Source organism: Aegilops tauschii, chromosome 5, assembly GCF_002575655.3.
Source record: "Aegilops tauschii subsp. strangulata cultivar AL8/78 chromosome 5, Aet v6.0, whole genome shotgun sequence".
Taxonomy (NCBI): domain Eukaryota; kingdom Viridiplantae; phylum Streptophyta; class Magnoliopsida; order Poales; family Poaceae; genus Aegilops; species Aegilops tauschii.
Genome location: NC_053039.3, coordinates 368,432,931 through 368,505,019, shown reverse-complemented (window position 1 = coordinate 368,505,019; position 72,089 = coordinate 368,432,931). Strand labels below are relative to the sequence as shown.

The 72,089-nt window shown below is 45.8% G+C and overlaps 3 protein-coding genes across 3 annotated transcripts; all 3 read right to left on the bottom strand.

Moving 5' to 3' along the window:
* Window positions 1–14,417: 14,417 nt before the first annotated feature.
* LOC109779351 (uncharacterized) lies at window positions 14,418–15,538 on the bottom strand. The gene is made up of 2 exons (XM_040389770.3): window positions 15,304–15,538; window positions 14,418–14,980 (listed from the first exon to the last, which is right to left on the bottom strand). The coding sequence occupies exons 1-2, from the start codon at window positions 15,496–15,498 to the stop codon at window positions 14,516–14,518; spliced, it is 660 nt and encodes a 219-aa protein (XP_040245704.2). The 5' UTR covers window positions 15,499–15,538; the 3' UTR covers window positions 14,418–14,515.
* Window positions 15,534–17,501, bottom strand: LOC123494046 (uncharacterized). The gene has a single exon (XM_045228644.2). It carries the CDS (start codon window positions 17,082–17,084, stop codon window positions 15,534–15,536), a length of 1,551 nt encoding a protein of 516 aa, XP_045084579.2. The 5' UTR covers window positions 17,085–17,501.
* A 13,849-nt stretch (window positions 17,502–31,350) lies between these two features.
* On the bottom strand, window positions 31,351–38,512 carry LOC109779354 (DNA (cytosine-5)-methyltransferase DRM2). Its single transcript, XM_020337973.4, has 9 exons — window positions 38,265–38,512; window positions 38,163–38,218; window positions 36,455–36,571; window positions 36,239–36,347; window positions 36,111–36,157; window positions 35,860–36,012; window positions 32,915–33,014; window positions 32,733–32,824; window positions 31,351–32,637 (listed from the first exon to the last, which is right to left on the bottom strand). Exons 2-9 carry the CDS (start codon window positions 38,166–38,168, stop codon window positions 31,459–31,461), a joined length of 1,803 nt encoding a protein of 600 aa, XP_020193562.1. The 5' UTR covers window positions 38,169–38,218; window positions 38,265–38,512; the 3' UTR covers window positions 31,351–31,458.
* Between the last annotated feature and the right edge of the window lie 33,577 nt (window positions 38,513–72,089).

Here is a 72,089-nt window from a genome sequence, read left to right as displayed (position 1 = left end):
TTTGTAGGGCTTCTTCTGCTAGCCGGACTTGGAGCCACTAAATCCAGCGTGAACCGTGGTGTCATCGGTGTTATCGCCATTGCTTCGACGTTTGTGTCTATTGCGTCGGAGCTTGCTGGTGCTGTTTTTGACCTCGTTGGGGCCTGCCTCGATGGCTGTGGTTTTGCTGTGGGCCAGCCAGCTATCCTCGCCCGCGCAAAAGTGGGTCATGAGTGCCGTAAGGGCTGCCATAGAGTTCGGCTTTTCTTGGTCGAGGTGGCGTGCTAGCCATTCATCACGGATGATGTGTTTAAAGGCCGCTAGGGCTTCGGCATCCGGACAACCAACGATCTGGTTCTTTTTGGTTAGGAATCTAGTCCAGAATTTTCTGGCTGATTCTCTAGGTTGTTGAACTATGTGGCTTAAGTCATCGGCATCAGGCGGCCGGACATATGTACCTTGGAAGTTGTCAAGGAAGGCTTCTTCCAAGTCCTCCCAGCCGCCGATGGAATTTTCAGGCAGGCTATTTATCCAGTGTCGATCTGGTCCTTTGAGCTTTAGTGGGAGGTATTTGATGGCGTGGAGGTCGTCTCCACGAGCCATGTGGATGTGGAGAATAAAGTCCTCGATCCATACTGCGGGATCGGTTGTTCCGTCGTATGGTTCAATATTGACGGGCTTGAACCCCTCGGAGAATTCATGATCCATTACTTCATCTGTGAAGCAAAGAGGGTGTGCAGCGCCTCTATATCGGGCTGCATCGCGGCGCACCTCCGATGGAGTCTGCCTGCGGTTATCGGCCCGGGCGTGACTGGGTTTGTCACGTCCGAATAGGTAGCCGTCGTCGCGAGTCGAAGAACGTCCTCGCGATCCGTAGATTGATCTGGTGTGTCCTTCTCTCTTGTCCAAGTCCTGCCGAAGGTCGTATATATAATCCCGAGCTGTTTTGTCTCTGCTTTTACGTGGCGGTGGGGCGGGCTGTTGTTCGGCCTGAGTTGCCCGACTGCGAGGTGGTCGGTCCGCCGCGCTGTCCCGACCGCGGGGTGGTCGTTCCGCATTGTGCGAGGGAGGTATGGGCTCCGGCGCCTCCTCATCGAACTGAGGTAGTAGTCTGCGTTTCAGGTAGCTTTTGGCTGGGCGCTTGAGGCCGTATTCTTCGGCTGCCGGGACGTCAGTCCACCTGTCAATGAGCAGGTCTTGATCAGCTTGGAGCTGCTGCTTCTTCTTCTTCAGGCTTCTTGCAGTGGCTATTAGTTGGTGCTTGAAGCGCTCCTGTTCGAGGGGTGCCTCAGGCATGATGAAATCCTCGTTGCCGAGGCTTTCCTCATCCTCGGAGGGTGGACGATAACTATCGTCATCCGGGTCACTGGGCATGGTCTGTTTATCAGGGTTAGCTTGCTCGTTGTCTTGTTCCTCCTGTTCGGATGTTGCTCCAACAGGGTCTTCATTGTTTTCGGTGTCGTCCAGAGTACTATTTTCTCCGGTGCCAGTGTTGCTGTCCTTTGAGCGACGTGACTTAGAACGGCGTTTAGGGCGCCGGCGCTTGGATTGTGTCTCAGAAGGTTTATTCGCATCTGGGTCTTCTTTGTCATCGCCGCTAGATTCTTTAGGTGTATCAACCATGTACACATCGTATGAAGAGGTGGCCGTCTAACGTCCAGTGAATGGCGGGTCTTGGCCTTGCTCCTTATCGGCATCGTCGTCCATGCCGTCGATGTCTTCAGAGCCATAATCTAGCACGTCGGTTAAGTCCTCGATAGTGGCTATGAAGTGGGTGGCGGGTGGGAAACAAAATTCTCCGTCGTCAGCCCCTGGTTCGAACCGGACATAGTTCGGACGTGAGTCCCCTGCCAAGGACAGGTTCTTTAAAGAGTTTAGCACATCGCCCAAGGGCGAGTGCTGGAAGATGTCTGCGATGCTGAATTCGAAAATCGATAGCCGATCCAGCTCGGTGTCCGCAGACGTTCGTGGTTCCGAACTTATATCCGGAGGTGAGTCCGGAGTTCCGTCGACGCCAACATCGCAAGGTGCTGAGTCCGTGTGCGGCTCCAATGCCGCGGATTCAACAGTTTTGGATGGCGCGATCTGCTCCAGATCTAAGGTCGTGGCAGTTACAGGAACCATCTCCTGAATATGGTCCGATGACAGATTTAAGTCATGTTCATCGGAGCGAGGGGGAGCGATCGCCGTGGTCTCAAATCCGTTGAAGATCAGGTCTCCACGGATATTCGCGACGTAGTTCAAGCTTCTGAATCTGACCTGGTGGCCAGGGGCGTAGCTATCGATCTGCTCCAGATGGCCAAGCGAGTTGTCCCGCAGTACGAAGCCGCCGAATACGAAAATTTGTCCCGGGAGGAAGGTTTCTCCTTGGACAGCGTCACTATCGACGATTGGAGGGGCCATTGAACCTTTCGTTGACGGCACAATGGAACTCTCAATGAAAGCACCAATATCGGTGTCAAAACCGGCGGATCTCGGGTAGGGGGTCCCGAACTGTGCGTCTAAGGTCGATGGTAACAGGAGACGGGGGACACGATGTTTACCCAGGTTCGGGCCCTCTCTATGGAGGTAATACCCTACTTCCTGCTTGATTGATCTTGATGAATATGAGTACTACAAGAGTTGATCTACCATGAGATCGTAATGGCTAAACCCTAGAAGTCTAGCATGTATGACTATGGTAATGAGTATATCCTTTCCGGACTAACCCCTTCGGTTTATATAGACACCGGGGGGGACCTAGGGTTACATAGAGTTGGTTACATAAGAAGGAATCTTCATAGTTTGGTCGCCAAGCTTGCCTTCCACGACAAGGAGAGTCCAATCCGGACACGGTTACAGTCTTCGGCCTTCATGTCTTCACAGCCCACCAGTCCGGCCCATGGATAACAGGCCGGACGCCCGAGGACCCCTTAGTCCAGGACTCCCTCAATCACCATGATAGATCTTGCGTGTTAGTAGGAATTTTTTTGAAATTACTGCGTTCCTTAACAGTGGCATCCGGGCCAAGTCTATGCGTAGATGTTATATGCACGAGTAGAACACAAAGAGTTGTGGGTGATAATAGTCATACTGCTTACCAGCATGTCATACTTTGATTCGGCGGTATTGTTGGATGAAGCGGCTCGGGCCGACATTACGCGTACGCTTACGCGAGACTGGTTCTACCGACGTGCTTCGTACACAGGTGGCTAGCGGGTGTCAGTTTCTCCAACTTTAGTTGAATCTAGTGTGGCTACGCCCGGTCCTTGTTGAAGGTTAAAACAGCACATACTTGACGAAAAATCGTTGTGGTTTTGATGCGTAGGTAAGAATGGTTCTTGCTCAGCCCATAGCAGCCACGTAAAACTTGCAACAACAAAGTAGAGGGCGTCTAACTTGTTTTTGCAGGGCATGTTGTGATGTGATATGGTCAAGACATGATGCTAAATTTTATTGTATGAGATGATCATGTTTTGTAACAGAGTTATCGGCAACTGGCAGGAGCCATATGGTTGTCGCTTTATTGTATGAAATGCAATCGCCATGTAATTGCTTTACTTTATCACTAAGTGGTAGCGATAGTCGTAGAAGCAATAGTTGGCGAGACGACAATGATGCTACGATGGAGATCAAGGTGTCGCGCCGGTGACGATGGTGATCATGACGGTGCTTTGGAGATGGAGATCAAAGGCACAAGATGATGATGGCCATATCATATCACTTATATTGATTGCATGTGATGTTTATCCTTTATGCATCTTATTTTGCTTAGTTCGACGGTAGCATTATAAGATGATCTCTCACTAAATTTCAAGGTACAAGTGTTCTCCCTGAGTATGCACCATTGCAAAAGTTCGTCGTGCCGAGACACCACGTGATGATCGGGTGTGATAAGCTCTGCGTTCACATACAACGGGTGCAAGCCAGTTTTGCACACACAGAATACTCGGGTTAAACTTGACGAGCCTAGCATATGCAGATATGGCCTCAGAACATTGAGACCGAAAGGTCGAGCGTGAATCATATAGTAGATATGATCAACATAGTGATGTTCACCATTGAAAACTACTCCATCTCACGTGATGATCGGACATGGTTTAGTTGATTTGGATCACGTGATCACTTAGAGATTAGAGGGATGTCTATCTAAGTGGGAGTTCTTAAGTAATTTGATTAATTGAACTTTAATTTATCATGAACTTAGTACCTGATAGCATTTTGCATGTCTATGTTGTTGTAGATAGATGGATCGTGTTGTTGTTCCGTTGAATTTTAATGCGTTCCTAGAGAAAGCTAAGTTGAAAGATGATGGTAGCAACTACACGGACTGGGTCCATAACTTGAGGATTATCCTCATTGCTGCATAGAAGAATTACGTCCTGGAAGCACCGCTAGGTGCCAAACCCGCTGCAGGAGCAACGCCAGATGTTATGAACGTCTGGCAGAGCAAAGCTGATGACTACTTGATAGTTCAGTGTGCCATGCTTTACGGCTTAGAACCGGGACTTCAACAATGTTTTGAACATCATGCAGCATATGAGATGTTCCAGGAGTTGAAGTTAATATTTCAAGCAAATGCCCGGATTGAGAGATATGAAGTCTCCAATAAGTTCTATAGCTGCAAGATGGAGGATAATAGTTCTGTCAGTGAACACATACTCAAAATGTCTGGGTATAATAATCACTTGATTCAACTGGGAGTTAATCTTCCTGATGATAGTGTCATTGACAGAATTCTTCAATCACTACCACCAAGCTACAAGAGCTTCGTGATGAACTATAACATGCATGGGATGGATAAGACAATTCCTGAGCTCTTCGCAATGCTAAAGGCTGCGGAGGTAGAAATCAAGAAAGAGCATCAAGTGTTGATGGTCAACAAGACCACCAGTTTCAAGAAAAAGGGTCGAGGGAAGAAGGGGAACTTCAAGAAGAACGGCAAACAAGTTGCTGCTCAAGTGAAGAAGCCCAAGTCTGGACCTAAGCCTGAGACTGAGTGCTTCTACTGCAAAGGGACTGGTCACTGGAAGCGGAACTGCCCCAAGTATTTGGCGGATAAGAAGGATGGCAAGGTGAACAAAGGTATATGTGATATACATGTTATTGATGTGTACCTTACTAATGCTCGCAGTAGTACCTGGGTATTTGATACTGGTTCTGTTTCTAATATTTGCAACTCGAAACAGGGACTACGGATTAAGCGAAGATTGGCTAAGGACAAGGTGACGATGCGCGTGGGAAATGGTTCCAAAGTCGATGTGATCGCAGTCGGCACGCTACCTCTACATCTACCTTCGGGATTAGTTTTAGACCTGAATAATTGTTATTTGGTGCCAGCGTTAAGCATGAACATTATATCTGTATCTTGTTTGATGCGAGACGGTTATTCATTTAGATCGGAGAATAATGGTTGTTCTATTTATATGAGTAATATCTTTTATGGTCATGCACCCTTGAAGAGTGGTCTATTTTTGTTGAATCTCGATAGTAGTGATACACATATTCATAATATTGAAGCCAAAAGATGCAGAGTTGATAATGATAGTGCAACTTATTTGTGGCACTACCGTTTGGGTCATATTGGTGTAAAGCGCATGAATAAATTCCATTCTGATGGACTTTTGGAATCACTTGATTATGAATCACTTGGTACTTGCGAACCATGCCTCGTGGGCAAGATGACTAAAACTCCGTTCTCCGGAACAATGGAGCGAGCAACAGATTTGTTGGAAATCATACATACTGATGTATGTGGTCCGATGAATATTGAGGCTCGCGGCGGGTATCGTTATTTTCTCACCTTCACAGTTGATTTAAGCAGATATGGGTATATCTACTTGATGAAACATAAGTCTGAAACATTTGAAAAATTCAAAGAATTTCAGAGTGAAGTGGAAAATCATCGTAACAAGAAAATAAAGTTTCTACTATCTGATCGTGGTGGAGCATATTTGAGTTACGAGTTTGGTATTCATTTAAACAATGCGGAATAGTTTCGCAACTCACGCCACCCGGAACACCACAACGTAATGGTGTGTCCGAACGTCATAATCGTACTTTACTAGATATGGTGCGATCTATGATGTCTCTTACTGATTTACCGCTATCGTTTTGGGGTTATGCTTTAGAGACGGCTGCATTCACGTTAAATAGGGCACCATCTATATCCGTTGAGACGACACCTTATGAACTGTGGTTTGGCAAGAAACCCAAATTGTCGTTTCTCAAAGTTTGGGGCTGCGATGCTTATGTGAAAAAGCTTCAACCTGATAAGCTCGAACCCAAATCGGAGAAATGTGTCTTCATAGGATACGCAAAGGAGACTGTTGGGTACACCTTCTGTCATAGATCCGAAGGAAAGACATTCGTTTCCAAGAATGGATTCTTTTTAGAGAAGGAGTTTCTCTCGAAAGAAGTGAGTGGGAGGAAAGTAGAACTTGATGAGATAACTGTACATGCTCCCTTATTGGAAAGTAGCTCATCACAGAAATCTATTCCTGTGACACCTACACCAATTAGTGAGGAAGCTAATGATGATGATCATGTAACTTCAGATCAAGTTACTACCGAACCTCGTAGGTCAACTAGAGTAAGATCCGCACCAGAGTGGTACGGTAATCCTGTTCTAGAAGTCATGTTACTTGACCATGACGAACCTACGAACTATGAGGAAGCGATGATGAGCCCAGATTCTGCGAAATGGCTTGAGGCCATGAAATATGAGATGGGATCCATGTATTAGAACAAAGTGTGGACTTTGGTTGACTTGCCCGATGATCGGCAAGCCATCGAGAATAAATGGATCTTCAAGAAGAAGACTGACGCTGACGGTAATGTTACTGTCTACAAAGCTCGACTTGTTGCGAAAGGTTTTCAACAAGTTCAAGGAGTTGACTACGATGAGACATTCTCAACCGTAGCGATGCTTAAGTCCATCCGAATCATGTTAGCAATTGATGCATTTTATGATTATGAAATTTGTCAAATGGATGTAAAGACTGCATTCCTGAATGGATTTCTGGAAGAAGAGTTGTATATGATGCAACCTGGAGGTTTTATCGATCCAAAGGATGCTGACAAAGTGTGCAAGCTCCAGCGATCCATTTATGGACTGGTGCAAGCATCTCGGAGTTGGAATAAACGTTTTGATAGTGTGATCAAAGCATATGGTTTTATACAGACTTTTGGAGAAGCCTGTATTTACAAGAAAGTGAGTGGGAGCTCTGTAGCATTTCTAATATTATATGTGGATGACATATTGTTGATTGGAAATGATATAGAATTTCTGGATAGCATAAAAGGATACTTGAATAAAAGTTTTTCAATGAAAGACCTCGGTGAAGCTGCTTATATATTGGGCATTAAGATCTATAGAGGTAGATCAAGACGCTTAATTGCACTTTCACAGAGCACATACCTTGACAAATTGAGAAAATGAAAGTCATTCCCTATGCTTCAGCCATAGGTTCTATCATGTATGCAATGCTGTGTACCAGACCTGATGTGTGCCTTGCTATTAGTTTAGCAGGGAGGTACCAAAGTAATCCAAGAGTGGACCACTGGACAGCGGTCAAGAACATCCTGAAATACCTGAAAATGACTAAGGATATGTTTCTCGTTTATGGAGGTGACAAAGAGCTCGTCATAAATGGTTACGTCGATGCAAGCTTTGAAACTAATCCGGATGACCCTAAGTCACAAACCGGATACGTATTTATATTGAACGGTGGAGCTGTCAGTTGGTGCAGTTCTAAGCAAAGCGTCGTGGCGGGATCTGCGTGTGAAGCGGAGTACATAGCTGCTTCGGAAATAGCAAATGAAGGAGTCTGGATGAAGGAGTTCATATCCGATCTAGGTGTCATACCTAGTGCATCGGGTCCAATGAAAATCTTTTGTGACAATACTGGTGCAGTTGCCTTGGCAAAGGAATCCAGATTTCACAAGAGAACCAAGCACATCAAGAGACGCTTTAATTCCATCCGCGATCAAGTCAAGGAGGGAGACATAGAGATTTGCAAGATACATACGGATCTGAATGTTGCAGACCCATTGACTAAGCCTCTCTCACGAGCAAAACATGATCAACACCAAGACTCCATTGGTGTTAGAATCATTACTGTGTAATCTAGATTATTGACTCTAGTACAAGTGGGAGACTGAAGGAAATATGCCCTAGAGGCAATAATAAAGTTGTTATTTATATTTCCTTATATCATGATAAATGTTTATTATTCATGCTAGAATTGTATTAACCGGAAACTTAGTACATGTGTGAATACATAGACAAATAGAGTGTCACTAGTATGCCTCTACTTGACTAGCTCATTGAATCAAAGATGGTTAAGTTTCCTAGCCATAGACATGAGTTGTCATTTGATTAACGGGATCACATCATTAGAGAATGATGTGATTGACTTGACCCATTCCGTTAGCTTAGCACTTGATCGTTTAGTATATTGATATTGCTTTCTTCGTGACTTATACATGTTCCTATGACTATGTGATTATGCAACTCCCGAATACCGGAGGAACACTTAGTGTGCTACCAAACGTCACAACGTAACTGGGTGATTATAAAGGTGCTCTACAGGTGTCTCCGATGGTACTTGTTGAGTTGGCATAGATCGAGATTAGGATTTGTCACTCCGATTGTCGGAGAGGTATCTCTGGGCCCTCTTGGTAATGCACATCACTATAAGCCTTGCAAGCAATGTGACTAATGAGTTAGTTGCGGGATGATGCATTATGGAACGAGTAAAGAGACTTGACGGTAATTAGATTGAACTAGGTATTGAGATACCGACGATCGAATCTCGGGCAAGTAACATACCGATGACAAAGGGAACAACGTATGTTGTTATGCGGTTTGACCGATAAAGATCTTCGTAGAATATGTGGGAGCCAATATGAACATCCAGGTTCCGCTATTGGTTATTGACCGGAGACGTGTCTAGGTCATGTCTACATAGTTCTCGAACCCGTAGGGTCCGCACGCTTAATGCTCGGTGACGATCGGTATTATGATTTTATGTGTTTTGATGTACCGAAGGTAGTTCGGAGTACCGGATGTGATCACGGACATGACGAGGAGTCTCGAAATGGTCAAGACATAAATATTGATATATTGGATGACTAGATTCGGACACCGGATGAGTTCCGGGGGTCACCGGATAATTATCGGAGTGCCGGGGGGTTATCGGAACCCCCGGGGGGACTAATGGGCCAACATGGGCCTTGTGTGAGAGAGAGGACGGGGCCATAGGGCTGGCCGCCCCGCCCCCCTTGAGGAGTCCGAATTGGACAAGGAGGGGGGCGGCGCCCCCTCTTTCCCTCCCTCTCTCCCTCTCCTTCCTTCCCCCTTCCTCCTCCTAGTTGGACTAGGAAAGGGGGAGTCCTACTCCTACTAGGAGGAGGACTCCTCCCCTACTTGGCGTTCCCCAAGGGTCGGCCGGCCTCCCCCCTTGCTCCTTCATATACGGGGGAAGGGGGGCACCCTAGAACACAACAACAGACATTGTCTTAGCCGTGTGCGCTGCCCCCCTACACCATAATCCAGCTCGATCATATCGTTGCATTTCTTAGGCGAAGCCCTGTGCAAGTAGCTTCATCATCACCATCATCACGTCGTCGTGCTGACGAAGCTCTCCCTCGACACTCAGCTGGATCGAGAGTTCGTGGGCCGTCACCGAGCCGAACGTGTGCAGATCGCAGAGGTGCCGTACTTTCGGTACTAGGATCGGTCGGATCGTGATGACGTACGACTACATCAACCGCGTTGTCATAACGCTTCCGCTTACGGTCTACGAGTGTACGTGGACTACACTCTCCCCTCTCGTTGCTATGCATCACCATGATAGATCTTGCGTGTGCGTACGAATTTTTTTGAAATTACTGCATTCGTTAACAGTCGTCGCCAGGCACATCCGTTGGTCTCCAGGCTCACCAGCCATTAGCCACACCAGCCATAACAACACCACCACCGTCCAGGAAGTATACCCATGATGACCAGTTGAAAGAGATAACCCCCGAGACGGCGCCTCCAAGAAGAAAACTACATCAGTAGACTGCACCAATGGGTCACTACTAGGAAAATGCTTATAGAAAGTAGCATAGTAGTAGCGCTTTTTATAACAAAGCGCTGCTACTACTTATCAGTAGCGCTTTTTATAAAAAGCGCTACTACTATGCACTTACCAGTAGCGTTGTTTTTGTAAAAAAAAGCTACTACTAAAATTGCCAGGCCGTTGCCGGCAGGCCAGGCATAGTAGTAGCGCTTTTATGTATGAAGCGCTACTGCTACCGGACGTAGCAGTAGTGCTTTCTACAAATAAGCGCTACTACTACGGGCTCTTTATCCAGCCCAACGGCCCGCGCTCGACCTCTCTCTCACTCCCCCGCCCTCACACACTCACTCGCCTCTCTCCGCCATCGTCGTCGCCGCCCTCCCCCGCGCACCGCCGTCCCCGGCGCCGGAGCTCTCCCGCCGGCCGCCCTCGCCCGCGCGGGCTCTGCTCCCCGCCGGCCACCCTCCCCCGCGTCGGCCTCCTCCCCCACCGGCCACCCTCGCCCGCGCCGGCTCTGCTCCCCCGCCGGCCTCCTCCCCGCGCCGGCCTCCTCCCCCGCCGGCCTCCTCCACCACCGTGAGGTACTCCTCCTCCCTCCATTTAGTTCAATAGGTTAGGTAACTTAGGTAAATTTAGTTAATTAACTTAGATGTCTTTTAGTTAGGGGAGTAGGTTAGGTAACTAATTAAGTAGATGCTAATTTAGGGCAGTGGTGTTTAGTTTATAGAAAAAATTCAATATAGCTTTTTTACTGTTTTTTAGTAAGTGTTTAATAGAATTAGTTAGAAAATTAATAGAACTAGTTAAACTAGTTTATTTTTAGTAAGTACTAGTTTATTTTATTTATAGTCAGTGCTTAGTTGAACTAGTTGAATTAATAAAACTTGTTTATTTTTAGTAAGAAAATTTAGGTATATGAGATTTGATGATCTAATTAAAATTTTACTATAGAACTAGTTTATTTTTAGTAAGAAAATTAATAGAACTAGTTTATTTTTTTAGTTAAACCAATTATTCCCGCATCGACATCGACGATGCCTATCCCGCATCCTCGTCGTCGACTCGGCGGAGGAGGCCTGGGCTTGGTGAGGAGCCATGTCCGGGACTGGGCTCCACCGGGCTGGTACTGGGAGGTGCTACCTTCCGGGGGCATAGCTTGGTGAGGAGCCAGCCCGTCGTTGACCCGAACCTTCTTTGGTGGCGGTCAGGTGGGCCAGTGACGGTGCGGAGGCTTGAGGACCCCGCGGAGGTGGTACGTCATCATGTCAGCGAGGAGGACGAGCACGTCCATCGCTACATGGTTGCGTTGGAGGGCAGGTTCTCCAATACCTGGGAGGTTCTTCAGGGATCTCACTGGAGATATGATCCTGTGATGGTTCCTTCTCTTTGGGTGTCCACCGCCCACGCCAATACCCATCGTTGGCTACAGTTTTAGCTCTATTAGTGATGTTATATGTATGATACTATTCGAGATCTATTAGTGATAATATTCGACGATATACGGACGAAAGAGATGGTTTAGTTTTGCTTATTGAATGAATGCTAATTTGAATACTAGTTTATTTTATGATTTGGTTTTGCTTATTGAATGCTCAAATTTAAAAACTACTCCATCAAGTTTGAATGCTCATATGATGTAGATATAAACATGTATATCTTGTGTTGCTCAAATAGGATATGTGCTTGCCCAAGTGGCCGGCCATGTTTGCAGGTTACACCTCCTATAGTGGCCTATGTTTTACCGGAGTGTTGATTAATTTCCGTTCCGGCAAATTTTAGGCGCTCGATATGTCCTTTTTTAGCAAAGGTCATGCCAGATTTTTCCATGAATTCTGGCATGACTTGTGCTAGAATATGTAGGAAATATCGAGTGGCCTGGATTTTCTCGAAAAATAATTAAACGACATTTCGGGTTGACTTTAAGTCTGTCGAGGCTCCATCACCGAAGGTCGAAAAATCAGTGAGGGAGTGTATCCACCATATATGAGAGAGGACGATGAAGCCCGACTGTTGTCGTGGGGGTCGTTTTTCCTTCTTCTCCTTGTGCTAGACCTTTGTTATGCACTAGGGGAAGGAGGAATAACGACCATCACCGACGGTCGAAAAATCTATGTGGGAGTGTATCCACCATATATGAGAGAGGACGAAGAATCCCGACTGTTGTCGTGGGGGTCGTTTCTCCTTCTTCTCCTTGTGCTAGACCTTTGTTATGCACTAGGGGAAGGAGGAGTAACGACCATCACCGACGGTCGCAAATGTCAGAGAGGAATCAGTGAGGGAGAGTCTCCACCATATATAGACTCGGCAGACCGATAGTCAACCCGTGATGAATAATAATGATCTAATTTAATTTTTATAGTACATATATTGAATTGTATAAGTTTAATCTTTGAATTATGAACGTAGGAAATGTCGTCATCGGACGACGAAAGTCTCCCGGGGGAGTGCAGCTGGTGCAACGACGACCGAGGTCTGTGTGACAGGCCTCACCTGGACGAAGATCGGCGCTTCAGCATTAAGCTCCAGGAGACCTTCGATGTTGAAACGGTATGCGACGACGAAAAGTGTTTTTTCGTAATTAAGCATGACTTCAACTATTTCAACGTGTAATTTTCATCTTTTACAATTCGAGTAGCTTATCCCATGCCATGCAAGACGCTATGTCTTGGAGAGGATGGATTTTGAAGACCATGAAAATTTTGAAACAAAGAAAATTCACCTAAGGACCATCATGATATGGATTTTGAAGTAAATCTGTATAATTCTGAGAGCGTAACCCATTTTGGTTGCAAAAATTGGGAAGCACTTTGCAAGGTGTATGATTTTTATGAGGGTATGCTTGTCACCAAGATCCATTTGGGTCCTTGTTGATACGCTTCCAATTCTACCGCTATGTGAGTTTCTCAAACATAGTTATTAACTAATTTATGTTGTTCATTTCAAAATAGTTGACAGCTTATTTCCATTGACAGCTTATTTTCATTGTTCAAACAATGTGCGGAACATGGTACATAGAACCTACTACACCGATGGCTCTGAGTTAACTTATCAGGAGAAAAATCATCTGGTCGCATTTTGTACTGATCTTGAGAATTACAATATCTATTATAAAACTCCTCCACATTATGGTCAATACGTGCCACTAGTGCACGTGTTGAACTACGGTAACATCCATGGAGATGTCATGGTAAGATTTTTTACTATTACGGCATGTGCATCTTTTGCATAAATTCTTTTAAAACTTAACTACATTGCTAACTACGAAGTTATTACTATGTTTTTCAACAGAAAATCCCGAATGATTGTGTGCCTCATCTGATGTATTAGAATGGTCGCCTTGATGTTTTGAACATACGGCCAGGTCATCCTACGAATCTCACCTCTGTCCATATCGGATTTCTAAAAGAAGTGGAGACATGAAAATCAAATAATGGAAAAATGTATGGACAGTCGTAAGGAGGTACTTGGAAGCAACATTGTGCGAAAGGCAAGAATTGAAGACAGGATAATCTCCATTCTCCATAATGGAGAGTCAGTGCCTATCTTGTTTTATGCTATTTTACCTAAGAGAAGGTAGTAGGTCCTAGTTAATAATACTCATGATCATGTGCTAAGAACAACTAAGTAGGATTGGCTAGATGACTATGATGATGATGTGGTATCGAGTAGAAGTTGTATGATCGATGATGATGGGTATGACTTGTTATTATGATACCAATGATGAGTTATTTATAATTATGATCGATGATGCATGATGCTAAGTTGTTATATGAGCATGATGAGTTATTATATATATCAGTCGATGAAATGAACCTGGATTAGATTCAAGTGAAGCCAACATGTGGTGCACATCGAAAGTACTACTAATCCAAACTAGATCAAGTTTGGATTAGAGTAGTACTTTCGACATGCACCACATGTTGCCTCCACTTGAATCTACTCCACGTTCATTTCACCCACTGTTATATATAATAAGTAACCATGATCATAAAATCATATGATGAAAGTATTGTATATAAAACCACACAATGAAAATAAACTGTATTTTTTAAAATACAGAAAAATTTAGCAGCAGCGCTTTTTAGAACAAGCGTTACTGCTACTTACAAGTAGCAGTAGCGCTGTCCAAAGAAAAGCGCTACTGCTAATTAGGTATAGCAGTAGCGCTCCCTTTCCAGCGCTACTACTAGCTATAAAACAAGCGCTACTACTAGGGTTTTTCCTAGTAGTGGGTCTTCACCTGGATCCAAAGATGAGCACAATCCATAGTGAGTAGTGACGCACTGACGCCTAACATGATGGGAGTGACGACGCTCGTGAGAAGTGTTGAGGCTGATTGCATACCAACCAACTACCGTTCTGAGACAGGAGGAAGGCAATGGTTGTCAGCGATTTTTGATGATGCACTTTTTTATAATACAGAAATGTCATTGCTAAGATTACACGAATATTTGAGTGTACTTACAATGTGAAGAGTTAAAAAAATAGTTTCACAGAAAAAAGTAAGTACATACGCCAAGAATGAATAAGTCAAGCTCCAATGCAGGAAACTTCAGGATATCTTCATCAGCTCCAATGCAGACGACATGGCGGCTGAGACCGACGCTCCCGGAGAAAGCGTTGAAGCACTCGAGCTCTGAGGTGGTGCCAGCGATGTGCCTCAGGACACCTTCCATCCCATGCTCCACGAACAGGGCCATGTAACGCGGGTCCAATTGCATCATGGCCACTGTGAGCTCGATAGCGTAACGCCGGATCCAAGGGATGGTCATGCATGGGCGCTTGTACTCCCGCAGGATATGCAGCAGCATCTGCACCAGTGCCTTCTCCGTCACACTTGCCACCGCCAGGCACGCCCGCAGGTCTCCGGGCTCCATGAATCGGAGCATCTGCACCGCGAGGCAGAGGAAGATGTTGAGGATTTTGGTCTTCTCGACCATGATGGCACTCAGCACCTGAGTAACAAGGTCATGAATCGTGATCAGCAATGTGTAGTATTCCCTTCGTTTTTATTTACTTCGCTTATTAGATTTATGTAAAGTCAAACTTTATATACTTTCAAAAAGTTTGTTTATACACCACCAATCAGTACCGTCTCATCATTGCATATATTTTCACATCATATAAATTTGTTATTGTAAATATTCATATTGTTTTCTACAAACTTAATCAAACTTTAAAAAATTTGACTTCAGTTAAAGCTAATACGTCGAGTAAAAAAAACGGAGGGCAAGGTTTAGTCTCGTGAGAAGCACAAGATGCAACTGTCCGTCCGTACCTTGGTGGCACAGGTGGTGACTCCTCTGAGGGGAAGCTGCCACTCGTTCCCGGCGTAGGTGCACAGGTTGAGTAGGATTCTCGCCACACCGATGACGACGACGTCATCACTCAGGGCCTCGACCAGCCGCTCCACGCCTCCGCCGCAAGCCATTATTATGGCGCCGCAGTTGGTCCTGCTTTCCAGCGCAAGCATGGCCAGCGCCTCGCCGGACTCTACCCGGATCGCGTCTATCTGCCGGTTTCCTTTAGCCTGATCCTTTCCCGGTAGAAATATGGCGACCAGCTCCCTGACCACGCCCCCCCCCCCCCCCCCCCCCCCCCCCCGCCTATCTTCTCCCTCGCCTCCTTGTCAATGGCGAGGCTCGTCAGTACCTCGATCGCCAGCTGGTGCAGCTCGGACTGGACCTTTCTGTCACGCTGCTCCAGCACCTCCCTGAGGTTGCTCACGGTGAACACGATGTCTGAGAGCTCCCTCCGTAGAAGCTTCCCGGTGGTTCCCGTCATGCTCGTCAGCCTCTTCACCACAAGGAGCGACTGCTTCACCGCCTTCAACCGCATGTCCGTCGGCGCTACCGCCTGTCCCCCGCCAGTGATGCTGCAGTATGAAATGATCTTGTCGACGAGATTCCGGGTCTTGCCGATCTTGTCGCAGTTATCATGGTCGTACGCCAGCTTATTGAGGATGGAGAAGCCGAGGAGGTTGAGCTCGTCGAGGTCGGCGTACAGCAACGAAGCGACGGACTCCACCGCCTCAGGGATGCTGGTGACGCGGAGGGCGACGAACTTCCTCCCGGTGAGCATGGAGACGACAACCGCGGCCGATCTGCGCGCGTCCCTCTCGGACGTGCTCTTCCAGCTGAGCATCTGGACGAGCCGCTCGATGGTGGAGGCGGACATGCCGATCTTGCGGAGCGTGGAGTCCGCGAAGCGGTGGGACTCGGCGAGAGCGACGAGGATGCCGGCCCCGAGGCTCTGCTCGTCGTGCGAGCCGGCCGTGAGCATCTCGTCGGCGTAGAACACGAGGTCCATGTGCAGGCTGTCGAAGATGCTCCCATTCAGGCTCCGGGAGTAAGAGCGGTAGAAGAAGCGGCGGACGGCGACCAGGCCACACGCGGTGGCGAGGTGGCACTCCTTGGCGACGCGCTCGAGGAGGCGGTGGTGCCCCATCCTCCACTGCCACAGGGCCTTCTCGACGAGGAACAAGAGCGACTCCACCAGCGCGAGGCCGTAGAATATGTCGAGAGCGGCATGGCGGTTGGTGGAGAGGTCGGCGCCGTCGCCGCCGTGGCGCTGGGTGACGAGGCGGACGAGCGAGACGGTGACGCACACCGACGCGGACAGCAGCTGAAGCCAGTGGAAGACGTGGACGGCGGCGGCGCGCGACACGGGCGGGCAACACCACCAGGGCGTGACCCTCTGCTGCCACTGCAGCTCGTGGCTGCGGCCCTGGATGCGGGCGCCCTCGGTGAGCAGCAGCACGGTGATGCACCAGAAGTCGGTGCGGCTGAGCGTGATGGCGAAGCCGCCGAGCAGGACCACCGTGGCCCAGACGAAGGCCAACGTGCCGAGGCGGCTCACGGCCTTCTCCAGGACCGCGAGCTGCATGGCCAGCACGGTGAGCCGGTGCTCCGGCGGCGCCGCGTCGCAGCCGTCGACGCCGGAGCGGATGCGTGGGGTCAGTATGGCCTTCTGCGGCTCGAACGGCGTCGTCCGCAGCTGGAGCTGGTCGGGGATTTGGATGCAGACGCTGGGGACGGCGACGCTAGCGCGGCCATCCATCCGAGCCGTACGTGTGTTTGACAAGTCAAGCGACCGGCGGCCGGTTTTGCTGCCTACTTGACGAGTGATTGCAGATTAGCGCGTGCTCCAGTCCAGAGTATTTATATGCGGACCCGTGGGATGGTGCACAGGGGAAGGAGGGAATGAAATGCCCACGAGGAAGGCACGCATGTGTGCATGGAAGAGATGTCAATTAGGGGTTCAGACAAGTTGTTTTCTTCTTTATTCTTGTTACAGAGAATGTTGCTCTATAAGGCAATTACTGGATGCTCTAGCGTATATTCTGGACCAACTGCATCCGCACGCTCGCCAGCTGTGCACAACTATATTTACGTATCTTTTGAAAAATAGGAAATACAATAAAAATCGAGAAACATAAAAGAAAACCAAAAAATTAAAGAAGAAGAAGAAGAAGAAGAAAAACAAAAAAGAGAACAACGAAATGAACATTGTTGCCAAATCTCAGTCGACTAAGACTTGTTTATGTCTCAGTCGATGCTATATTCATGAGATCTCGCGTGGAGATTTGTGCAAAATTTCTTTTCGTTTTCTTATATGTTACTCCCTTCGGCCCCACAATATAACATCTTTTTCAAGCTACATAGCTTGGAAAACGATTTTACATTAGAGGATGAAGGGAGTATGTTACTTGATTGAGACTTCGCTAAGTCTCAGTCGACTGAGACCTGGTTAAGTCTCAGTCGACTCAGACCTAGTCACACCGAGAAAAAAAAGTAGTCATGTCCTTAGCATGCTCTGGTGATCACAAGGTTGTTATCAAATGATGTCATTGTTCACGCGTTGTTGTCATCGGCCTATTCGAACTTTCCTGATGCATCGTCTCTCCTCAGTTTCCAGATGAGCAAAGTGTTTATCTGTTACAGTCGACTCGGCTTATTTTCCATTTAGTTTTCATTCCATAATCATCACCTGAACAGCTAAACTCCTCGTTGTTAAAATAACCAGCTATTCTGTTTAACGCGGCATTGCTGTTAACGGTGATGTAAAGCTCTCTCGCCAGCTTAGGCCCTGTTTATTTGGGCTTTTACTTCTGCTTTTGCATTTTTTTCACTTTGACCCAAAAGCCATAAAAGCTTCTAAATATGTGATTTTGGAACTTTTATGGCTTTTGATTAATCAATATAACAATATTTAGTTCCAAAAGGCCGTAAAAGCTCTAAAAGCACCTATTTATGAGCTTTTATGGCTTTTTGGCTAAAGTGGAAAAGCTGCAAAAGCAGAAGCAAAAGCCCAAACAAATAGGGCCTTAGTCTGGTCGTTGGCTTGGCCGTTGATTGACCGCAACACAGATCACAAATCCACACCTGCCTGGCACGCGTCCCATAGCAAAAAATCCACGGTTGGACTGTCCTCCGAGCAAGCTGGCCGGAATAGGCCCTTCACTCCCCGACCGAACATGGGCATTGCATATGGATCAGGACCAAACACAGTTGATGCCGGTGGCGGAGCTATGTAGGCTCCTGGGGTGGTTGTGCCCCCCCCCCCCCCCCCAACATTGATGCAACTTCTGGAAAAAAAATGGGAGGGCTTAGATGAGAACTTTTTTAGCTTTTGGCCCCCCACAAACACTCGTATTTTACCTCCCCCCCCCCCCCCCCCCCAGTTGATTCTGGCTAGCTCCGCCACTGGCTGATGCACATGCCAAACTGAAAGAATTGCATATTTTTGTGAAAAAATTAACGGATCAAGATGCGATATATTGGTTGCAACGTGGTCGGGCTAATTGGTTGTTACATGGAGACCGAAACTCTTCTCACTTCCGTAATGCGGAAAGAAAAGAAACCAAATTAAAATATTGATGGATGACTCGGGTAAGGGCGCGCTTGGGAACTGTGTAATCTAATGCGGAGGTGTTTAACTTACACCTGTATCATACCGGCCGCCGAGTAATTTAGGCTGGAAACAAAACGATGGAGCGGGGCATGTATTTTTTACAAGGGTGTTTGAAAGTGAAACGATAATCCAAACAGGACCTAATTGGAGGGAAGGTGCCGACTAGCTTAGAAATCATATTTCTGGCTATTCAAGATCATACTCCTTCCGTTTCTAAATATAAGTCTTTGTAGAGATTGCATTATGGATTACATACAAAGCAAAATGGATGAATCTACACTCTAAAATGCATCTATGTACATCTATATGTGGTTCATAATGGAATCTCTCCAAGACTTATATTTAGGAACGGAGAGAGTACCATTTTGTCTCATGTTAAGCGCGCGGTGTGTGACAAATGATAGGAATGAAGCTTTGTTAGCTCCTTACTCGGAGGATGAGGTTCGGAAAGCTTTGCTTGCTATTGGTGATTTAAAGGATCTCGGTCCGAACGACCTCCATGCCATTTTAATTTGCCATCGGGCTGGCTCTCTGTTGGTCCTGGGAGGATAGCCATCGAGTGGGGCTTGGATCCAGCGGTGGCAATGCATTTGTCGGTTGCTCGTGGCACATGTCCTCTTCGGAGCTGAAGCTGAAGCCGAAGCCGGCAAAGACAGTATTGTCTGAGTGACCCCGACATTGGGTCCATGTCCCAGCTGCGTCGCGCTCCGAGTCCGAGGCCCACCGTGCCTGTCGGGAGGGTGAAGGCATGCCTTGCCGTGGAGGCGGAGTCGCACCGCGCCGTGTTGGAACAACCCACGGAGGACAAAGCCATGGGTGATATCTGTGCCCGGATCTTGAGGAAGCAAATCCGGGTCGTCCTTTATCAGCCAGCCTCTCAAAAAGAAGGAGGAGACCTGTGCTGTATCCGACACCTCCAGCTCCAACCGTCGAGCAAATCTGCCTCTTCGAGTTTATCTTTGAGCGCTACAATCTTTACCCACCTAACAAAGGCAAGGGTGACAGTGGGTAAACATCCTCTATAGCCTTATAATTAGTTGTACATGCCTAATTTTGGTTGGTGGCATGTATGATGAACTACTAGTATATGCTAAGTCTTACTCTCTTCATTGCAGAATATAAGGTGCATCAGTTCATGCAACTCAAACACACGTATGTTTGATCAAGATTATCGAACAAAATGTCAACATTTACAATACAAAATGGCCTAGGGCGCCACCCGTGCCGTGTCCTGGTCTTCGCACCTATTCAATGTCGGAGCGGCATGACTAGATGAGACGACTATCTAGCGCTTTCAAACCCGATGCATGTCCGACCGCCTATCGGTATTAAACAGGCGGCACATCCCACCGCTTAGCCTGGCCGACACTCATTATTTAAACGTGGCCTCGCCGGGCACCATCCGCACCACAAACACATCTGCTTCCAATCCTCCTTCGTGCACCACCTCCACCATGACCGTGGGCTCTAGAATGATGTGGAAGAGCCTCTTGATGGAGCAGAAGCACATGGCGGCTAGCCTTGCGGCCGGCCGGCAGGGCCGCCATGTGCGGCGGATAGAGGCCGACTTGCCGGCAAGCTCAGCTCCAACGATGACCCGGCGATGGAGGAGACCTCCGATGACGAGCCGAGCCCCTGCCCATGCCGGCCATGTCGGCTTCACCATGGAGCAGGCGCATGCACACTTTGATGCTATCATGGTGGAGGAGCAATCGGTGCCGCAGCCGCCAACCACAGCCTCCTCGCGCATCACCGACTAGCGAAGGGCCAAATCTACCGAGAGTTCACAAGCGAGGAGGTCGTGACGGCCATGGCCATGAAGAACCGAACTTCGTCAAGGAGCAGCGGGCACTCTACAAGGCCGCACGCAATGCTCGTGTGGCAGTGGCGGACGCTCAGGCTGCGCGGGTGGTTGCTCAGTCGTGGTTCTGAGTTGCGGGATGATTGATGTTCATTTGCGCCGACAGCAGCGTGTCATTGGCGCCGCTACGACCACGAAGCCGGCCCATCCAAGTCCATCGTTGACCTCACCTCCACTAGGGACGACCAAGGCGCAGACTCCAACGAGGAGTAGGGCATGGTAGACGGCAGCGCCTCGTGTCCCATGTGGGCCAATCTGTGTCCCATGTCCTACTCTTCCTCGCCAACAACTGCGCCTTCACTTCTCAGGGCTCACGACCATTGGAGAAAAACAACAAGAACTTGAAGGACGGACGCGGGCAAAGATTTAGACTAGGTTTACTTCTGGATGCTTTTGTTTAATGAAAGATGTCAAAATGTAATAAATTTAGTCCGATTTGCATGAAAATCACCCAATTTGTTTAAAATTTGCTTTGAAATGTATATGGGCATAGTTGAATAGCCAGCTCCCGTATTATTATCTGCGGATATGTCTAGACGCATCGGCGGACAGATACAATATCCGTTTTAGAGGTCCATGTTGAAGATGCCCTTATATTTTGGACCGAACAGAATAGTTCGCTATGTCTTGTATAAACGTCCTATATGTCCGCGGACGGTGTCTAATCACCCTTTATTTGTCCGCGTCCATAGCTGGCCCCTATGAAGACCCTCAAATCCTAGAAATTGGTCCGTTTTTCACTTGACGCTTTCAGGTGTTGGTCACACACGAACTCCATACGTAATATACATATAGTAGATTGGCTCACACCCAGCAAAGCAGCATGCTAGGGCGCACGCAATCGCAAGAAGGCTCAAGACAGACAAACATCAATCGCCCCGCAACTCACAACGACGAGCACACATCCGGCCGGTATGTGATCTGATCACACAAATCAGGCTGCTTATTGCTTGAAACTCTGCCATGGAGACCAGACAAACCCACACCCCACACACACACACACTGAGCTCATCACACCATACATATATCAAATCAGCTGGAACTGATCCATCGACGGGATGGCAAGCACGCGGGCAGAATAAATGTGCAACTCCCAAAACACTTGGCGGGAAGGGTTGCCACAACGGCCAATTTAAAGAAGAACAGGATTACAACTTATCCTGACTAAAGGTGGTCTTCGCCTGCAAAAGCCTTCCGCTGTGACGCGCCTGTGGGCTCGGTGATGACCTCTGTCCTGCAGAGCCCGCCGTCCTGGTCTTCTTGCACCGAAAGGGTAAGCTTTGGGGATTGCTTCGGGAACCGATGCACTGCCCTTGCTCCCTTAGCACGAAAAAGAAAAGCCTCCGTATCCGCGCCCGCTGGCGCCCTCCTGGCTTCGCTCGTTGCTACGCGCGTCACCCACGTGAAGACGCAGGGCCGCCCGACTCTGCAGCATGATCCTTGCCTCGTACGCCTCCGCGAGGGGCCTCGGGAGGCAGCCTCGGGAAGCCGCCTCACGAGACTCCTGGTGATCCCTGATGATGTACGCCACGTGAGGTGAGGCCCTCGTGAGGGTCTTGCTCGTGAAGCTCTGGTGGTGAGCCAGCCTTGGGCCTCCAGGCGGGCGCCGTACACTAGGCCGCAGGCAGACGGACCTGGATACCCCAGTTCCACGGGCCCGACAACCAAATCTAGTGGTGATGTGGAAATTGTAATGCAAAGATAACTCTAAGAGACAACACTCTGTAACGATTGTTGAGTCAATACTCAATACCCAGCATACATGGGTAGCGAGATTGTCGTAGCAACCTCTCCCTGCACCAGTGCACAAAATTCCAACTCCGTGATCTGATACTCTCCATACACCAATGCAGCATCTAGGAAAAGTTGGGTGTTTCTTAGCTTTTCTCTTATCCCAGAAGGGCGGTTATGAATCGTCAACAAGCTTCTCTTGAATGTCCATATCGTTCTGTTGTTGCGAAATTCCGTCATCTAGGAATGCCAAATCTATTGACATCAACCTCATCATCACTTCCATTAAGAAAAATCATCATAAACCTACAATCCAGCAGAGTTCGATCAATCTCTGTTGCAATACTTGGCATCACATCCCTAGAGTCTTGATCCAGTCCATTGAAGTCATCCTCCTCATCCTCCTTAATGAACGTGTCCATTGTTGCACGGTCAAGTTTTAGCTCCTCCGCAATAAACCTCTGCATTTCCCTTTACTTTTCCATCTCAAGCAGTCAACATAAATTATTTTGTCAAAGCATAGTTCACGGGGAGCATCCACTTTCAATGATAATAGTACTTGTGCTATGGATCTAAGGACCGGGGACGCCCCAAATCCATCCCATCCATGAAAATATATAACTTTTTTCTCTTGCCGTCCCGTAACATATCCAAGTGTCTGCTCATTAGCTCCATCAATATCCCACCCAAAGATATCCTGAAATGGAGGGGAAAAGTAAAGTGAGACCATCTTAATTATTAGCTTCAACAGACTGATTTGTCTTGCCAGACACAGGCATGCATACTCTGATCGAGTGCATAAATCGACCAATACATCTATAGTTATATATATATATATATATATATATATATATATATATATATATATATATATATATATATATATATATATATAGGGATTGACTATTCGTCACCCTGGGTAAGGAATAGTTATTCTTCACCCCCCCTCCCCCTTTATTTTACCACCAATGCACTGTAATTTTACGTTCCGTAAGTTTTGTCTTATTTCTGACGTAAAAAGAGACCGTAAGAAAATATATAATCACCGTAAAAAATATTTTATGTTATGTAAAATTACAAACGTAAAAACATAGTGTAAAATATACATAAACTCTAAATTTTCTTGTCTTATGACCTATATTTTTATTTTCTTATACCAAATTTTACATAGTGAATCAATAGGAATGTAACTATTTGAATTCCAAATGTAATTTAATTATGAAGTGATCGTAAGATTACCTCGGGTGAAGAATAACTTATTCTGCACCCTGGGTGATATATATATATATAGGTAAATTGTGTGGGGCACCTAGGTGCCTGGGCACCTAGACCCATTACGGCAAGTCATATCCATTAGTGCATGCTATACAATCCACGTAATAATAGCTTTCCATATACTGTTTGCATGCATTATTACCATAATGGTCTACGATTGCTTTTCAAAAAATAGTATTCTATTTATTTGCTAGCAATAGTCCTTTTCAAAACAAAATTGTACGGTGTTTCTTCTATACTAATACATGCTAGTGTTGGTTCTACAAAAAAGATGGTGTATCTACGTATATACACAAGATATATTTAATTTCAAGGTATCTGAACTTTTAAGAAAAATTAAGGCCAGTTTGAAATTTTTAACGACTAATTTATCTATATAATTTAATGTGACCAAATAATATATATGCAGTACGAGCCTTTCCTACTATTTCAATGGCCAACAAAAATATAATACGTCGTCCTAGTTATGTTTCTTACTTTTAGGTATGTAGAAAGCATGTGCGTACCGAGAAGCAATAGTTTTGCTCGTACATATACCTAAGATATTGTATCCATATACTTTTTTTTAATAAGGCGAATCATGTTGTACAATTGTTACTCAACAGGTATTGGGTGCTTGTATTTTGGGCGTTGTCATATATACACATCAAATGTATGATACCCAATATATCGTATGACTAATGTATGATACCCCATATATCATATGACTAATGCATGATACCCATGGTTTCATATACCCAACGATGATAAGAGTACAACAGACCTCCTATTCGGTATACGTTGGGTATACCCATGGTATCATATACCCAATGTACTGTATCCCTAATGTCCACAAAAAATATGTATACTCATTGGGTATATCAATATACCTATTGAGTATACCATTGGTATCGTATAACCAATGGATGTTCTTGTGTATTTTTTAAATGATTTAATCTTCAAGGTACCTAACATTTAAAGAAAATTAAGGTTGGGTTGCACTTTCTGACAATTAATTTCCCTATACAAATTAACGTGGACAAATAATATAATATGTCATCCTAGTTATTTTTTGTGTTTTAGGTTTGTACAAAACATGTTGATGCCGACGGCCAATTTTTTCATTCATACATATACCTAAGATATCGTATCCATATACTTTTTCTAGTACACTTACATTCCTTGAAGATGTACACAAAACTGATATACTTTTGCATGGGGATATACCAGAAAATGATAGACCCTTTGCTGATACATGTATACTCGTTCGAGACATACCTGTAAATGATACTGGAGACATACCCAAAAAAATGTATACCCCAAGAATATAAATAAATGTGACATACTCGGAAATTATATACCCAAAATCCATATACTCGCATGTGATGTACCCCAGATTAAGTACGAACTATAGGTCGAGAATACATCAAAGGTAGGTATATACCCAAAACATTAGTATGTGCATTTATATAATATGCATAAGGACGCACATGCATGCCGCATAAAAATATTAAGTTTGTACGTATATACCTTTATAGGAGTTTCCGTTATACGTCCAATGAAATAAATTAAGAAGAAATTGCATTTATCACTTTCCTGTTCAACGCATGTTATTAATACACCGAAATCATACATTTATTGATACTTGCCAATTACTTCCATAAAGCATATATGGAAGCCGCTTAATATACTCGCACCCATTACTATCTACATGCATCTGTCTAAGATCCGACGGTCACGAGGTAAGGAGCCTGGGCATCTAGGTGTCCCAAACTGTTGTCCTATATATATATATATATATATATATATATATATATATATATATATATATATATATATATATATATATATATATATATATATATATATATATATATATATTGTACGAGTAACTCTCAATATGGACCGTTGGATGGTCACGATCGTATGGCTCACATTGATTTGCTCGGGTACTGAATCGCTGTGATGCAATATATATTGTTGGATAAGAAAAATCGTATGGTTGTTGTTCCAGGGATTCGTGGTGGTGCAGGATGGCTCCTGCATGCGCGCATGGGCAGTCGCCAGAGGACTCTTTTCTTCAAAATATTGACTGCTACTCTGGCCGATTCTTTACACAGCCTGCCAAACGAAAGAAAGGCTTGCTCGGTAGTAACCTGCAGAAAAAAATCAACCTCAAAATGCTGCAAGTCTCCATGATACTACAAACCGAAACTTACTAGGTTTCCCCTAAAATTTTTTATAGGCTGGATAATACTACAAAATAAATACTTCGTACCTATCTGTGTTCGCCAGAAGAAAAAAACGTCCTGCTGGTCCACCTGCCAATATAATTGTACGTTCTTTTGTGTGGATTATGAACTTTGTACAGTAATATAATTTGCAGGCGATGCGTCTAGTATTATTGATGGGCGTGTGGAGGTGTGTCTCCGGCCAGCAATGCTACACTTACGCCATGATTTCTACTGAATATAGCTACAGGCTGAGCTGTCAAACATTCATTGAAAATCAGAAGGGGCTGGGACCCGCACTGAAAATCAGGGGTGGGAAGAGATTGGTGAAGAAGAGTCCGTAGCTGATTTCCGTGTCATGTTGCCCGTAAGTGTAGAGTTATTGGTCTCCGGCAGATTTATCTTTGGTGGATTTGCTCGGATCTCGTCGTTGTTCGTCTACTTTCGTGTGTCTTCGGTTTGGATCCTTTCGATCTACGTTATTTTTCATCGGCGGCGGCTGCTGTTCTGGGGTGCTGGTCCTATGGGGCCTTAGCACGACGACTTCCCGACTGTCTACTACAACAAGTTGTGCCCGACTTCGGCGATGGAGGGGCGATGATGGCGGCGCGTCTTCGGCTCGCTTCAGTGCTTGTAGTCGTCGCTAGGTGGTCTACGGCTCTGGATGTAATTTTTATTTCTGGTGTTCGTTGTACTGCAATGATTGAAGATGAATAGATTGAAAATTTTCCCGCAATAAAAATAAAAATAATTTTACTTTTCTTCTATACATTTTTTATCGATCTATATAAGCAATAAGTGCACATAGGTACCCCGCAAAAAAAACGTGCACATAGTTAAGTAGTATGTATTATTTCCATCAATTTTCTTTTACATTTCATATCTTTCGAGCTACGTACATCCTGTGGACATAATATGAATAGATGATTTTCTGTATTATTAAAATCAATAAATGAACATATATATGTTGATGATACAATAATTTCATTAAGGACCACACTTTTCTTAGATTAAATGCAAGCACATATTTGACAACCTCCCGAAATACATTAGCATTGTTTTCGTACTAAGGGCGTGTGAAAGAAAAACCTTTAGATAAAATGACAAGCAAAAAGAAATTTAACAACTCCAGGGGCCACTTACATGTCACCTGCCAAAAAATAATTTGTTTCAATAAGTTATGTCCAAAGTCCGATTTAGATCCAGCGGCGATAACTTTATCTTCCTCCTCATTCCGGTGTTCTTATTCTTCCTTTTAGAACCATCGCCCATCGGTGGACCAACATCACACCACCCCGCTCTCTGCCCTGCTCGACTCCATCTCCTCTGCCCCATGAGCCTCCCCCCAAACCCTGCCAGATTCCATTACCTGCGAGCTCCCCACAACCCCCTTGCATACGAACCAATCAACATATGACTTCCCAACACCGACAACGATGTGGTCACTTCATCCTAGGCACCAGTCACATCTCGCTCGGACTCACCAATACACCTGTCTCGGCATCGGACGCTAGGTAAAATGGTCTGATTTGGAATTTTACGCAAGTAATAAATATGAAAAACTTGGAATTAATTATTTATCGGTTTTTTCTAAATAATTAGTGACTAATTTGTCTATGATAGCTCTCTCTCCTATCTTATGCTTTATTTCTTTAAAACATTCACAAACCTTTTTTTTGCAATATTTCGTTAGAAATGAAAAATATTGTCTGAGTCGTGCCCTGCTAAGTTATTCATTACGTGCAAAGCACGTGCAACTAACTAGTACCATGTAGTATATCTATATCTGTATGTACACACTAGTTGGGATATCTATACCTATATGTATACACGTCCATGATGAGTTCCTCTGTATAAGACCAAGCAAGAACAGCAACAGCGCCAGCATAAATCTAACCCATCAGTTGAGGATTTTCTTGCCACCACCTACATATAAACGAAATAAGTAAATGCTACATTCTTGCCTCCGCTACATCGATGATAGCAGAACTGGGATTGAAATATTTGAGGCATTCCTACGTGCTACAGATGGAGCAAAAGTTGAGACTTGAGACGGATGGAATGGTTTGCCTCTGAGAGTTGGCCAAGCTACCAGTGTACCCTTTCCATTCTGTTAAGCATATATGATTCCTTTCATGTCTCTTCCCCATGTACGATGCATTGGTCCTTACTCTGCTTCAACTGCTCTTTCCTTTCCCTTTTCCCTACCCGAAGGCAAGAGAAATCCACCCCTACTTTGCCTTTTCCAAAGATGCATCGGTTCTTGAGAAAAATTAACTCAGGCTTCTTATGGTCATAAAGCATGAGTAATTTTTTTGAAAAAGGATGCACTGAGGCCTCAAAACTTTGACTAATGACGTCTTAAATATTTAGATTAATTGCGACGCAAAGTAGCTTTATAATGACAATTTCATTAGGTTTAATAAATAGGGAAAGTATATTTTTTCGTCCCTCAACTCTTTCGAAAGTGTAGCAATGGTCCCTCAACACCAAAACCAGCAAAACTAGGTCCCTCAACTTTTAAAACCGGATAAGTTTAGTCCCTCGGGTGGTTTTCGTCCGGTGTGAACAGTACACATATGAACAGTAAATTCGAAATAAAATAGAAAAAAATCTGAAATTTGATGACATTGAAGATACTCAGGTGCACAATGTGCGTGCAAATTTTAGTCGTGTTTGCACGTTCAAGGAGCTCGCGGCAAAAAAAGAACGTAAATCTGCTCTATCATAGACAGTAATTTTAAAAAAGATAACAAACAAAATAAAAAAATCTGAAATTTCTTGGAATCCAAGATGATTGGGTGAGCAAGGTGTGTGCAAATGTTTTGGGGTCAAATGATATCCAAGGCCCTCGTAGCGAAATAAACAAAATAGTGTACGTGTGCGTGCCATTTCGGGTGGTTTCCAAACACCATGACCTCCTCGGATGTTATTTGACCACAAAAATTTGCATGCACCTTGCACAACCGAGCATCTTCAACGCCAAAAAAAATTAGGTTTTGTTGAATTTTTTCGAATTTACTGTTCATTGTAGAGCAGATTTAATTTTGTCTTTTGCCTTGAGCTCCCGAGACGTCGAAACATGACGAAAATTTGCATGCACCTTGTGTACCCAAGTATTTTCGATGTCATAAAATTTCAGATTTTTTTTTGAGTTTGTTTACTAATTTTTTGGATTTACTGTTCATCGGTGTACTGTTCATGCCAGACGAAAACCACATGAGGGACTAAACTTATATGGTTTTGAAAGTTGAGGGACCAAGTTTTGCTGGTTTTAGAGTTGAGGAACTATTTCTAAACTTCCAGAAGAGTTGAGGGATGAAAAATACAGTAAAACGCGAAAGCAGGTGAATTGATCACAGCCACCCGGTGGGGATCGGACGACGCCAGGGAGATGACTAGGCTGGTTCAGCGTACCGCTTCGCAAGCGCATCCGGATCGCCAGTTGTAGATCCAACGGCTTGAAGCTGTTGCCGGCCAAAGAACAGTAACTGAAGAATAACAGAGGAGAGGGGAGCCTGACAATACCCCCCAAGAAAAATGCCAGACATGGGATTGACAGAGGTATCCCAGCCCAGCCAGAGAGAGGATACCTCCATTGAACATTACGGAGGTGTTTGTTTCGTCAGTTTTTGGCCGGGACCTGATTACAGCGATATCCATTATCGTTACGTGTGTTTGGTCTGAGTCGGGCTGGAATCCCAAACCGCGTAATCGGTTACCGCGCTATACAAAAACGATTACGCCCACACCTGGCCGTTAAGCGATCCCATCCCCAATCCACCTTTCTCGCCCACGTCTGTTTCCTCTTCTTCCTCAACATCTTTTGCGTCTGCCTCGCACGAGCCACCATGGCCGCCGTTGTCGCCGTACCACCAGGGTTGTCGTCCACTGCCGCGGTCGCGTCCGCTGCAGCCGTACCACCATGGCTGCCGTCCACTACTGCGGCCGCCTCCGTTGCCGCCGTACCACCACGGCCGTCTCCATTGCCGTTGTGCCGCCGGCCGCCGCAGCAAATCTGTCCTCAAACCACGCGTGCAACATCCTCAGGTCTTGGTCGTGGAGCAGGAGAATCACGCAGGGGCAACCCTAATCGCAGTTTTCTTTTCTCATCTCTTGGTTACCGTTACCTGAGTGAGTGAACCAAACAAACCAGCGACAGTCCCATTACAGCCGCAAATGCGGGGTAACCTCATTACGTTACCATTTACGTTAACGGAGCCCCAACCAAACACCTCCTATATATGCAAAAAGGAAACAAATGGAACCAAATATGACTAATTAACTGATGTATAGATTGCAAAAATGTTCTATGTATGCATGCATTACAATCAGAGGCGCTCACAAGGAAACAAACATGACCAACTAATTGATTATTAGGATTAAAAATGAGATAAAAGGAATGCACTATGTATGCATGTATTACCATTAGACACTATAAAACCAGATGCCAGACATCCTGAAACACGCTGTACTTCAACTAAAATAAGAAAAATGACTAGACATCCAGAACCCCATCGCCCTGATGCCTATGTTTCTAATATCTAGTTTAATGCTTTATCTGGCCACTGAATCAGTATCAGTAACCTAGAAGGCATCATCTTCCATAGTAATTCATATTACAGAACTCATTTCTCTGCAATGTGAATATGAAAAGGAACCCAAATCATTGTCAGAGATACTGCATACTTCCAAAGTGCATCTCATTTGGATCATAAACACTCAATTATTCAAACCTAGAAGGATAAAACACCTATCAAGTATCAACCAATCACTATCACTAGGATCAAAACAAACTATACACAGAGGATAGAACACCTATCAAGTATCAATTGACATCCAATATCACTAGTACAAAAAAGTTATACACAGCAAGCAGAACAAACCTAACATAACGATGGTGATTGATCCAGGCACCACACTCCCTTCGATGATCCCCAGGACTTGCTTCCACCCATGGGGAAGTGAGTCACCCAACATGGCAGCATCGACAAACTTCCTCCGCTGCCTCTAAATCCCCCACTGCCCCTCCGATGCAAACCCATTCACGAACCCAGCAGCTCAGATTCCAGAGCATCATGTCTACTTGTCTAGTGGGCAAAGTTTCCACTGTTGACCTAATTGGTAGGTTCAACAATAGCTTCCATACAAGAACAAGGGATGTTTCTACGAAGTAAAAATGGGAAAGGAGGAAAACTGAACTTACTTTCTGCCTGTACAAGATTAGAATCTGAAAACAGTTGAAGGGACAGCAATAAACCTTTTTCAAATAAAGACGAGCAGGCTCTAAATTAGTTAGCAACAAGAAATCATATAGCTAAAGACTAATGCAATGTTTCTCAGAAACAAACATCCTTCACATCAACACAATGTTTAACATAGATGAAGTTGTGGATCCTAGAGATAAGCATGAAATGATAAAACATTAACTAAAATGATTAGGCTACATTCGCCCCATAGCCGACTTTACAGCATCCACGATTCTGAAGTAGTGGTAGAACAAAGCAGATTGCTCGCCCTCCAAGCCATCACGGTGGTGCCTGTTGCTGCCGGCAAGGTTGTTACATGGGCTGCCCCCAATCACCAAGTCAAAGCCGCCAAATCTTCTAACAAACGTTGCAATTCTATCGTCAGTAAGAGATTTCACGTCAGCAATCTCAATTAATGTGCCAGTTTGAGTCTGATCCCACCAACCCCTCAAAATCCTCCTATTAACTTCGCCTATCTCAACAGAAACTACAGTCCTCATGTGGATCCCAAGCCTGTGCAGTGCTACCTCTCCTCCTCCAATACCAGTGAATAAAGATAGCACATTAACACCATTGGGATACATGTCCTTCAGCACTGACAGGTGATAAGCAACGGTATCTACTTGGAACGAATTGCCAAGAGATTTGAACCTCTCTGTTTTGCCAACTCCCCTTGTGTGGTCCCTTGGAAAACCAAGCAGGTATTCTACCTCATCCGGTTCCAAATGAGCAACTTTGTTCTTCCCAACCCAGACAAGATTCCATTTTCTGCACTCATCCATGACATACTTTTGAACACTTTTAGGTGGTGGATTGCCTGAGCTTGCAAGAGCACATTGGATTCTTTCTGTCAATTTCGCACTTGACATGCTTGTCTGCAAACAATTGAGTTGCCTTCTCGGGTCCCAAGAAGGCCACCACTTCTTGTAATGAGGAAAAGCCTCAAATATTGTCTTTGGAGGGAGAGGCAGGAGAGGAAATCTGTTCTCAATTGGCAAATTATGGATATAGCCTCTTTTTCTAGCAGCTGCACACAAGTGCTTAGAATCCACAAACTCTGGCTCAATGTCATACAGGAATCTTGAAATTGTCGCCCATACACCTTTTGGAGCTAGTGCCACATTTTCATAGTAGAAGAAAGGTGGCCCAATAGCTTGTTGAGGAAGCCGTCTGGTCACTGATCGTAGCCTATCATTAGGCAGGTTAAATCCAACCATTGGATTTGGGAGAGGCATTGGTTCTTCATGGCTACCATCCAAGGGACGTCGATTTCCTTGTGCTGCACCTCCATACCGCTTCCGCTTTTTCTTGCTCCCTTCCATCAATCTTGCTCTCTTTCTCCCTCCCAAAGAATCAAAGCAGCTACCAGTAACCTGCCAAATTATACACAAATTCCAACGTCCTTGCATCAAATCAAAAGAGAGAAACCATTTTTTTTATTCGAATATACAGTCAAACCACAAGGTACCTCATAGTCAGACAAGTTCCCATAATGACAATCTCCTGCAGCCTGTGATGCATAGACTGAATCAGCTAATACAGTGAGAGCGGCATCCACACCTAGGAAATTTCAAACATAAATATACAGCATAAGGTGCCTTCTCCATGAAAGCATGACTGTCAGGTAACAACTTCAAAAAAGAGGCATACCACATCTGGTAATAGCCATATTTGCTTCATCTTCAGGAAAGCCCATGTCTACTAAGGACTTGATCTTGTTGTCCTTCTCTGACATCTCTCTTAGGAAATCCTGCACAGAGGCAAAGCAAAAATAGAAATTAGAAAATAATTTATATATCTCACTTCCTTTTCAATGCCAACTAAGTGACCAATGATAGGGAAATACAAGTGCACAACAACATCTACAAGGGCACAGAAAAGGAGGGCTACAGCTAATCAATGATCAGGAAATATATAACACATTTCTTTGGAAAGCTCCTACTAAGACTAGAAATTCCCCGATAAAAGCTAAAGAGGAAAAAGAAAGAATATGGTAGAGAAATTTGACATGGCGCTCACTAAACCTCCACAATATCTAACAAGTCACCCAAGAAACAAGAGAAACGAAACTGAACAAGAATCAATGAGATCGTTTAGGAACCCAACTTGTTATTCTCTGGTGCTGTTTGAGAATGATCCAAACACAAAAGTTAATGTATGCATGAACACGAAAGCTCATCATCTTACACTTGAAACAACTACCTACACCAGCAAGATGAAGCACTTCTGGCTGTGCTGGAATAAACTTTATAGCTTCAAATGATGGAATTTTGTGCTGGATGCACAGCAGTGACGAATCACAAGTTTCTGGTCTCATCATGTTGCTTTCCTTATAAAAACTGATGGTTGATGAGGCAAATGGGTGTATAGAAGATTAATGATAATATTCCCATGCCACCCTATTTCAGGTTCATTGCCTTGCTCGAATTCGATGTATTTTTGGCTGAGCAGGTGGAATAGACATCAAACACTCCATATTCTTTCCCTACTTGTTATAAATCATTACATATAGCCAGGTCTTCCGAAAACATATATATCTAGCCATGAATAGCATTGAACTATACAATATTATCTTCACTCATTTTATTTGCATATAACTTGTGGCATGATCTATGATTTATACACACTAATATGAAATTGTGTAGCATAAATGGCCGTAACACCCTTTTTGCCCTCATCCCTAAGCGCCATGCTAATAGCCGTACAGTTCAAGATGCACTGACTGGGAATTGCTGGGTGCAAGACATACAGGGCACTCTCTTGGATATATGGGACCTTGTGGGACCTTGTGTCCAGTGTGGAGCTCCAGAATGATATAGAAGATGAGCATGCTTGGAGATTTGCTGGGGATGGGCAGTAGTCGGCAAAAAAGCTTATGAAGCTTTATTTATTGTTTCAGCTGGTCTGGAACTTTGGAGGTCGATTTGGAAGTCATGGAGCCCTAAGAAATGCCTATGGTTGGTTGCCCATAATAGATGCTGGATGGCTGGCCGCCTTTCTCGGAGGGGTTTGCCACATCCAGAATGCTGCCTGCTATATGATCATGAAGAGGAAACAATACATCACATCCTTGCCTCTTGTGTCTTTGCAAGAGAGACCTGGTCACTCTTGTTTAGACATCTAGGTCTCCCTACTTCGCTCCCCAATCACCATCTGAGCTTTTCTTTGATTGGTGGCTCAGAACCATCTCTATGGTGCCAATGTTCAATGAAGGCTGATTTGAACTCCTTGATCATCTCTGTGCTTAGATGATTTCGAAGCATCGAAATGATTGTGTCTTCCACGGGAGTTCGCGTAGTGTCCAAAGGGTGCTGCTGGCTGTTAAAGATGAGCCGCAGCTTTGGTCCATGGCCGAGGCAAAAGGCTTGGCCAGGCTGACCATGGGACAGCCTTAATTTGGTCATGCTTGAGTGTTTTATAGCTGTTTTAGTGGGTGTGTGGGTGCCTTTGTACTCTATGTACACTTATTCTTCTTAATGCAATGATGCACGGCTCCTGCATATTCAAGAAAAGAAATGTTTCGTTATGGGATTTGCTGGGGATGGGCAGTAGTCGGCAAAAAAGCTTATGAAGCTTTATTTATTGTTTCAGCTGGTCTGGAACTTTGGAGGTTGATTTGGAAGTCATGGAGCCCTAAGAAATGCCTATGGTTGGTTGCCCATAATAGATGCTGGATGGCTGGCCGCCTTTCTCGGAGAGGTTTGCCACATCCAGAATGCTGCCAGTTATATGATCAGAAGAGGAAACAATACATCACATCCTTGCCTCTTGTGTCTTTGCAAGACAGACCTGGTCACTCTTGTTTAGGCATTCATAATGCAATGATGCACAGCTCCTGCGTATTCTTCTTAGTTGAAATTCCTAGTGGCAAAATAGAGCAGTGGGACATAACCAGTGGCATAAATGATAAAAACCCTTCTAAATTAGTGACTCTCTATGTTTCTGGAAGAACATCTATGGATCGAATCCCTCCTATTTCTCAGCTCTAACAGGTAGGTGTTGCTCTTCTGAGGTTGGCCTTAGAGGGAAGTTTGATGCAACTAGTCTGGTACCTGAAGTTCTTTCAGGTGATATGATTTTGTGTAAGTGAAAGTCAAAAGAAGAATCTTGAACTATGTCATTTAAGTTTTAAGGCCTTATCATCCTACCTGCACACTAAGTTTCCAACCCCACTTTGATTCTACTGAGACAAGATGAAGTAGGCCACATCACTAACTCTACTAGCAGTGCAAGATAGATTTATTTAGGTCCAGCTATATTCTTGCTTCTTTCTTTAGTATTCAGCATTTAGCTTGTGCTACTTCCAAACCCTTCTGAGCTCAGTTAGATTATACCTATATCTTAGACTATATAAAAATCCAAGAGCATATTTGTTGTGTAAATTTGCATCTCTGAAGGTTAAAGCACATGTATGGGCAATATATTCCCTTGGATATGATCATATGAAACTCTTGCATAGCACCCATTAAGAAGAGAAATCATAAGAGAGCTGCTCAACGCATGCATATGGCAAAGATTTCACATCATCACATGTATCAGCATACATATGATCAAAGATTTCTCAGTTACTGAACTAATGATAGAGAATCAACTACCTCATCACCAGAACTATCAGGGTTGGGCTCTCTCCCATCAGCATCATTGTCTCCATCCCAGTTTTCAAAATCAAAATCATCATCATCTTCAACACTCTGGGGGAAGCAGCCAGAAGTAGAGCAATTACCCGCTGCAGCGTCATCACCCAGTGTCTGCAGTTCACATGACCAATTGTAACATATAATTCTTGCCACCGTGCAGCGAAAGCATCATAGGATAAACTAAGTAGCAGAATCATATGGACAAATACCTTATATGTGAGAAGTAGTTCCAGCAACGCATTTGCATCACTGTGCCCTGAAAGCAAAAACCTGGTTAAAACAGGAGGGCAAAGGCACAAAAAGACAATGAAATGAAATTGATTAATTTCAGTATTACCAATCTCCTTAATTCCCTTCAAGACCATCTCTTTCGGGAAACCCATTAACACATATCCCTCGACTAACGAAGTGGGTGGTGCTTCCTCGTTGGCCCACCCATTAGAATCCTTTAGACAGTTGCATGAACAAATATCACACTATGATCATAATAAAAAATCCTAGCTAGCTCTTGTTCAAAAAGACATAATTTTCTATCAAGCACTATCCGCCGTACCAGCGTGGAAGGACCAGCGGCATCCAAGTTCCTGAAGGCCGGAGCCGATGAGGGTTCAGCCTCACCATCACTTTCCCACTCAAACTTATCACTATCATCGTTATCGCTAGTCCAGTCCTGTGACATGTCACATGAATTGTCAATACTGAAAAAAAACTACCAGCAAAGCAATTATAAAGAGTAAAATAATATGAATGAGGAATTTTACTGTGCCACAAGCCCAAAACAACAAGATATCAAAATTGAAATCTCTATCGAAATCAGCACAACCAAATTCAATTCTAGAGCCTAAAAGGCTAGATCACACCAAAAAGGAATAAAATACCATTTGTTTATTATTGAACAAACCCCCCTCAACCTCCGTTCTCCGGTCACAACAAGACATCAAGCTAACGCCAGAAGAGTATACATCAGTACAATTAGAAACATCGGTTATGGGGATGCCTAACAAACTTAAGTGTGAACATTCAGAGGTCCGGAAGAAAATTTCTCTGGGAACTAGAACACATTAAGAATAAGAGGGCATTTATGGGACGACACTGATCAGATTGGTAAATCTGAAAAGGTGATCAGATTAAACAGGTTTGCCCATTTTGTCACCTGGAATAAGATTAACCAAAAAAGACACTACTGTAGTACAGCTTGGCGGTGCATGCATCAAATTGATAAACAAAGATACTTTGCGACCGAAATTAACTGCTCAAATGCATGAGGTGAAGTGCCAGAGAAGTAAGAATTTTGGACCATATGGGTGGACCAGTGTAACACAAACTAAAACCGTACAGTTCCTTATGCTATATGCCTGAATTCTGATCACAAGAGTGTCAACATGTCGTCATGAATGACATATGAAACAAGATCATGCACGATTGAAAACGAAGGCAAAATCAGCACAGCCCCATTCAACTCTACGGTCCAGAATGCATCAAGTATAAGAATTAAAAAAGGATTGAATGGACCATAAAGAAAAGATACACATGAGAGTGTCCTATGAAGAAGGCATTCAGTTTGTGCTGCGAACAATCAATATTCAATCTTTCAGTTGTGAATTCACCAGAGGCTGGGGTTTATCCTCCTCCCGGAAAAAGAAAAAAATGGTGTTGTGAATTCACCTATACAGATCAATACTTTGACAAAGTATTGCAGCAGAGTATTTGGCGTAATCCATTCATGACCTATGCGTGAAAATGCAGACAAGGACCAGTGAGCTGATCACATAGTACAAGAAACAGACTGAGGAGCTAACGAGACGATGGAACATGAAATCCGGTGAGTGCTATATTCTGAAATCAGCACAGGCCGAAGCCGATCCAATTCTAGGGTCTGGGACACACTGAATCCCCTCTTAGGTGTGACAACTGAGGAACGGGGGGCATTTTTTCGATCGAAGAAACCAAAATAACCTCGCGTGCGAACCAAATCGTCTATGGAGAGATACATCACCAATAAATAAAAACGCGAGATCTTCCCAACATCTGGGGGAGTTCGTTTGATTCGATTTGCGCCGTAGACAAGAGAAAGGATACCCCTTTCCGAGTGTTTCGGGTCAATCGAAATTGGATGTAGTGCGCAAGGAGTCCTAGGTAGAAATCCTATGAACTGCAATCCTCACATAAAGATTACTAAGCATTCCATTTCTCAATCGAAAATCCCTTGAATCATATGGGCCCAGAGACCGCCGTAACAGAGGAAGGGGAGGAGAACCTACCACCATTGTTGATCTGAGAAGACGCGCCCCCTCTGGCCTTCTCTCTCTCTCTCTCTCTCTCTCTCTCTCTCTCTCTCTCTCTCTCTCTCTCTCTCTCTCTCTGCGGTAAAGATGGGGAGGGGGAGCACGAGGAAGAACGGAGGTGGAGCCACGGAGGAGAGCGCGACGGCCAAGGAGCAGGCAAGCACACGAGGAAGGGCGGAGGTGGAGCCGCGGAGGAGACCGCAACGGCGACGGCGACGGCGGAGGAGGAGGCGAGCACTGGGGAGGGCGGAGGCAGATGAGGGCAACGGTGACGGCGACGGAGAGTGGGAGACGACAGCGGCGCGGCCTCCTCTGCCCCCTCTCTGCTTTAGACGAGGGGCAGACGAGGCGAGGCTGCGCTGCACAAATGTGCTGCCCTTTGTGCGGCGTGCTACCCACACGGACGTTTATTCGGGTTTCTTGGCGAGAGAATGAAGACAGTCGCCCGCCGAGGTTCTCTCTTGGATGTGTCGCTGCTCACGCAGGGCTGGTTACACAGTTTGTGTGCGCAGCGCACATCTCAAGGCATGAAGGAGGAGAGAGAGGAAGAGCATCTCACATTGATTGTGATAATAATGGAGCCAGATTCCCACCTTATCAGCCTTTGACTAGTTGGTGGGAGGCTTCGTTTTTAAGTGTTTTTTTAGTGTTGATAGCGTTGGTGTTATGTTGCGTAATGTTCAGTTTGATGCTAAAATTTTCAAAATACGAATTTCTAGTCACATAATTTGACATCAGGTACAAATACGGTGCTTTCTCTCATATCCAGTCGTACGACATGTCCTATGTGGCGTGCCAGCGCGGAACAGGTCCACCTGTCGGTTTCTAGAAGCAAATTTATTGCAGATAACTCTCTCGTATTTTATTAATTTAAGTATAAAATTCCTAAGATAATGAAAAAAAACCGTGGCAACGTGGTTCAAACACATGATCTTCTGCTTGGTGACTCGAATAGCTAGCCACCGGTAGCCCCCCCACACACACAACCCCCCCCCCCCCCCCCAACTAGCCACCGGTACAATCACTTTTTTTGGGGAAATGCCCTAAGGCGTACTTTCTTAACTTCATATCACCGTTACATCAAATATAATGTCCGGGAGAATCACAGCAGGTGGATCACCGTCCCAATTAATTACAAGCTTTGAATCATAAACATGCCTAGCCAAATTATGTGCGACCCTATTAGCTTCTCTAGGGCAGTGTTGGAAGCACACTGCACCTAATCTTGTTGCCCGTTGGAAACAATTTGCGAGAATTGCCGTCGCTGGACTCCAAACTTCAGTGATACCATTGCATGCATGAATCAGTTCTAGAGAATTAGACTCCATGAGAACTCCATCACAACCTATATTTTCAATCATCATCAAGCCCTTCTGCATCGCTAAAGCCTCTGTTGTGTTTGCATCATGGACGTTTTCCAGTAGCCAAGAACCACCGGCAACTGGCTCTCCCATGTGGTTGCGAAGAACTGCAGCTGCTGCACCCGATCCATCTTGGAAATAAGATGCATCCACATTCATCTTATAGCTACCAGCTGGTGGTTTTTCCCATGATATTTTCTGTGGTTGTTCGGCACTCTCCGCTGCTGCGAAGTTTGAGGTGATAGCATTGATCGCAAATGTAGTTCTTGCCGGTGGTGTAACAGAATTCCCTTTCACAAATTCTCTCCTCTGCCACCATATGTACCATGCTCTCACCACTACTGATTCTGCAACACCGAGGTTTTATAAGGTCGGTCTTTCTCTCACATTATTGCGGATGATTTCCTCCAGCACTACACTGCCCGACCGATCTACTGTCAATGCTTCATCTATGATCTCTGGCAGGCCCATTGCTCGCCATACTTCCTTAGCACGTTGGCAAGTGAAAATTAAGTGTCGAATATCCTCTGCCCCGTCTGGGCATAGCGGGCAGTTAGGGGGCACCTTTATGTGTCTGTTCGCAAGGACAGCTCGAGCCGCAACTGTGTCGTGCAATGCCTTCCAAGCAAAAATCTTAACCTTTGCTGGCACTCTTAATTTCCAGAGATTTTCCCATACTGGATTCATCATTGAGCTGCCCTGTCCTTAGGACCTTCTGATTTGTGTGTCATGCTGGTGGTGCCATTCAACATAGTATGTTGACCGAACTGTAAATGTATATGATTTCGTGAAGTTCCATGCCACAAAGTCCTCCATCAGCTAGACATTCAAAGGAATCCGCAAGATCCTGTCAACATCTATCGGAGAGAAAATGCTTCTGATAAGAGCTTCGTCCCACTCCCCTGAGTACGGGTCGATTAATTCTTCCACTCTAGAAAGCAAGAAAGTACCTTTCGGGGTCAGGATCTTCCTGTTTGGGTTGTTTGGCACCCAGCAATCCGTCCAAATGTTGATGTTTGAGCCTGTACCAACACGCCAAATATGACCTCTCATGAATGTTTGTATACCCGAAACAATAGATTGCCATGTAAATGAGGATCCTCTCTTATTTCCGGCCTTCAACATATTGCCATCAGGGTAATATTTTGCATGAAGAACTCTTGCGCATAAAGTATCAGGTTTGGAAATCAGTCTTCAACACTGTTTTGCAATTAATGCCAAGTTGAAAGCATGGAGATCAAGAAATCCCATTCCACCCTCATTTTTTGGGATGCACATGCGCCACCATGCCCACCAATGCATCCTCCTTTGATCTTCCTCATCACCCCACCAAAAGCTTGCCATGGCATCCGTGATTTCCTTGCACACTTTTTTCGGAATCTTAAAGACACCCATAGCAAATACAGGGAGGGATTGAATAACTGCTTTGAGCAAGATTTCTTTACCTCCAAGAGATAAGCACTTCTCTTTCCATCCCTTCAGATGAGCAATCACCCTCTCCACCAAGTAAGCAAAGCTATCACTCTTATCCACTCCAATCATAGCTGGTAAACCAAGATATTTATCGGACATGGCCTTTGTCATTATATTCAGCTCTACACACATATTTGCTTTTATCTCCACGTCCACACAAGGGCTGAAGTATATGCTGCATTTTCCTTCACTCACAAGTTGTCCTGAACTTGCACAATATTGGTCAAGAACTTGTCTCACCGAGGTTGCATTAATAAGATCTGCTTTCATAAGGATTAAAGAATCGTCAGCGAATAATAGATGTGAAACTAACGGTGCACCCCTGCACACCTTTACTCCTTCTATGCCATGCACCTCCTCCTGGTGAGCCAACAAACTCGACAAACCCTCTGCACAAATCAAGAATAGATATGGTGATAAAGGGTCTCCTTGCCGGAGACCCCTAGAAGGCACAAATCCATCCGTCTCCTGATCATTGTACCTCACTCTATATTTAACGGATCGCACACACGCCATGATTAGTGTCACAAAGTTGTCATGAAAACCGAGTCTTTTCATCATTCGCTCGAGGAAAATCCATTCAACTCGGTCATAGGCCTTGTGCATGTCCAACTTACCTGCACAGTAACCAGTTTTTGCTTTCTTGCAATTTTTTATTTTATGCATACACTCACAAGCAAGCAAGATATTATCTGTGATCAACCTTCCAGGAACAAATGCACTTTGCACTGGGGCAATTATATCATCCATGACTCTTCTCAATTGGCTTGCTATCATCTTCGAGATGATCTTGTACAAGACGTGACAAAGGCTAATAGGCCTTGTGTAATTTGCTCGAGCCTATCAACCTTAGGAATTAAAACTATGATAGTATCAGTCCATCCCTCTAGTATTACCTGGTTATTAATAGCATTAAGCACCTCCTCCGTCAACTTGTCCCCAAAATATGCCAGCATTTTTTGAAGAAAATAGCATGCAAGCCATCTGGTCCGGGAGCTTTCATATCCCCAATGGAGAACAACGCCTTTTTGACCTCCTTCGCCGTATAATCTTGCATCAGAATTCCATTCATATGATCATTAGCTTTAGGGATAACTTTATTTATTACCTCCGGGTCTGGTTCATCTACCTCTGTTGAGAATAACCCTGCAAAGTAACCTGAAATAAAAGGGTTCAGATCTGGAATGTTATCTCGCCAAACACCAGACTCATCCCGTAATTTATTTATTCTGTTTTTAGCTCTTCTGACTGATGCATAGTTATGGAAGTAATCCGTGTTTCTATCCCCTGCCTTCAACCACCCAATACGGCTCCTCAACACTCAGTACATCTCTTCATGTTCCAATAATTTCTCCACTTCTGCTAGGAGGTCACGTTGCCTTGATAGGTTTTCATCTGTCATGGTATCTCTTGTAACACGCTCCAATTCCTTCTGCACCCCCCTTAGTTTCCTTCTTGCATTTTTTAGCACCGTTATGTCCCAATTGTGGTGCTGATTATGTACAAACGCAAGTCTCGAGGAGAGACTATCATCCTGCGCAGCAGTATTTGCATCAGCCCAAGCTTGTGCTACTGTTTCCTGGAACTTGGTCTCCCTTAACCAACGCGACTCAAAACGCAGGACTTTAGGCCCAACTGGCACATTCGTTGTAGGGTCCAGCCTCACCAAAAGAGGCATGTGGTCAGACCGATAATAGTCCAGGTGTTCCACCACTGCTCCACCAAATTCCTCGTTCCACATGTCATTTGCTAGTGCCCTGTCTAGTCTTGCTCGAGTTTTCCCCCTTTTCCATGTGAACTTATCTCCCACGAATCCCACGTCTGTAAGGTTACAATCCTCAATTACATCTCGAAATGCATGCATGTAGTTCGGAGGCCTGGGATTTCCACCCTCTTTTTCAAAGGTGTACACGATCTCATTAAGGTCCCCAACAATCATCCACGCACGAGAACTTTGTGCATGTAGGTCTCTAATTCTTTGCCAGGTTTTATACTTATCCTCGCACTTTGGTTCTCCATACATTCCTGTTAATCTCCATACTTTGTTTGTTCCTACTTCGACATCAACATCAATAAAATTTTCCATCTTAAACCGCAAGGTTACTTCCATCTCTTTCCTCCAATACATTACCAGGCCTCCACTTCGGCCATTGCTTACTGATATTTCCTTGTGATCCATTTTCAATCTCTTCTTCAAGCACTCAGCCGGCCACTCCTCTAGATGAGTTTCGGATAGAAATATCACATCCGCCTTACACCGCTTCTGGACTTCCAGAAGCGCTCTCATTGCCGCAGCCTATTGCAGGCCGCGACAATTCCAACTTAATATTTTCATTATGTCCGGTCAGTCTCCACTAGGGAGACTGCTGATATCTTGTTCATTAAGCTTGAAACCACATCACCTTCGCCAATCCTTTGCTTCTTCCTATTTTGGTTTCCTTGTGGTGTCGTAGCACTCCCATTAGAAACTTCCATAGTTCCACTAGAATCTGGATGGCCTTCTAGCTTGTCAACTATCGCGAGAACCTTAGTTGACCTATGTTTAATAGCTTCAGTCTCACCAGAACCCTTATACGGCACAAGATCTGTACTAGGTTCACCTCCCTTCATTGAATTAGCTATCCCACCATCTGTCAACACCACATTAGTGTCCGCTATGCGTTTACCGAGGACGCCTTCTGTATTCTCAGTCATCATCACTTCCTGACTCCCAGTTTCAATTGTTTGTTGTTCTGGAACTCCTACCCCCTTGTACTTGTCCTCTCCTTCTGTACCATCTTCCTCACCTCCAGTAGTTTTTTCTCTATTTATATAGTTGTGACGCCAAATGATATGTTCAGAAGTACCACCATTGCTCGTACCCGGTGTGGTTGGGACACGCGTAGTACGACCCCCGCGGCCCGGTCCACGGCCGCCACCACTTCCTCTTCCTTGTGCATCCCTAACATCCTCGGTACCTCATCCTCCACCATTTGGGCGACGTCCACGTCCCCCTCTGCTGCCTCATGATGCGAGTATGAATGGACCCCATTCAAATTTGCTTTTATCATGCTCTCCCGAACCACACTCGTGCCAATGGCCCATGAATCCACAAGCATTACAAAAGGTAGGAAGTTTCTCAAATTTAACTAGATACTTCTCCGTTTCCCCACCTTTCTTTATTCCAACTACCCTTGTAAGCTTCTTGTTGACATCAATTTTAACTCTAACGCGAATGAACTCACCCACAAAACTATTCGGTAAAGTCACTTGGACCTCTTGTACATCACCAATGCGCTTTGCTAGATTTTCCAAGAACCTTTTATTCTTTAGGACTCCATCAGGAAGTCTATGAATTTGGCACGATGTCTCTAGTTTATCCAACTTGACCTTCTCTGGTTTTGAGAACCCATCATACTCTTTAAGGATGAGCGCAACACCCCGAAAATCCCAAGGACCTTGATGTATGGCCTTATTCCAGTCCCCTAAGCAATTGAACTGGATTGAAAACAGGTTTGGGTTAATCCTTCTCCAAACCACAGATTGAGCCGGATTCCAAGCTGCCCTCATATCAGCTATTAGGGCGCTTTGACTGAAGCCTTTTCCTGTAAGCAGCGTCCCAATGGCTGACCACTTTGGTCTAGTTTCCTCTGTGCCAATTTCTTCTTCCCAGACTAGGTCATCCTCTTCTTCATCCTGTAATGTCATCCTCTCCAAAAGCTTGCTGGTTTCCTCCGTGCTCATGTCTCTGCCCCCCGATCTCTCTTGCGTTCCCATCCTGAGTCGTGTACCTCAACAAACAATCTACCCCTCTGCCCTAGCCGGATTCGACTCACCACCAAGGCCGGGGACACGCAGAGGCGTCCCTAGATCAGCCCGAGAGGGAGCGAAGGCGAGGCTAGGTCTAGGGGAGGAAATCGACCGGCGAATCGCCGGGGAAAAGTGAACTCATGAAGGCAGCGCCGTCGGAGGACTGGAGAACCCTAGTCGCCTAGGACTAGGGGAAAAACTTTTTCACCGGTATAATCACTTTATACTTCTAACATGCACAACTTATTTTACATATATCTTATCAATAGGGATCATACAAATTATTTTTTTGTCAGTTTACGAGAGCACCGCGGTTCGAACCTGGTCAAAACTCATGTGTACATGGGCTTACCACCAAACCAGCTTTATAGCTAATGTTTTAAAGGAATAAATAGTATTTATGTTGTCAGTTCTTATGTCATGTCCATCAAAAACTATATTTATTTATTTTAAAAGCTTTTTCTTTGAAAATAGTGAGACTTTTTCATTGTGAGGTAGCTTAAGATTACTTTTACATTGAATTGGCACTTATACCTAGATAATAAGAGGGTAACCATGACTACAAATTTACACACATTACCTTACTTTAAATTTAGCTTCCCCAGAAAAGTAACTTTATATACAGCTGGCCGGCCTTGGGGCTCATAATTTTGAAACTATACAACAAAGGGGACTCTTATCTCTATTTATCTCTAAGAAACTAAAATCAAGTTTATCTTTAGCGAATTGACGATGCGTATACTTAGATTGGAATGCCTAAAGGATATCTGAACAACGCAAAGTGTAAAGGGAACATGAAAGGAAACACAAAATACACTAGAATATAAGTTTTTAAAATTGAAAAAATAAGAATATAAGTTGTTTTTCTTTCATAGAAAAAATGAATATAAGTTGTATTCTTACATAAAAAAAGAAATGGACAACAAAACTTTGGGTCCATTTATAGTACCAACGTCGGTTGCTTAGCCCACGCACATGCGGCGAGCGACAAAGGTGTTTGTTGGTTTTAGATTTTGATTTTGTTTTGTAAGGTCTTCAAAGGTTAAATTTTAGTGTGCATTTTAGACGTGAACCATGAGTGGTCTGGTGGCTATCCATGGTAGTTAGTTAAAACTAGATTGTGGGTTCGAACCACGCTGTTGCAGCTATTTTCATTGCTTTAGGGATTTTATATGCAAATAATTAAATTGTTAGGTAGTAATCTGCAAAAAGTCCACCTCCAGCCAATGACAGGTGGGCCTGTGATGTGCTGGCGCTCCACATGGACAAGCCATATGGCCAGATACGAGAGAAAACACCGTATTTGCATGCGATGTCAAGTTGTGTGACCACAAATCCGTATTTTTAAAGTTTTAGCACCAAACTGAACATGGAGCACAAGTTCCGTGACTACCGGTGATATTACCTCCAAAAATAAGGCGGTGGCGATTATCTAAAGATGGAATAAGTTTCTCTCTGCCTAGTCCATGTCTTGGCGGTGCATCTCGCGTTATCGGAGGGCGTGTGGAGGTGTGTCACTGATGGATCTCGCGGAATACGATCGGTATCGTCTTCGATGGATCCCCGTTGATTTGGTCTTCGTCGTTTGCTTTCGTGTGTCTATAGTTCGGATCATTCTGATCTACGCTTCCCTTCATCAGTAACTGTTGTTGTTCTGATGTGATGGTTCTTTGGGGCCTTAGCATGTTGACTTCCCAACTATTTTTCACAAAAGGCTTGTTTGGATCTGGATCCGGAAAATGACGAAGCAATAGTTAGAACACATTTTGAACTAGAACAATTATGCCTTCCATACCAAATATCAAGTTTTATCCATTCCATTCCATGACAACAAAACTATGCCCCTTTGATTCAAAAAATTGTCATAGGAACTTTAAGGAATGACAATTTTCCTATGTGGGTTGTATGATTTGTAGGGTTGAGCCTCATCAGAATGTCTGCTAGTGTTCATTTGGATTATATTTCATAAAAATCCATCCACTCAAGCCAGAAGAATCATTTTTTGTGTAGCAAAAAATATCATGGGTAACCAAATTCATTAGGATTTGAGTAGCCATGGCATTAAAATCCAATGTATTTTTCGTTCTTGCTTTTTTTTTCTAATCATGTGCATAAAATAGGTCCTAAATAGCTTATTTTAAAAGCATGTATGGTCATTTCTCATTAACTCTTCGTGGTGCGTAGTGCTATACAATCTAGATTTGTTGTGTTGTCTTCGTTATTAAATTTGTTGTTTGCAATAGCTAGGTGAAAGGATCGATATAGTTGACTAGAGGGGGGGTGAATAGGCAACAAACAATTTTTAGCTTTTCTTTACCAATTTAAACATTGCACCAAAGTAGGTTGTTTAGATATGCAACTAGGTGAGCAACCTATATGATGCAACAACAACAAGCACACAAACAAACAAGGGGTACAACACAATATAAGCTTGCACAAGTAAAGGTAAGAGATAACCAAAAGTGGAGCCGGTGGAGACGAGGATGTGTTATCGAAGTTCCCTCCCTTTGAGAGGAAGTACGTCTCCGTTGGAGCGGTGTGGAGGCACAATGCTCCCCAAGAAGCCACTAGGGCCACCGTATTCTCCTCACGCCCTCACACAGTGTGAGATGTCGTGATTCCACTATTGGTGCCCTTGAAGGCAGCGACCAAACCTTTACAAACAAGGTTGGGGCTCTCTCCACAACCGAATTGGAGGCTCCCAACGAAACCACAGAGCTTCACCACAATGGAATGTGGCTCCGAGGTGACCTCAACCGTCTAGGGTGCTCAAACACCCAAGAGTAACAAAATCCACACAAGAAATATGGGGGAATCAAATATCCTTTGGTGGAAGTGTAGATCTAGGTCTCCTCCTTCAATCCCTAGCAAATCAACAAGTTTGAGTGGCTAGAGAGAGAGATCGGGCATGAGAACTTGAATGGCATTAATGGTGGAGAGAGAGAGGCAAGAGGTAAGTGTGGTAGGTGGAAGAACCACCCTTATATAGCAAACCCTAAAATCCAACCGTTACTGCGAAAACATCACTGCAGCAGTACAACTGCTCCTCGTCCCGGTACAACCGGGACTCACGGGTAACCTGTAGAAACCCTATCAAGCGGTACAACCGGGCAGACAAGCGGTAGTAACGGTTGTGGAGAACAACCGGAACAACCGCTCAGCCACCGCTCAACCACCTCTTTGAAACAGTAGGGAGTCACCCCTAAGAGCGGTGATCGAGCGGTACTGCACCGGTGCAACCGCCTGGCCCTAGTACCCTGGATGGCTAAGTCCTAAGCGGTAGAACCGCTAAGGGCACCGGTGGTACCGGTGTGCGGAGCACAACCGGAACAACCGGTCCACCACCGCCCAAGTACCGCATTAAAACAGAAACCGGACCGGTTGTTGAGCGGTACCTGGCCGGTACAATCGCCAATGACACACCGCAGTCAAGTTTAAGCACGGTGGCGATACCACCGCCCGGGGGCAGCGGTACAACCGCTGGGTCATGACTGGGTTGTTCAACCCCAGGGTATCACCCCTGGGGTGGTGGTTGGGTTAGTGCCAAGAGCCAGCGGTACAACCGCTCGAACGAGCGGTACAACCGTTGGGAGTACACATCAACAGCTAAAAAAGAAGGGGAGCTCTCTCTCACACAAAACAAGGAAGGCAAAGGTGGGTGAGGAAGAAGTGTACGTGCAATGATTCACCCAACTCCTTCCGATGAGGATTCCCTCTTAATAGTACGGGTTTCCTACGACCAAAGAGATAAACACGTAGACAAACACCGTCTTCGATCTTTTCCTTCCAGAGAGAATAGCTAAACGATGCAAGCCTAATCACCGAGAACCTGAAGCACTTAGCACAAGATTAGATCAACAAAGGGTTGTCATCATCATCCAAAACACAAAGTAGGGAAATGACCTTACACTAGGTCTTTTTTTAGAACCCACAAGAAATCTACGCACCCTTATATTAAGACAGGTATGAAGTAATAGTTACAACAGAAAAGCCCAGAAAAGATAACTTGCCTTTCCACGTCATCCACCCCGGACTGGGTATATGTGACACAATGTCACCCAACTTTGAGTGAATGACATGTGGGACTGAGGTAGGTAACTTCATTGAACTTGCATACATCCATCCCATCTTCACAAGCCCAATGAATAATTCTATCTAGAATACATCCACCAACTGGCATCCATTCATGACATTGATCGCTGATCCTGAGTACTACGTGGGCAGATGGAAGCACTACAAAAAAAAAGACACATCCGTGACATTTTGGGCCGAACGAATTTTTTCTGTCATGCTTATGACACTTCTATGATGATAATTGTGACAAAACCCGGTATCATCATAGATGTGGTGGGCTCCTACTTCTATGACAAAAAATCATGACAGAAAATGGGTTTTTCGTCTTGGGCGGGCCGGAGACGCAGCTGCATGACATTCTTTGGGCCGTCCATGACGGAGAAAACCGTGGTAGAAGTGAGGGCGAGGAAAATATCGGGGGAGTTCCCGGTTACGGTGGGTGGTCGGGGGCCGAGCGATGCGCGTTTCTCTCGTACGTATGCGCGTGTGTGCGAGGCGCACTCTAACTGAACCCGAGCGAGGAGTTGGGCTCTAACTGAACCCGACCGATTGCACTGCAGGCTACGCGTTACTGAACCCAAGCGATCAATCGATCCCTTGCTGTTAACTGAACCCGAGTGATTCCTTCACTACTGCTGCTAACTGAAGCCGATCGAACACTGCTGCCTCCTTCCCTTGATGAACAGTGAGCGTTGTTGAGGGGGTTTGGATGAACAGTTCCCGGTGGGGGTTGGATGAACAGGAACCCGTGGTAGTAGAGGCCATTGCCGCTGGATGAACAGTACCCCGATCGATCGAGCCGGTGGATGAACAGGACCCCTTGGAGGGCTGGTTGAACAGTAGCCGGTGGAGGGCTGGTTGAACAGTAGCCGGTGGAGGGCTGGTTGAACAGTAGCCGGTGGAGGGGTGGTTGAACAGGACCCCGTGGAGAGGGCTGGTTGAACAGTAGCCGGTGGAGGCTGGATGAATAGGAGCCCGTGGATGAACAGTCGCAGGTGGAGGCTGGAGGAGGTCGGCAGTGGATGAACAGTAGCCCGTGGAGGCTGGAGGAGGTCGACGGTGGAGATGAACAGTATCCCGTGGAGTCCTGTTTTACGGTACGCCACACCCCTCCCGATGAACAGGACCCCCATTTCGACCGTAGCGCTCCAACACAAGTCTGTTTCCTCCGTTTTGCGGTACGCCACACCCCTCCTGGTCAACAGGACCCCGTTTCGACCATAGGAGGTCCAACAGAAGTCCGTTTCCTCCATTTTGCGGTACGCCAGACCCCTCCCGATGAACAGGATCCTGTTTCGACCGTGGCCGGTCGAACACAAGGCCGTTTCCTCCGTTCTGCGGTACGCCAGACCTTGTTTCCATCGGCTATTCCGTCCAAGCCGGTTGGCTCCCGATGAACACAACGACGCATTCCGTTTCGACCAAGCCGGTTGGCTCCCCATGAACATGATGACGATGTAGTTTCTCCGCTTCGACCCAGCCATGTACACGAGTCCTGGCCGTACGTATGCGCGAGTAGGTGTTCGAGACCCCGCCGGTATGTACGTACGTGGCCGTATTTACTTTCTTGCACCCTGGCCGCTGTACGTACATGTACATGCTACGTGCGCGCCTCTACTATGACACGTGCGCACCTCTACTACGACACGTGCCCTTCCTTACACGGCCACGGTTCATCGCTGCAGCCTGCAGACAGACCGATCGACCAGTATGTACGTACACGTTCGCGACCAGAATGACAACGCTACGTATGCTTCGACCGGGTGGGTCCCGACTGTCCGGCACTTCCTTGCGTGCGAAGATGTAGCTGGTGGGTCCCAGCAATCAGGGGGGCGAATCATTTTTTTGCCCGTAATATGGACGCACTTCCTTGTGTGCGAAGATGAAGCTGGTGGGTCCCAGCAGTCTGGGGGAGAAAACATTATTTTTCAGGGTAAAAAGGATGCAGTTGCATGCATGCGTCCATGGGCGTGGTGCGTCCCCACTGTCAGCCTCTCACGTACAATCATCTTTCAATGACTCTCGGTTGTTGACCATGTTGACCACACCTTGCCGAGCGCACCAAGGCCGGTGGACGACGGCGAGGCCCCAGACTAGAACGACCCGAAGATGGGGAAGACGCGGCAGTGGAGTTGCAGATGGAGAGGAGTGGGAAACTTGACTGGTTCAGGTGCGCGGCAGCACTGCCGCCCACGGGAGACAAGAGCAAGAACAGAGGTTGAAGAAGGAGCACGGCTGTTGGATTAACATCCAACGGTCCAGCTGCTAGAATCATTTGTTGATTAAGTTGACAAAGCCCTGCGTACACGTCTGCTTAGTAGGCCCACAAGTCAGCCACCAAATCTGCCGGGTCCCAGCTGTCATCGGGAGGAATGGTTTTTTCGCATAACAAGGAGGCACTTCCTTCCATGCGAAGATACATCCGGTGGGTCCCAGCTGTCAGGGGGAGGAAACAACTTAATAAAGAGGAACTTTCCTTGCGTGCGACCATGGACCTCGTGGGTCCCAGCCGTCAGGCTCTCCACGTATAGTCCTCTTCCGATGACTCTCGTATGTTGACCACGCCGCGCCGAGCGCACCGAGGCGGTGGACGACGGCGAGGCCCCAGACTGGAACGACCCGGAGATGGGGAAGACGCGGCAGTGGAGTCACAGACGGAGAGGAGTGAGAAATTTGACTGGTTCGGGTGTGGGGTGGGCCTACACTCGGCAGAGAATAACAGGAGGTGCAGAGTGGAGGGATGGCCTGGCCGTCGGCGGGGTAGCGTTTTGCTGAGGCATGCAAAACAACGCCGCTGGACGCCGGAGGCTGGAGCAGGCAGTCCCGACAGTGCTGGGGGAAGAAGACGAAAGATTGAAGAAGAATGCCGGCCGTTGGATGTAAATCCAACGCCTTCTTAGGCTTCGACCTACTGGCCCACATGTCAGCCAGTCCATTTGTTTTTTAGTCCATTTGGTGGGCTGGGTGAAACAATGATGTAGCATCTATGCAGCCCGTTTATATATATGGTAGAATTTAAAGCCCATTTGCATTTTTCTCGAAATCCGCGGACTTGCTGGGCTAGGTCACTACAAAAAAATACACTTCTGTGATGATACGTGTTTGTCACAGTAGGTCGCGTTTTTTGTCATGCATGTACATCCATGACAAATTTATGACAGAATCAAGATAGTCATACCTGTGCTGTCGTAGAAGTGTTCCATGACATTACCAAAATTATCATCACGGGAGTGTCCACTTCCATGACGATAAATCGCGCGTCACAGAAGTGCTTTCGTCAAGGGTGACCGACACGTGGCATCCACCGTAACGGAACGCCGTTAAGCTATCGGGTCAGGTTTTGGATCCGATAACCCGTTAACAGTCCCGACCAATGGGGATTTTCCACGTGTAAAATCATCATTGGCTGGAGGAGACACGTGTCAGGTCCGCGTTGGCACAGGTGTCACTCATCCAATGGGCGAGACGCGCCTATGATATGTTGACACGTGGACCGGCCCATCAAGTTTAAATGGGCCGGCCCAACTGAAGGCCCACAAGATTTTACGGACCATAATGGGCCGGCCCAGCTAAAGGCCCACGAGATTTTGCGGACCATAATGGGCTGGCCCAGCTAAAGGCCCACAAGATTTTGCGGGCCATAATGGGCCGGCCCAGGTAAAAGCCCACAAGATTTTTGTGTGCCATAATGGGCCGGCCCAGGTAAAGGCCCACAAGATTCTTGCAGATCATAATGGGCCGGCCCAGCTAAAGGCCCATGAGATTTCGCCGACATTAATGGGCCGGCCCAGGTAAAGGCCCACAAGATTTTTGTGTACCATAATGGGCCGGCCTAGGTAAAGGCCCACAAGATTCTTGCGGATCATAATGGGCCGGCCCAGCTAAAGGCCCCCGAGATTTCGCCGACATTAATGGGCCGGCCCAGCTGTAGGCCCACAAGATTTTGAGGACCCTAGTAGGCCGGCCCATTAACTGGCTGCCATGTTTTGGGCCAAATGCCGGCCCATATTTGATCCGGTCCATTAATGGCCTGCCACGCTCCAGGCCTAATAGTGGCCCATATGAGATCCGGCCCGTTAAAAGCCTACTACGTTCTGGGCCAAATTACGGCCCAGATCAGGTCTGGCCCTTTAAGAGGCTTTGGGCTCAATTATGGCCCATATCAGATTCGGCCCGTCAACTGGACACTATGCTTTTGGGCCCACTTGCTAAAGGCCCACTTAGTAATTCGGCCTGATATTAGTTTTGGCCTGGTAAGGGCCCGTTTAACATTTCGGCCCTATATTAATTTCGGCCAGTTAAAAGCCGTCATATAGTTGGGCCTAACTACGGCCCGGTTTGCATCCGGCCTGCTTGCAGCCGATATCTGATTGGGGCAAACAAGGACCGAGACAATTTTGGCCTGTTAAAAGCCCGTGATTTGATTCGCACAATCATGGGCCAGGGTTCATTTTGGGCTGCTGCCGGCCCGTGAGCTGTTCAGCACGTTTCAGGCCCAACCTACATCGTGATTGCATGACGGCCTGATTATGTACCGTAATTTTACGGTTTGGCCGGTTTACTGCGAAGACAGGATATATATACATTAAAATAACTGCAGCATCGTGAATAAGAAAAAACCTAGACTATACAATAAAGAAATTACGGCATATTACATCCACTGGGCATCAAAGTTCGCCACTATGATAATAAAGCACAAGCAGACAGCAGATTACATACACTAGGCATCAAAGATCGCCACCAGTGCAAATAAACACGCCGACAAAATAATATACAAAACCGACAGCACTTCAATAGAGTTCAAGAAAGGTTAGCCCTGCTGGGGAGCTGCAGCGCAAGCAGCTGAGCAAGATGATGAGACTGCGCTTGTTCAACACTTATATCTTCCTCACTCTGAAAGATAAACAAGCAGACAGATGACAGGTTTTGCACATAAAAGTATCAGTGCTGACAATTCATCACATTTCTTACTGACGAATAAAGTGACACAGTTTAAAATTGCATTAACACAATACGGTATTGCTCAGGTCAAGACATGGCAGGAAATGACATTGTGAAGGAGTTGGCAGCTTCACGACACCACTGGATTACAGATCAAGAACTCATAAGTATCAATGGTTAGTGTGCTGTCAATTTATACCATTTCAGATTGGCAAATAAAGAGACGGTTTAAATAATAGTAGAATGATATGACATTGTTCGTAGTTAAGACATTGCAGAATATGACATTGTGCTGCAGTGGGTAGGTTCACCACACCATTGGATTACGGATGAAGAACAGAAGCATACATGCAGTGCAAAAGAAGATCACTTGCTCTGTATAGTTTAATTTACATGGTATGAAGAAGGAACCTGGTTGCACAACTGAAAACTTAAATTGAGAAAGGACAAACTTTTGTTTATGAACTACATAATAAACTTTAAACAAGCAATTTGATGCAAACACCAAAAATAAACAGCTGTTGCAGTCATGCCTAACCAAATATATACAACAAAGTTTGAAGGCTTGAGATGGACAAACTTACATTATTGGTGAAGACAGGCTCTATAAAGGCCTTGTCCATGCTGATGGGGGTGCAATTCAAGAAGTTTACCACAGAATCTTCTTCAAAAGCATTGCCTTTATTCTACATTTTGTTAAGAGTAAATATAGATGTGATAATATACGAAAAAATGGAGAATATTTAAGATAAGATGAAGAGTGATGCTACATAACCAAGTAGCTATAAATGTAAGTGCAGCGATACAGGCAAAAGGTACAGCCAAGAGCAATGCACAGCTAAACTTCTTCAGTACCAACCTTATGGTAAGAGTAAATATAGATCTGATGTGTAGAAAATGGAGGGCAAAGGAAAATAAGCTGTAGAGTGATGGTGCATGAACAACTACCTGTCATTATAAGTACACTGATAAAGGACAACATGTACTTACAAGAACAATGCAGAGCTAAAAAAACATTGGCATTGGATATATTCTACACTAATGTAACCATTCATACATATCAGATAATTTGGAGCGAACAATTGATAAGCAAGCTATCATGCATACTGCTGTCACATAATGAACCAGGTATGTATGCAAGTACAGTGATACAGGACAACATGTACTAACAAGAGCAAAGCAGCGGGCAACATATTTGCGATATCTTGTCGTTCTTGTCAAACCGGAATTCTTCTTCGAGCAGATTTCCTGCAAAAAAGATCCGTAAGGCACATGCGGAAAAGTAGAAGTTCAAATTGTCATGTGATTTCATAGACAGTACCTCATCCTGGGAACGAGACCAGTGCATAACAAGGTTTTTCCATTCAATGTCTTCTAAATTTAGCACATGAGACTTCACCGGAAATTCGTTTATAGACTTGCCATCAAAGTGAAGGTGCGGTACTGTTAATATTAGTGTAACTCTCAAAGGTGACACAGCTCCCCGCATTTCCTTGCTATTCTTATAGGATTTAAGTGGGCAGGCCACTACAAATCCTATTCCTATGTTTACAAGATCCTACGAATCAAAGAGGCTCAAAGTGTCCATCACAACCGACCGTATAGACCTCTACACTACAAATGTCCCTGCTCATCTTCAGTACAAGGAACATACTGTACTACTATCATACTCCCTCCGTTCCAAAATATAAGTCTTGGTAGAGATTTCCACTATGGATCACATACAGATGTATCCAGATACATTTTAGAGTGTAGATTCACTCATTTTGCTCCATATGTAGTCCATGGTGGAATCTATACAAAGACTTGTATTTAGGAATGGAGAGAGTACATATTAAAGAAGAACGGAAGAGGAACATGGTAAAGAAGAGCAAGCAGATTTTGGATAATAAAATGTTGGTTGCGCAGTGCCCACACATGATGAACCAGAGCGCATTAAGAATGCAACTCCCAGCTGTCTCTCGACCATTTCAGGCGGTTGGATGAAGATCCTACGTCTCCTAACCCTTCTTCTTCCTTGTCTCTGATTCTTCCCATACAGAACACCGCACGGGCCGCCGGCCGGACCACCGGCCCCCACCGCCTGTGTTCCTCCGCCACCCCCACCCCCGCCCCAACCCCCACCCGCGTCGAGTTTTCTTCGTTCGGCGAGGCCCCACAACCACCCGAGCCCCTTCGATCGCACCGGCGAACTCCGGCGAGCTCTGAAAAATCGACTGACCCAATTTTGAAATTTAGTCTACTGTGATTTAACTAGTGTGGAATATAAAAGGGGAAAACCATAAGCATTGGGAGTATAGTGTTGAGCGTGCCATGGCGGATCTGAAGGTGCAAACCGGACAAAGGCAACTTCGCAACCAAGACAAGAAATCAGAGTAAAGCAGTGGCGATCTATTTTCTTGCTGCGATAAATAAGTTGAGCAGATACGAAAGAGTACCGCCTCTGGTGCGGCGCCGTGTACGCATCTGCTGAGAATTTGACGGTGCTTTGTCGGCGGCGTGGAGCAGATCTAGGAGGGTAGACGGTGGCGGCGGGGCGCGGTGGACGAGACGGTCGTAGGAGCGACGCCGGCAAGGTGGACGATGGCGGGGATGAAGCGAGAGGACGGGATGCAAGGATCCCGGTCCGAAGCCGTGGATGAGAGAGGTCGATCTCTTGTAATGGACGGCGGCGTCGGGGTATCAGCTCCGGCATGGTGGAGGAGGACAGCGGCGGACGGAGGAGGGTGGGGTGGAGAGGGTGTTTTGGCGCCCACGGAGTACGAATGGGGAAAAGGGAGGTAGAGAGGAAGGGGGGAACCATGTATTCAGGGCGCGCTTGTCTCAAATGCGAGGAAATTTACAAACTTAGCCCCCGTTTCAAATTTCTACTACATCACAGCAACATTAGTCGGTTGGGGATAGGACGGTAATCTCGCATACACCGAATATTTGCCGACGAGAGTTTGTTTTTGGCGCCCACCGTGTATGAATATGAATCGGGGAGGGAGTCGATTTCGGCCGAGGACACACTGTGTTTTGGCGCCCACCGTGTATGAATCCGGGTGAGAGGCGGTTACGTCACGTTTGGGTGAAATTACAAACCTACCCCTATCGAAACCTATAGAAATCCAGCAGATAGGCTTTGCGTGGCAGGGATAGGCAGTAGTGATTTCCATCTCGCAGATTTTGGTTTCGGGCAGTTACTGCGACTTTCCCCGCTTTGTTCAAATTTTGCAGAGTGCATGTTTACCGTGCCAACTCAATTCGAACCCCGTTTGTATTCTATTTTTTTCGGGCGGGATCCATTTTCAATTGGAATTACATTCTATATACATCATTTTTTTATATATACTTTCAAAAGCACAACACCATTTATACATAAATATGGTTTACAAATGGCATGATCTCAGATTCATAAGGTTGTATCCATCAATTTGGATTTTCAAATATTTGAAACCACTTTATGTTGAAATCCAATGTATGCATTCTTCGCTAACTGTCTCCAATTAATGTGTGTTTCATGCGGGTTTTTCTACTTCTCAAACATGTATAATGTGTTTCACACACGCAACATATAGTGTAATCCCGTTTAGACATTAATTGCATATAAACCATGCATTATTTGTAATTGAAGAATCTATGGATCACCAATATTGATAAACTATATAACATTACACATGTGCCCAAATTCAAATGAATATCCATGTTTGATACACCAATTTGCGTTATGATATTATCGATGTCGTGATCTCCAGTTTAAATATTTGAATCCCCTTTAATCCAGATATTCGTCTCATATAGCTATCACTCATGCTTATATAGGACTATCTCTCTGGACCTATACGCGTTCATCGTCTCTCAGGTATCTCTCGTGCTACCTGTATGTCGACAATGATCTTTTATCTTTGTAACACACTGACGGTACTCTCTCCCTCGACCTTCATCACTCTATCTCTCTCTAAGTATATCTCGCTCCCTGCTATGTGTCTCTAACTATGATTCTCCATGTGGAATCTCTTTCTCTCACACAAACACAAAACTTTGTCTCCCGGGGTCTCATTTCTCTCTACTATTCCCATGTGTGCCACTCGCACACCCCTCATACAGAGATGTATTTCGCTCCTTAGATATGAGAACCTACGACTCTTCCTCTTCAGTATCTCTTTCTCACACACAAACACAAACTCTGTCTCCCAGGGTCTCATATTTCTCCATTGTTCTCTTGTATGTCGCTCACACACACCCTCTCTCCCTAGAGATATCTTGCGTTCCCTCGTATGTCTCTCTAGCTATCACTCTCGTTGTGAAATATCTTTCTCTCTCGCAGACACAAAACTCCGTCTCTCTGGATCTCATTTCTCTTTGATATCTGTTTGTATGTGACTCACATGCACCCTCTCTCTATCTCTCTCACACCCACACACATAACCCAGCCTTCTGATCCACTCGACTCCTATCTCTAACGCACACTAGCTAGCATCTTTATCTTTCTATTTATCTATTTCTCCATCAACCTTGTTTCTCTCCCTCACTCTTGATTCCTATCACGCACACTACATATATTTCTCTCTACATGCAGTCAAGTGCCCTCTCACACACATATATAACTTCACCCTTTGAACCACCCGACGGTCATCTTCAACACCCAAACTAGCGGATGTCCCTCTAGCTAGCATCTCCATCTTTGTATCTGTCTGTAGTTTCTCCGTCAACATTTCTTTCTCGCACGGAGTCTTGCTTCCTATCACCCACACTATATATGTCTCTCCATACATATGCATTTATAGGTTGGTCTCTTTTGCACAATCGTTGCGCTTCACTCCCTCTGCTCGCCATAGATGCATGCTCCAGCCCACGCCACTATCTCTTAAAGACAAAAACACATGCTCAATTGTCAGGCCTTCTTCCCTGCATTCTCACATGCATGCATATTGTCATACCGATCCGTCTCTCCCATGTCGTTGATCTTATGACTTATGTCTTCTTTCTTTTATCTCGATCATGCGCGCGCGCGCACACACACATCCCACGTATACATGTATACCTCTCACACATGCACGTTCAAGGTCTCTATGTCTCCATACGTAGTTAATTACCCTCAATCCTAACGCCACATCGAATCGTTCTCCTCTTTTGTGCACATAACTTCCGCCTGGATGGGTAAAACACACACTCACACTTAACAATCTCCTTCTAGCTACCCCCCCGCCTCTCACTCTTCCCCTATATCCCCGAAACCAATAAGACCATCCCTTTGTTTAATTCCCGCCTACATGCACCATCGATATATAGTAGTCTTCCTCGGTGTCTCTCGAACAAACACGTTCTCTCGATGTCGACTCCTCTCACGCGCACACACCTTCTCTTCCCTCTGTACGGGCATTTTCTCTCTCGCACCCCATCGTTGGTGGCCTCTGCCATACACATCACCTCTCTATGATGAAGCCATGCACACTTAAATTACATCCGCCACAGAGGACCCCGCGACACACACACGCACACACACACACACATGCACACACCCCCCCCACACACACTAAGACTCCATCTCTCTCTCTCACACACACACACAAACACACACACACACACACGCACGCACCCCCCCCCCACACACACTAAGACTCCATCTCTCTCTCTCTCACACACACACACTAAGACTCCATCTCTCTCTCTCCTCTCTCTCTCTCTCTCTCACACACACACACACACTAAGACTCCATCTCACACACACATGCTCTAGGCGGAGCATTTGTTCCTACCACCCTTCATCCAACCTTACCCGTATGATAAACAATCACCTTTATTTACTTGCATAACATGGACAAATTCCACTTTACTTTAGTAGTCAGCAAACTTATCATCTATACCCTTATAAAAAAACGAGTTGGCGGTGATGGTGTGCCTGCCATCTTGTAATACAAACCATATGATCTATATCTGAGGATAGAAAGCAAACTATGATAATTTTACAAAAGATACCCGCACCTCTCTCCACATCATTATCTCCCGCAACCTCGTTGCTCAGCAATTAAAAAAGGAACAAGTATCTGGAACAATCTAGCATGCATGGTGGCCGCTGCCGCCTGCCGGCGCCGTCCATCCCCATGCCTCCGCCCATTCCGACCACCAGTCACCACCACGCTCCACTCCTCCTCGCCTTATCTCTCATCTTTCATTTTTTTGATGACATTCTCGAGATACCAGTTTTCCGATAAAATTCTCGAGATATCATTAGTTTTTACACATGGGATTACTCCTGCATGGGTCAATCACAACAGGTGTTCTGTAAAAAAATGCGTATTGATGTTCCGTGCAATGCACGAGAATCTTGCTTGTAATTATATAACGCAAATCACGAGCAGGAAGTGACATTTTTTTGACACAACCACGTTAACATGGCCACGTAAATCACTAGCTAAAGTAAATACCATTATACTTATATCCCGATGCAAAAGGTTGAGTACATGTCCGAAGAGTAGAGTCGCACACACGCACTCTGTCTCTCAGAATCTCTCTCACACACACACCAGTTACGTGACGCCCACTTAAGCAGACACGTATGTTACAATTTGTGCACCCGCGGGTACACGTGATGCTGCGCATTTATTTAAGCCGGAAGGCGAACCCAAACAGTAGCTGCATTCATTCCCCTCCCGCCGCCTCTTCTCTGGTCGTCGTCGCCCGGTAGCCATGGGCCGGCCGAAGGTAACAACATACGCCATACTCCCGCCGGAGTGGTGCTTTAATATGGAAATTTTAGTGGTCATGCATGCATCTTTTTGTGCTAGCACTCCTATATAAGGGTTGACCGGTCGCTTCCCGCGGACGTGCGCGGGCGGTGGAAGAGGAAGGAGAAGGGAAGCGGGCTGTGGAGTAACGTTTTTACCATAATTAGGAAACTGAGTGCAATAATTGAGTAGTTTTGCAAACTACCAGTACTACACCTGAAACGGTTCAAAACCTATACTCCCTTGCCAGCGCGCGCTTCCCGCATGAAACGGTCAGCGTCGCCCTGGAGCGTCAGTGCCGCATTAATGCCCGGCCAGAGCGGAGGCGACCTCTCACTGGCACCGACTTTGAAGTGGCGCGACGGCCGAGAGAGCGCCGCTTCCCGGTGCACGTGACTGCTCCGCGTCGAGACTGGCCATAGGCCCTGTTTGGATCCATGGGTTAGAGTTAGTTTGAGCTAGTTGGGGCTCAAATAGCCCTAAAGTATCCAAGCATGAGGGTTTAAATTGGAGCAAGTTGCACCGAACCCACCAAAAAAAACTATCCCACCCAAGAGGTGCTAACTGGAGATAGTTCTCATTGGGACCACTGAAAAATCACTTTTCTCTCTCCATGAAGTGCATTTATTGTCAATCTAACCCTGTCACCCAAACACCTCTTTGGCTACAGTTAGTTTAGGGTTAGTCATGAGTTAGTCTAACCTCTAGCTAAGTTAGAGTATCAAACGGGAGCAGTATAGGACATGCAAGTTGCTCAAAGCATACAGGCAAATTCGTACGTGAAAGGATTTTTTTCTTTTTGAAAACGGAATGTGAAAGGAATTTTTTTAGAATGCTCTTGGCATGTCGCTAACATGTGATAGTTAACTGACCTCAATAGACGGCAAAAACGCCAGCCCGCCGCACTTTGATAGAGACGAGGAGGGAGAAGCGATACAGGCTGCTGGATTACTAGAGATAGGTGTCGCACGGAAGCCAAGAAATATGGTGATAGTGTGGGTTAGCCATGTACTAGTATGATGTAACTACACTGGGCTGCCGTGTTTCGTACTCTTCCAGTCCACTATGGAGATGATTGGTTAATTTTATATCGCTGAATAATATTAAATATTATGAGTGCAGACGCTCCACCACGAGGTTCCTTGCTCCTTCTCGGTCGTCCGGAATCTATGTTCTTCCACTCTATTTTTTTACGTGAGCTTTGTCATCCTTTTGCCAACACGCGAGACATCTAGCATCAAGGTGCACGTGTTATGCAAGGATCGTTCCATCTATATGAAGAACACGTGGGACTGGAACTACGAGACGGACATGTACCCAGGAGTGGACGTACGAACCTGAGTAATGTAGCGCAGTAAGTGAAGTAGAAAGGCACAAATGGTATGAACATGCGTGGCATATAGGGTGTGTTTGGTTGCGTTCTCGTCTCAGCATAGTTGTTCCCTCTTCATGCATGCTCAACTCAACACCCCTCTTCATGCATGCTCTCTTCATGCATGCTTCTAGTGTATTTGTGCTAAACTAGTGTGGACTCATGCACCCTCCATACACTCTACCAAACACCCAAAAGTAGGTCGAGAAGGGAACTCTTGGGCGGCATTTGTCTCTTACTACGTACTACCACTAAATGTTGTACGTGCAATGCACGGTGATGTTATGGAGTACGTGCCTAAGTACTCTACTACTACTATATTAGTTGGAGGCACATATTAACTTTTTATATTTGTTTACGTGTATGCCCCGAGACCTTCCAACTAGACGTGTCTTTCTCTCCAGGTCGTACTTTGTATCGTTCATACCACTAAGTACTACTATGTGTGGTCTCCGACCCAGAAGTGGAAGAAGTGGAGACGCTCTACCATGCTGTTTTTTTTACGCTGGGCTCTACCACGCTGTTCATGTCCCACTCCTTTCGCTGACGTGTGGGACATCCAGCACGTGCCGTGTTTGGCACCCTTCGTCGTAAGAGTTGAAACGCTAGCATTCATCAAAAATAAAAAATAATTATAAATCGGCAGTGATACTATTTTTTTTGCGAACCAATCAGCAGTGATACTATACCACGCGGTTTCCTTGCTCCTCGATATCGGAAAGAATACTTCCGTTCGCCAACATGTGGGACGTCGACCATCCTGGTCCACTTGCCATGCACGCAGAACTCCAAGGGAGAGTCACCCAGGTCGTCGCGCCGCAGTAACAATGACTAATGAGCCGTCAAATCACAGGCCCACTTCCCACTTTGAAGTTGCTCGGACGAAGGAACCATCATGACTTCGTTGAATTCCGCTTCTTGAAGAAAACTACTGTACCAGCAGTACTGCTAGCTACAGTAGTTACTCCAACAGAGGCCTCCTTTCGTTCATAGGATAGGAATATGAAAATCATAGGAAGTGAGATGACATGCATCTCAATTCCTATAGAGAAAGAGATGCCATTTGATGCTTAGGATAGGAATTTTTCCATTTAGTCTAGGCTAATGTACTGGTAATTTGCTCTAAAAACTACAGTAGTAACTAGTAGTATTGGTACATGCTCGTACTCAGACACAGACACACACACACTAACTACTAGTACTACTACTTCTCACATGCTGGCCAGACGCCGTCGTTCTCCTTCCCGGCTTTGTCGGCGACACCCCACCGTGCTTGGATCTCCGCCGACCTCTCCGCAGCAGTTCGTGCGTCCTTTTCTTTCTTGCGGCGGCGGGCCTCTCTTTTCTTGAGTGCTTTCTGACTTTTCCGCTCCCTCTGTGCGGTTTTGGCCGCCTCTTGCTCTACCGCCCATTCGGCCTTGGCATCTTCAAATTTCTCCCACATAGTTGTGAGGTCGTGAGCGGCGATGAACTAGGCACGGCGGGATGCCATCGCTTCCCTACCATTTTGTGTGCGGTCGTGGGCGGCGAGGAACTCGGCGCGGCGGGATGCCATCGCTGCCTTACCGGTTAGTGTGCGGCGCGGTGGCACGAACGACGCTTGGTGAGAGCTCTGGGGTGGAGTGGCCGGACAACCGTATAGTGCATTGGTTTGTCAAGAGCTCAAGGACAGAAGACGAAGCAAATTTGGATTCCCCTTCAATCCTGGTCATTTATTACCGAGTAAAATGCATTGGCGGTCATCGAACTTGTCTTGATAGCTCACTTTGATCAATGTATACGAGATATGGTGATTATACGGTCACTGGCTCAGCGTATAGCTCCGTATTTGTCTGGTTGACCAGTCAAATAGTCCGCATGCGCCTCATCAGCTCGTGTTCTTTATCTATCTACGCGGGCCTACCTGTCAATGGAGAAAGAAATACTGTAAAAACCAAAATTATGCGTATGTGGGGAATCAAACCACAGACTCATCGCTGCAACGCACCCTCGTCAGCCAAATGAAAATGAAATACTTCGCGTCAGACACTCACGCTCACGCTGTCAAAGCATGCTAATGCATTCACGTCGCCCTCTAAATCAAAGTCCTGCTCATGGCGCAACGCAAACGGCGAGCCCATCACCTGCGCGCCCCGGCGGTGCCTGACATTACTGTTTAGACGTTTGATGGAGGCCTACGCGAACGCCGAGCATGTATTCACCTGGCTCAACACCAACGGTCATACTCGGACCGCCTTGCTCATGTATATCATCCATCACAACGACAATCTATAAAACAGCCTAAGCTAGAGAGGGTACTATGGTAGTATGGTACGGAGTATGTACTATCGTGAGCGACCGATCTTAGTGCCACTGCACACCGAAACCCCTTCCATCGCTAGCGCGCGCTTCCTGCCTGAAACGGTCACCGTCTCTCCAGAATGTCAATGCCGCATTCACCGGACTTAACTGCAGGTGCAATTGGCGTGTCACTGACATGCGGGCTAGATGCCCGTTGGGCCCACATGTCATTAACCCAAACACATCTGCAGTTAAGTCACTGAAGCAGCGTCCGCATTCACGCCCGACGAACCTTCTCCGGCGCCAGTTTTCCATCCGTCTGCCGCGGCTCATTGCCATTCGCCCACTATATTAACTTGAGCCCCAGCTCCCAGCCATAGCCAAAGACCCACACTTATTCTCCTCCGGTCCCTTCCTTCTGTCGGCACCACTTCAACCATGGCCTCCTGGCGCTCCGAAGCTCTCTTGGACGCACTATCGCAGGAGCAGACGAGGGACATCGGCGGCTCCGCTCTGGGTGCACTCCAAAGCTCTCTTCGACGTACTGTCGCAGGAGCAAACGAAGGAGATCGCCGGCACCCCCCCGGCCGCCCTCCGCCGCCACGACCATGAAGCCGGCAACGAGGAAGAGTAGTACACGGTAGGTCGCCGCCGCTCTGGAGGAGGAGGTTATCGAGGCGGATGAGGAGGAGGCAAAGGCAATGGCCGACTTTCTCGGGTTCATGGCCGGACATGGTGGTCGGGCGCCGGCAATCGTTTAGATTAGGTTTACAGTAGATTTTAACACTGTTTGTGCGAAATATGTAATGAATTTCGTCCAGTTTGTAGGAAAAGTTTTCGAAATGTAATGAATTTCATCCGGTTAATTTGAAATTTGCTTTGTTTGCACGAATTTCGTCCGGTTAGTTCATATAGTTGTCGAAAGGTATGCGGGCAGCATCGGATGGCATCCATCAGTGTCCTCGGACAGATGTTGTTGTAAATTTGTGGGCCAGCACTGGAGATGCCCTAACTATCATGCTATAATCGCTAACAATCCTCCATTATTTGGCAGGGAACAGTTATCCCTCGATCAAAATCAGATCCGCGGTGTTTCGCACTCCTCCCGCGTAAGAGTGTAAACTCTTGCTTACATAAAAATGGAGCAAGTGGACGGCACTGTAGCACGTCATATCACTCGAACTAGCCCGCCTAACGAGCGGGAAAGCACCGCCCTCGTCATTTTGTTCTGGATTTCTATCGATCGATCGCGCGAAAATGTTACGCTTCGCAAGTTCTAAAGGAAAAGGCGACACACTTACGACTCGTACGCGTCGCAACCCCGACAGTCCGGCTCGCACGCCGCTCACCAGAGGGGACACGCGTTATCTTGCAATTTCACTGACATGTGGGACCGTAATTGAATAAACCGTCGATAGCCGAAATCTAGTCGCTCGGCGGGCGTCGGCTGAGAAGAGAGAAACGGGGGAGGGAGAAGAGATCGCCCACCCACCGCGCACGGACTCCAAGAAATATATGGTGATAATGTGAGGTGGGCCATGCTGGAGTCCGGACCGCTTCCGGAGCCCGCTCTCACCGCCCTGGCCCCTCAAGACGCCAGCTTCCCGCCGCATGCATGCATAGCAAGTAGTACTCCTTATGTGGAGGAGAGAGAGGCATTGACAAAGTCAAGGAGTGGGCTCTGCAAGAGCCCGTCTCTACACGTGCTCCTAGGTATAAAAAAATAATTCTAAAAAAGGCATAAAAAACAATTGTGTCTTAAAAAAAGAAAGGTAAAAAACATTTGAGAGGAAATAGATAGAGAGAAAGTGAGAAAAAGCTGTAACCTGGGCATTACATGAGGAAGGAGGGAGTGGTGCACATGCCAAGTTCACTGGGCTGCCGTGTTTCACACTCCTCCGTCGTAACAGTGGAGACAATAGCTTTCATCAAAAATAAACAATGAATACTCGTTGCTCGTCCTCTATATCGAAAAGAATACTTTCATTCGCCGACATGTGGGACATCGACCATCCTGGTCCACCTGCCATGCACAAAATTATCCTGGTCTACCCCGATCGTATCGCAGGCCCAACCTTTCCCACTGTAAGTTGTTCGGACGAAGGAACCATCATGACTTCGTTGAATTCCGCTTCTTCAAGAAAACTTACTGTACCCACAATACTGCTACCACACGCGAAGACTGGATGACACTGTACCACGTCATATCACTGAAACCCACTAGGCCAAACTAGCCCGCCTAGGTCATCTACTATTTTGGAACTGAGGGAGTACGTCTCTGCACTGCTATGATTTTGTGTTGCACGTTCTCTGTACTTTTGCTACGATTTTCCTACCCTATGAACCAAATGAGGCCTGAATGTATGTCGACTATTGTCTGATCGATCACTAAGCCTACAATTTTAAGAGCTAGGGCTATTGGTCGATCGACGAGGGATAAGTATAAGCGTACCACGAGCTCATCAGCCCCAATGTTTCTCTTTGGTGAGTGTTTTGCAAGTACTATAGCTCGCACAGTAGCTAGCCTACTAACACCAAGAATCATCAAACAAGCCCTGCTGATATGATAAACAGTTCAAACTTACATCTAAGCATGCCATATATTACATCAAAAGCTGGTGAGGATACATCTGTTTCCATAACTCGGAGAGGGTTCACATGATTCATGGCATGATTCACTATCAAACAAAAGTAGCAAGATCCTCCCACACAAGACAGTGCACTAGCCCTAAGATGGTTTGATAACACGCATCGTTCTGGTAATTAAACACAGGGAAATGCAAACTACCCTGAAGGATTAGCGCGACCAACTATTTCTTGTCATCGATCTCTCGGGCAATGACCACAGCACGGACAGCGGCATGGGAATCGATTTCTGGGGCGATGTCCACAGGACTGACCGCGACATCGGAATCGATCTCTGGGGCGATGTCCACAGGATGGACAACGGCATCGGAATCGATCTCCGGGGCGATGCCAACAGGACGGGCCATGACATCGGAATCATCAAGGACGTCCACCGGCACCTGCACAACCCTAACATATTAGCAAGCACATTGCAAACAATTAAAAACCACAACTATGGTAATAAGCCATTATTTTTTACCTTGTGCAGCTCACCGGGGGATCTCATCCCTCCCGGGGCCATCTCCTCATCCTCGATGGGGGCCATCACCTTGCCAGGGGAATACTGCTTCTCAACGGTGACTATCTCCTCAAATTCGGTCTTGAGCCTCACATAGGTGGCAATCAGAGTTCCTGGGGTAGGCACGGTGGGGCCTTTGTTGTTCTTCCAACTTTCTTTGAGGAGTTCGTCCGCCAACGTCCTCAACTCTTTGGCCAGTTCTTGTTTCTTGGAGTTCTTCGTCTCCATGGGTTGGCCCGCCAACATGGTCAACTCGTTGGTCGGTGCTCGCTTCCTGGAGATCGCTGTCTCCAGTGGGCTGTCCGCCGGCAACTCTTTGCCTGGTGCTCCAGGATCCATCAATGAACCGACAAACAAAAAGCAATCGAAAGGAAACCACAATCGCAATGAAAACGGGAAAAGAATAGGATGTGAGAATCGGTCGGTGCTTCGCAAAAGGAAGATTCTTGGAATGGAAATATAGTAGCATAACTGATTCGCCCACCTTCCCTTCGTCGGTACAAAAGAAAAATGGCAGAAGTGAGTAGCCTGGAGTGAGGTTTTCTTCAAGAAAGGGAAGAAAGGGCTTGAACGAGCGTTCCAGTGAAATGATGGTTGCTTCGTCTAGTCCAACTTGGAGGCCACCTTACCACTGCTGGTAAAGGTGTGGGTTTTGTGATATGACGGGTCATGACGGCCACACCGGGGTGACAGGTGAGTCTCGACTGTAGCACCTCGCTGTGATTTGGTGGATGGCACGCGAGCCCGGACGCTTTGAAATGTCCCGCATGTAGATAGAGCGGCTAGTCATATAGGAGTGCTCAATATTGTGCACCGCGACCAAGGCGGAGAGGAAAATGAGAGAACTACGTAATTACTGCATGAGTTTAATTAGGGTAGTTTTGTAAAGTATGAGATACATTCCTCCAACCGCAAAATGCCTTGGTTCATGAGATTTGAGATTTGAGCCCTATAAACCGGAAGGGAGGGAGTACTGCACACAGTGTAGTCTAGTCACTTGTTGAAATCTCTAGAAAGGCAAATACTCCTTTCCGGTTTACAGGGCTGTACTACTCCCTCCGTCTAGGTGTCTAAGTCATCTTACGAAAACCAAATAGTCCCAAAACACTTAGGCGCAGTGCATTAACTTCTACCTTGTTTCTTGTTTCTTGACATATCAACCAATAAGAGATGAGAGGTGTGCATGCTTTTAATGACTTGCAATGGCTAGTTCATTGCATGCAATGCTATTAATTAGCAAATAAACATTGGTGACCCCAGGAGGAAACGGTGCTAAGCGCGTGGACCTATGCAGAATGAGTATCAACCAATGGATAATGGAGTTTAATTGTTAAACAATAGCAATTTTGTCTCATCCAAGAGCCTGGCTAGTACTCCAAGGAACCGCACCACGCGAGCGTTCGCAACTGCCACGTTCGGGTTGCGCTTGGCTCTTCGCCTCTTCGAGAAGACGAACAATGATGTTACTCCTACTTCTACAGTATTGAATCCACTGCTGCATGTCCGTCCACCTCGTGCGGGAGGGATAGCGTGTAGCGAAAGCTTCTACTTACTGCTCCTGCCTTTGCGTCTATGATAGGTGGGCCCAACAGGTGGTTGGCCCTCCTGTCATGCAGCCAAAGGCAGGTGCAGTTAAGGCACCGGAGCTCAGTCCGCGAGGGAGAGGGCGTTGTAGGGGCTGTTTGGATTGTGACTATCTTTGCCATATGTTGCCACATGATTTTATCCACACTTGCCACACTTGCCTTAGTTGAGTTGCTCAAATTGTTAGCCACACTTTGGCTTGCCTAAGGGAATCTTGCCACACTTTTTGTGTCTATGACATGTGGGGTTCATTGCTCATAAAAAAATTCTTGCCTTAGGTGTGGCTAGAACCAAACACCTATCTAACTTGGTCAAAGTTGCCTAAGGTTAGGTGTGGCAAGGTGTGGCTAGAAACCAAACAGCACCGTAGAAATCAAATTTCTCGGTCTTGTACGAGTTGACGCGACACATCAAAGCACTGCACTCGATATAAGTCTTTTTACACATTTCAAATGGGCTACTTCGTATGTAGGAGTAGACATATTCTGCTTCGTATGTAGTCACTTGTTGCACTCTCTAAAAAGACTTATATTTGGAAACGGAGGGAGTACAACGCATGCATGCATGCCGTGACTTTCCTTTTGATACTTGCATGTGTTGATTTGATGCACCTTGCCAAATTTTGACTATAAATTTAACTAACCAAATTTTCATGCATGTCACAAAAAATTATGGGGCTGTTTGGATTGTGACTATGTTTGTCTTATGTTGCCACATTATTTTTCCCACACTTGCCACACTTGCCTGACCTGAGTTGCTCAAATTGTTAGACACACTTTGGCTTGCCTAAGGGAATCTTGCCACAATTTTTGTGTCTATGACATGTGGGGTTCACTGCTAATAAAAAATTTCTTGTCTTAGGTGTGGCTAATAAAAAAGACTTATATTTAGGAACGGAGGGAGTAGAAAATATAAATAATAATGCATGTTGGGGCAACCCACGTTTCCGCTAATTTTAGCCGTGGGCTTGTTCACAATTTTTACGAGGGGGTGGTTGTTCATTTAATGGAGGGACTTGTAGTACCAGACTTGAACGATACAAAGTGCGACTTGGCGCACCGTAACACCACTTGGAACAAGCGGGTAGCTATCTCAAAAAACAATCAACAACTAAAAAAAACCGCGACCTGGCATGTAGTAGTACACAATTTTAAACGATTGTTTTGATGGAGTGAAAAAGGAAAACTACCCCACTACGTATATATAGGCCGGAGCCTCCGCGCTTGCTTGCTAGGGTTGCTCTATTCACACACTCTCATCCTCTCTAGATCTAAACAAGATAGGGGTAGTAACACTGTCTTTCTCCCTTCAAAAAACACTGGCTTTCTATCCTCACCGCTGGTTACAGATCTGGACGTATCCCCCTCCGCCGGAGAAGGGGAGGAGGGGCAGCGTTTAGGCTGTCGTCGACAGCTTGGGAGGAGACCCACTGCTGGCCGCACCGTTATCTCTGGCCGAGCGCCGGCGCGGGAGGTCCTCCGATCCCTTCGTCGTTGCCTATGGGCGGATCCGGCCTCCCGCCGCCCACCTATCCACATCCCGACGACCTTCAGGTATATCTTCGTTCGAAACCGCCTTAGCTCTACTTCCCTAGCTCGCTACGTCGCTGCATGTGCATCATTTTCTACTTCTCAGCCCCTCTCGATCGGATGGTCCAACGTCACATATTTTTTCTTCTATTGTTAGAGGTAAAGCTACTTCATGGAGTCGAATCTTGTACTCCCTCCGTCCGAAAATACTTGTCATTGAAATGGATGTATCTAGATGTATTTTAGTTCTAGACACATCCATTTTGATGACAAGTAATTCCGGACGGAGGGAGTACTTGGTTCAAACAAGAAATAAAGTGGGGGTGGGGGAATTTAGTATGTACATCGGACTTGGTACAAACATGAAGGAAAGGGGGTGAAAGTAGTACAGACTGGTCATCCAACCGGTCTCTTGGTCGAAAAGGGAAATATAGGGGTAACGCTGTACACAGTGGTATGACCAGGACTAGATTTGCTATCCACACATAGGAGTAGGTGGCTAGAGTGAACAAAAATGGGACCAACCCAGATATGTTTCTTGGATGTTTGTTTCTCGGGGCAACAAACTATGAATCACCACTTTATGCCCTTGTTTACGTACATGGTGCTGGACTGCTGGTGCACCCACTGTCCCATGCCCTTATACCAAATATTTAGGCTCCGTTCGGAATAAAGGGGCAGAAAACATAGGTCTTGATGAAAATAGAGGAATATGAAAGGAATGTAGTATAAAACTATGGAACAGCGAACCGGAGGAAACTCTCAAGAGAATGTGTTCGGATGGACTACGAAATGTACAGATTTGTTTTTTTAGAGTAGCATGCTTGGCAGTATGAGATGCTATTTGTTTATTCAGCTGCACAGTGACTACTCTTGTCCTCACCTCACGTACCACACATAGGTTGATTTTTTATTCCGGCAACACAACACAACAACCTGTCTAACGCATGGCAGCGAGCGCCTGCCTCGGGCTTCCGCCCAAAAAATGAGCAGCGCGTGGATGTTTCTAATCCTATGGAATCAGTACTACCAGACCAGCTTTCCTATGAAACACTATTCACCTTTCCCGTGTTCCGAACGGTTGGAAGGGAAAGAATACCGTAGGAATTGTGTTCCTACGAAAAATCCTGCACCAAACCTGTGAACCGAACGCAGCCTTAGCTGTTCTTAATCTAATGTCCCTGGTAAAAATGAAGCCATGCCACTGTTATAATGTAGGAAATATGCCCTAGAGGCAATAATAAATGGTTATTATTATATTTCTTTGTTCATGATAATAGTCTATTATTCATGCTATAATTGTATTGTCCGGAAATCGTAATACATGTGTGAATACATAGACCACAACGTGTCCCTAGTAAGCCTCTAGTTGACTAGCTCGTTGATCAACAGATAGTCATGGTTTCCTGACTATGGACATTGGATGTCATTGATAACGGGGTCACATCATTAGGAGAATGATGTGATGGACAAGACCCAATCCTAAGCATAGCATAAAAGATCGTGTAGTTTCGTTTGCTAGAGCTTTTCCAATGTCAAGTATCTTTTCCTTAGACCATGAGATCGTGCAGCTCCCGGATACCGTAGGAGTGCTTTGGGTGTGCCAAACGTCACAACGTAACTGGGTGACTATAAAGGTGCACTA

Bases quoted from the DNA above. Each gene is read 5' to 3' on its own strand.
- LOC109779351 (XM_040389770.3), bottom strand. From the start codon at position 15,498: ATGCTTGCGCTGGAAAGCAGGACCAACTGCGGCGCCATAATAATGGCT. The intron at 14,981-15,303 runs GTACGGACGGAC...CTTGTTACTCAG, and splicing joins TCACCACCTGTGCCACCAAG to GTGCTGAGTGCCATCATGGT.
- LOC123494046 (XM_045228644.2), bottom strand. From the start codon at position 17,084: ATGGATGGCCGCGCTAGCGTCGCCGTCCCCAGCGTCTGCATCCAAATC.
- LOC109779354 (XM_020337973.4), bottom strand. The intron at 32,825-32,914 runs GTATGCCTCTTT...GAAATTTCCTAG, and splicing joins TATGGCTATTACCAGATGTG to GTGTGGATGCCGCTCTCACT. The intron at 32,638-32,732 runs GTACCTTGTGGT...ATAATTTGGCAG, and splicing joins GGAACTTGTCTGACTATGAG to GTTACTGGTAGCTGCTTTGA.